The sequence below is a fragment of the Brachypodium distachyon genome, chromosome 3 (assembly GCF_000005505.3).
Source record: "Brachypodium distachyon strain Bd21 chromosome 3, Brachypodium_distachyon_v3.0, whole genome shotgun sequence".
NCBI lineage: Eukaryota > Viridiplantae > Streptophyta > Magnoliopsida > Poales > Poaceae > Brachypodium > Brachypodium distachyon.
The window spans coordinates 17880533-17950162 of NC_016133.3; the positions used below are offsets into that span (position 1 = coordinate 17880533).

Genomic DNA, 69630 nt, shown 5'->3' on the forward strand with positions numbered 1-69630 from the left:
GATGGAAATGCATCTTGTTGTTTTTATGGGATTTGGGATCCCCATGTGGATGCCATGTGAGTCGTATATGTTTTGGATTTGGGTGCAAAGAGAGGAGAATGGTGTGGACGAAAGGCTTCTTGGGCTTGGCATGCAAACATGCCCCCACAGCTCAAAATTATCATGCTTCCATGTTACTGCCTCACTGCCACTGCACTCCAATGCTCTGGCCATGAGGTACTGTTACCAACAAAGTCAAGGAACCCCTCTTGCTAATGGGAAACACATGCAAAGCTGCCAGTGCAAGAATCAATAACATGCATCCTTGCTAGCTCTCTCTTGAAGATCTCAACACTCCTGTTGCATGCATATGCCTTGTTTTATCATCTAATTGACATAACAGATTTAACACGTACATTTCTTAATAGTAGAGCCATGTTCATTAGCTGAATATTACATGCATGGTTAAGTTCAATTTTGTTTTACTTAGTGTGTGCTGACAAGTCCAAGGCTTCTATCAATCTGAAGTGTAGAGAAGATTTGGTTATACTATTTAAAAGAAGATCTTCTGTTTATCCTTTTTTAGGGACAGAGCTTGATTTGCTTATCTTATCTTCTAAAATAGAATCTAAAATCTGTTTTTGGATAAGCAGTGTTATAGTAAATCCTTTATGTCCAGTGGAATGTGGAACCTTTAGACGATTCTTATATATTTTGTGTTTTTACCTTGTTAAGATAGCATTCATATGAAGTCTTTTTTTTTCTTTATAAGTAGGAGGTCAATGAAGTTTGTGAGTTCATACCGGCCTTATGTATTTACACTATGTGGTTTTTTACAGAATGCAAGTTCACATCAAAAGGATGCTTTATTTGATATCCAGCTACCATATGCAAATCTTCTATCTTGAAAGATTGTTATGTCACTAAACACATAAAAACAAGTAAACGGACTCGATTAAGAAGTCTTCGTGTTTGAACTAAAATACCGGTTTTTTCTTCAGGAATAATATTTGGCATTAATGAGGACTATTAGGGTGTTATTAGGTCCAAGTGGGGCTAGTCCACCATGTGCGCGGCCATGTGCATGGTCTGCATGCATCTTCCATCCTCTTCCCTCTGCTCAACCTTCTCGCAGCATGCCCCGGCCCCAGCAAAGCGCATTCTTTTTCTCTCATCTTTCTTCTCTGTTCATCTTGCAGATTCCAGTGTCCAGACTCTCCTTTTCTTATCCCCTAAGTCTGTAAAAAATGAACAAACATGTACTCCCTCCGTCTGGATTTGCATTAGGGACGGAGGGAGTAATAAAAATTTAACTGCTTTGCAACGGTTACGAAAAACTGTTGAGATACTAATTTGTCCCCTTTTCCACACTGCGCATACCAAACTTAGCTTCAAACATAACAATACATTGACTTATAGAAAAATATTAATACTACTAAACTAGTACGGCACTCAGATAATTCGTGAAAGGCAAGGTAGGAAAATGTAACGGTAAACACTTCCAACGGTGTTCTCATACTTTTTTTTTGAAAAAGATAATGCACACTTTATCTATATTTTGTTTACTGAACACTTTATATATAACCTCATGTGTTTCATTATCTGTAGCCTCTTTTTAAGGGTCTTTATATTTTGTCATTAGGTGGATTTGTCAGTGCGGTCTTACCATTTTCTATCCTTGGACCAGGTGGGACAGTCAAAATTTTGTAATGTAACATCGGACAAACGCAACGTGCAATCATTTATAGGCAAAGGCATAGTTTGTACAGAATAATTTTTATTACTTACTACACTATTTTCCTAGAAAATCTTTGTACCCGCCTACCAACATTTCTCTAAGTTCCAAATGGTGAAAGTAATACAATAATGTTAATGTTCCCTGCACACACACACAGACATGAAAATGAATAGAAGCTGAAGAAGGCCACATGCAAACCCAAATTAAGGCACATGCAACTTTCTTGAGCACACACCTTCTTTATATTTACATAAACCCCTCCCCTTGCTCTCTCCTACAACCATCTCAAACCCAAACACCCCCTCCTCCTCTTCTTCTTCTTCTGCTTCCATCTCCTCCCAAGAACCAAGCAAACCAGCCACCGCATTGCTCACAAGATTCTCCACACAAACGAACACCACTAGCAGTCTAGCATAACACAATGCATGCCCCAACAAGTAGTAGAAAGTTCAAGAAGGCATTCATGGAGCAGCTCCTGGTGAGCCTGCAGGTGGCCGGGCTCACGTCCAAGACCATGGGCCTCCAGGAGCGCCGGGACGCCGTGCGGCTCTCCTCGGACGTGGCCATGGCGGTCGCCAGGGGCCGCGCCGCGCCCTGGGCGCGCGCGCTCGTGGCTCGGCACGCCTCAGAACGGCGCAACGAGGCGCTCCTCCGCCGCATCCTGGGCGGCGCCGGCTACGAGAGCGCGGCGGCCGCCGGCAGGAGCAGGAAGATCGTGAGGAGGTCGCACGGCGCCTGCAGGAGGAAGAGGATCAAGAGCTCTGTGATGGCGGCGTCGAGCGGCAGCAATGGCGGGGCAATGGTGGCCAGGAGGATGGTGAAGAAGAGGCTGCAGGTGCTCAGGAAGCTTGTGCCGGGAGGGGAGGCCCTCCATGGCAGCTTCTCCTTGCTCAGCCAGGTCCTGGACTATGTGGCGTGCTTGAAGACACAGGTGGAGCTCATGCAACGCCTCTGCAAAGGATCCCCAGCTGCTGCCTAATTGAGGACCAGATCAGGGGTATGCATATATGATAGATCCATGTATGTTAATGTAACCATGTATTATAATGTTATGTTTAATTAGTTTCACTGTTTTAGCAAAAAAATCAATTTCTGTTCAATTTGTTAGTACTTAATTAACTTCTTCTACGGCTCACAAACAAGGTTTGCATGGGTAATTAGGTATATTTTATATTTTTGTAGAATGTAGATGTTCTTGTTTCTCTGGGTCCTCCAAAGTTTTCTGAATTCCCGGGTTGTTTGCTTTTTGGAGTTGATGCTAAGTGAGAGTACTGTTCAGTACCGGCTACCTGGCTCCTTTGAGTGACTGAAACATCTCTCTTCTTTTACACCAGTGTAAAAGATCTGTCCGTGGTACATTTCACTAGACAATTTCTTTTTAGCAAGAGACAATGTACGTCTCAGATTTCCGTTATCAGAAACCTCACCACTAGTAGCCCATCTGAGGACACATTGTTCTTGCTTCTGAACTCTGCTATCTCTCATTTCCACACTCGTAACCTTTTCCTTTTTCATTTCGGATGCAGTATCCTTTTTCTTCTATAAATTTGGAGCCTCTTCTCTAGTGTATGTTAATGTCTAATGTCTCTTCCTCCTCTGAAATATTGAAGCAGCATTCAGATTTATTTACTAGTCTCTACTGCGTTCTTTAGCTCTTCAGCAATTTTTGCCTGCAGGGAAGACACAAAATTGCCTGCAGGGGTAACTTTTTCGTACTGCATCCACTTCAGCTATTGTTTTCTCAACATTTAACTACTCTCCGGAGCTGTAGTTTATTTCTATCTTTTGAGCAAGAATATATATGGACATTTAGGAACACAATCATAGTCTGTAATCCTGTATTATCCTGCGTTCTGACAGTTAGCGTTTTCTGTTCTTTTGGCAGGCAGAGGCTGCCAGAATTATTGCAGACATACAAATATGCATGAGAGGTGGTGAGAGGATCTAATATAATTCCTCGAAGACACTTGTGCACAAAAAGCAAGAGGACTGGAAACTCCAGCCGTATGTGTTGATGGGAGAGAGCACAAATGGCTCCGGGAGCAAACTTACTCTAGCTAGCTAATAGTACTAGTAGTACCACTGTAAACTATTTGTGCAAGTACATGTCAGTGCAGTGCAAAGAGATGGTTCTTGGTTTAGGCATGTCTCCTATATATAGCTAGGATGAACAAGCCAAAATCCATATATTCGGTGAAAAGAAGTTTTGGTGTTAATTATCCATTAATTATTACCAAATTTTTGTTTCTTTGGGAGGGAGAAATTAATTAACCATGCATGTAGGTATGTTGGTTCTCCAATCTCAATGGAATGGAGGTCTTCTGATGTTCAGTTTCAGTTGGTTTGCGCAAGAATATATGGCTCTAAAGTGCAGGCTTGTATGTAGTATGAGGTCAAACGCAACAACATCAGCAGCAGCAGAAGGAAGAGATGTTCACATCCATGTAAAGGATTTTTGCAACAAAAACAAAGCTGTCTTCTTCTTGTTCAAGATAACTGATGACCAAATGGTCCTTCTAAAATTCAAGCTGAACTTATGAACTCTGATGTGGCGCAATGGCTTGGACGCCTCAATGAAGATGACTCCTTCAAATAAAACCAAAATACCCAGATAAAAAGAGGAGTGAATCCAGGTGGAGTCTTACATTTTGCCCCCACCGTTGATCGCTTAGAAAAGAAGAGTGAAGTCAACTCATGCAGTTATTTGTCTTTTCACATCAGTATCAAATCTTTTTACATGCAAACTACCGGTTCTGTCAGAAAAGAAAATGCAAACTACTACTGCTACTACTACCAAAAAAGCAAAGGAGCTCCCCTAAAAAAAAAGCAAAGGGGCTATTTTGGTAGCAAGAGCATCTCCAACAAGTATGTAAAATTTGTTTCTTGGAGAGAAATATGTTGTGCAAAATCATTATTAGCAGCACCATGGTAGGTGCATCAAAAAGTTGGCCCCTCTCTACGCACCAACCTAAAACTCTACAGGCTGCTGCTCTTGCTACCAACAGACCTAGGATTCCCTCGCACTATTGCAACTTGCATGCATGTACTCCGAGTTTGCTCAGGCAGATGATCCAATCCCATGAATATTCACATGCAAATCCCCAACCTGTGCCCTGATATTTTTTCTACTTCCTGCAGGGTTGTTCTATAATGTCTGCAGCTAAGCTATGGTAATTAATGATAGATAGAACAGTATCCAACAGATTTATCCTTCACGGTCCCCAGACGGTTTGGTCTGGACCTGTGTTGGGTTGGGCCTGAGGGCTGAGGCAGTTCAGTGCTTGTATGTGTGAAATTGCAGCCCACTGAAACAAGACGGCAAGGCAATACTAAACTCATACAGTTCCTTACATTCTGCAGGAATCCTAATTTCTGAAACACCACATCTGCTCATGCAAAATTCAGCTTGCTCCTCATTTCCCAAGGCGGGAGTAGTTGTGCCGCCGGTTGTTCCGGAGCGCGCAGCAGCCGAGCCCGTAGACGACGGCGAGGAGCGGGACGAAGGCGGCGTTGAGCAAGGCGATCTTCTTCCATATCTTCTTGAGGTTCCCCAGGACGCCGGCCTTGCAGCCTTGCAGGACTGGCAGCCGTAGCAGAGCTCCGACTGGTCGTTCGACCACGAGTCGCAATCTGGGTCCATGGATGAGTCTCTGGCGCCGGCGCCGGAGACCGGGGGCTTGGTCCAGTAGGTCTCGTTCAGGTACGTGAAGTTGCAAGCCGTCGGGGGCTTGCAGCATCCAGACTGCACACACACAAAAAAAAATTGCACAGATTTCCTTTCGGAGTTCATAACCTTTCAGAGAATGCATGTCCATATGAGATGATTATTTCAGCAAATCATTGCAAATTATCTGAACTCTGAAGAAGCACATATGAACACATGCTCTGTGAAGTGTGCTTGTAAGACCGAATCAAGTGATGCAGAAGTCGTTGATGCAATCTTACAGTCACTGTCCTCTTATTCCAAGCTGAGTTAGTATATAGTAAGAGTTGCCTTTGCTGATCAACTGCTATGACGTCGATCGAATTCGAAAGCTTGATGGCTTTGTCTATCATAGCCCTTCCCTTGTGCACATCTGTGACTTTGATCAGGTCATGATAGTCGCTAAACGTCACTGAGTGATGTGCTACAAAGGTCACTACAATTCTTCAGATAATGTTGGTCAGTGTTATACAAAGGAGTTTTCACGAAATATCAAGTAACATAACATCATCATTATATCTTTATTGCTAAGTTGGGCATACAGATCTGAAGATTATAGAATCCACATAAACTTAGTTCTGTGGGTAAACCAATTTCAGTCTTACTTCTGATGAACAACTGAACAGAGTATTACTACAATAGGTCTACAACTGGATCGAAAGATCGTATGGAAAAAAGAAATAGGTCTACAACTGTAAAGAAATGCAGCATTCGGATTGCTGAAAGAAACTGAGCAAAAATTCAGTGAAAATTCAAACATAATTTGAATTTCATAGTGAGAGGTCAGAAACCAGAGCATGAACTTTTTTTCATCCAGATAGAAGATGTGGTTTACATGGCTACAAGTGAGGTCATCAGGACGTTGCACAATCCAATGCCTTTCTTTCTTTTTCTGAACGATAAGGTGGCTTTTCTACTGATGTAAACGACATATATATATTAAAGGTGCAACCTGAGCCATTATTCAATAAATCATTTCAAGTGGTCAGCAGAGCAAAGTCATCATAAATATCTGAGAGCAGTTCAGGTGAAGAGTTCCTATTGCCTTTTGGGGGATACACGCATAACCATATGTCTGAAGAACTTATCCCCGTGATCCAACGTATGCAATGGGATGCTCAAAACTGCAAGTTTACAGCAACCAACACTTAAAGCTGATACACGTGTACAAGAACTTAGCCTCTAAGTTTCCACTTTGCTATTTAGGCAAGCCAGATCATACTACATATAGCTGTATCAGTGCAAATGCAGAATTAACATCTCAACAATTACCCACACACAAAAAAAAGAAGCAGCAGCAATTAATAAAATCTCGCACAACCATCCAGGTGGAAGCTAATTCCCTAAAAACTCACCTGCACCGGCGAGAGATTGGCGTTGACGAACTCATCGAGCGTCCGGTTGCTCTGCAGGCTAGCCCGGCACACACCGGCCTCAACGAGGCAGCTCCTGATCCTGGCCCAGTTGCCGCCGTCCTCGACCCCGCGCCGCAGCCAGCTGGAGTAGTCCCCGAGCCGGTACTCCCTGAACCCTCTTACCGACGCGGCCTCGCCGGCGCCGGCGCTGGTTACGACGAGCGCGAAGGCGGCGAATCAGAGCGCTGCCAGGATGAGGATGCCCGTGAGGAAGAGGTAAGCCAGAGGAGCGCCGAGTACGCGCGGCGGCAGCACGCGCCCGCGAGTCCTGCGAGAAAGGTGAGGATGATGGCGGCGCCCAGGACGAGGGCCGGCGTGCGGAGGAGCCGCTCGCAGTCCGCGGCGGCGGCGCCGATGTAGATGACAGCGAATAGGACGGCCGCGCCCAGGAGGAGAGTTACGATGTTGAAGGCCGCGAAGACGGTGTTGCTGCGCCATTGGGGAGCGGTTTGTGGTGGAGGAGCAGAGCAGGGGAAAGCAGGGGAAAGCAGAGCCCAGAGAAGAGAAGCGTGCAGGGGAAAACAGGGGATGTAGTTATAGCGGGAACGGGAAGACGGAATTGGGCAACAAGCCAACGGGCCGCCCCAGGCATGGCCAGGGCCTGCCAATGGGCACGCACCTCGCAGCAGATGGTTTGATGCTCAACCAGCGGCCCGCTGCACAAATTGCTATGGATACGTCCCGGATCATCATGTTAATTATGATGCGATCAAAATTAGGAGGTTATGTGTAAAAGGTTACTCCCTCGTTTCCTATATGCAAAAATCCATAATTTTAAACTAAGCTAAAAAGATTTAACTTTGACCAAGTTTATATAAAAAAATTATCAACATTCACAACTCTAGATTAATTTTGTTAAACCCACTGTGATACATACTTTCATATTATAAATTCCCTCAAAAAAAAACTTTGATATTATAATTATTTGATATTTTAGAATGATACTCCCTCTGATGCATAAAAAATGTCATCAACTTAGTACAAAATTTGTACCAACTTGATACAAAATGAGCGGCACTTTTTATGGATAGGAGCGAGTACGTTTTTCTACAAATTTGATCAAACTTTAAAAAAGTTTGATTTATGATAAAGATATTTTTGAGGGTTATTATGATAAAGATATGACCCCTTATATTTGAAACGCTGTAGTATCAGTTTTTCTGCCTCATATTCTTCGGTGAAGAGAACCTGCAGTACAAAAGTGGCCCGGTCCTGACGTTGCATGCTCGTTGAGCTGTTGATAGAAGCACAAGAATGGTAAACACAAAGTGAGTGCGCCCTTTGCTGTTGTAATTAACCGAAACTTCGCTTCCCCACTCTGCCCTAAGTGAGCGGTTGTCCCGTAACTAAACGAACTTCGATGTGGTTGCATGATTTAGTTTTTGTCTTTTTGAACAGTTATCAATGTCCTTTGACGGCTTTGGTTCCTCATGAGACTTTATTCATTTGAACCTGCAACAGAACGTACGTACCATCTCTCCTTTCACTTCCAACCTAATGCTGTTGGTTACACTCACAGCTTACTTGCTTAAATGATGGTTGGGCAGTCTCTACAATCTACATATTCCACTAAAATGATAAAGTTGCAGAATTGTAAAGCAAAAATGAATGGGAACAGGAATAGGCAATGGATGAATAGAGAGGTCCCAGTGACAGTGAGAATGGTTTTTGGCCTAGTTTTCCTTATAAACGAGACAACCACGAGGGACAGGATTGCTCTCTTAATGAGGTTTCATAGGTTTACTGGGAGTTTTATTTTAAGTAAGTAGGAGTTAACTCAGTTCATTAGCAAATACTAACAGGTAGAGACGTACTTTTTCAGTTAGGATCCACTTAGTACTCAGTTTGGTACTTCAGGCGGAGAGTAATATTAAACAAGCGAAATACTTTCTGGATATGGAACTAACTGGTACAACTTTGATTTTAGGCCAGTAGATCATTGATCTACTGTTTCCCTAAAAAAAAACTTTGATTTTAGGCAAATAGGACCTGAATCAGAGCTCCGAGCCTCCGAGTTCTCGTCAGATCCTTCTCCAACCAGCAAAACTAGCTAGAACAATTAATATTAATAAGAAAAAGACCCAATAAATTTGTTTCGGAATTTTAAAACAGCCAAACAAAGGAGACTGCCAGCTGGGACTTGCAAATGAAAATGAAAAGGTACTGTCAGGCGTCAGCACTCAATTACTCAATCATATAGAACTACGATACATGGAAGGTTTCTATTTTGAATCATACTCAGGTAGTGTATAAATAGGAGAGGTAAATGATCACTGATAAAGAAATCAAAATAATGATCAGGCTGGGTTATCGCTGGCAAAAGAACCAATGACAAGGCTGGGGCCGACAGTTCCCACTCTACTTTATTTTGGCATTGTTGCTGCGACATGGATCATTGCGGGTAGTAGGTCCTCGTAACATCAGTTCTTCTCCGGCCATGGTGTACTTTCTTGATCTGGGCAACTTTCAACTCAGAGTTTTATGCTCATCTAGGATCGTCATTGCCATCTCGATCAACGTGCAATTCTTTTTACTTTTTTCCATTATGCCATTTTAATGTGAGACATATGGCACGGAAAACTCATGCTTGACTCCAAGGTCATCAAGAAATGCTTCAAATCACACGTCTTGAGATCATTTGTGCCCCAGCCACGAACACCACCACCAATATTGACAGTTTGATGGCTGTGATAAACCTCCGGGGCTCGTTCGGTTGCAACGGGATTAGAGAGAAATTAGAGGCATTGAGGTGTATTTGAACTGCAAATCTGGCGTTCCCTGTTGATCCCCACCAGGACAGGCAGAAACGAATGAACACTAAGAGGGCAAATATATACATGTAAATTTTTGTTTTCCTCCAGTGTCCCAAACAGTGTTCTCTCGAGGTGTAAACCGATGCAACGGGGAGCTTCTAAACATAAATGAAAATACAGGAAAACGGAGAAGATACAAAAGGTAAACATTTCACAAAAGGAACTGCCTGTTAAACAACATATGCAAGTACTAGTGGCACCTAGTTGCTATTTAAGGAGTTCGTCTTCTATCGTACAAATGGTATCATGCATGTTTCGTGCATCTCATCACATAGTTTTGAGCGAGAAAACAGCTTAAGGAGTCTCCGAAATGAAGAAGCGGCCTACAGGATGAAGATGCTGCTTGAAAAGGCATGAAAGCCATGAATGCTGCCCAAGGAGTTTTGTTGCCGGTTCTCAGTCTGCTCTTGTACGTAGACGAGACTTGTCTCAATCAGCATTACTTGTCATACGATCTAAAAAGAAAGACTATTTTGTATAAATTCTAGCTCGATGTGGTTGTGCTTCGTTAAGTACTCCTCTGTCCCCAAATTCTTGTCATGTTTTCAGTACAAATGTGAACTAAAACCACGACAAGAATCTAGGAACGGAAGGAGTAGGAGGTTATATGGTTTTCTGCCTTATATTCTTCCTTGAGGAGAAGCCCTAGCAGAAAAGAGGTCCGGTCCTCAGCTTACATGGTCGTTGAGTTGTTGATAGACATAAGACAAGCAGAAGACTGCTAAAAACAAAACGGTTGTTGCGCCCTTTGGTGCTGTAAGGGCCTTCACAGTGTGTGTCAAATTGAGGTGCCAAATTGAAAATTTAGCTTTTGGCATCACTTCATGTCACTGTGAAGAGGTTGCCAAATTAAAAAAAGATGAAACCGGATCACTTACTTGCTCCCGGTGCCAAATTTTCTTCCCTGTTGGCTGAAAGTAGACGAGGGAGGAGAGAGAATACAATTTATATATGAGTTTTAACAATGGAGGGTCCCATAAATGGAAAATTTTGGCTTTGACAACGCTGTGTTAAAATGATACTTTTAGCATCCCTGCCAAATAATATGAGGTGGCAAATTTAGCATTTGGCACGTTGCGGAGGCCCTGATTAAACAAAACTTCGCTGCCCAACTCTGTATGTGCTGTTTGTCTGAACCTAGCACGATTTGCCCAAAGTGTGAGGTCGCCCGTTCACTAATTTAATTTCGATACTGGATGCATGAATTAGCTTTTGAACATTTACCAACGGCTTGGCTCCTCATGAGACTTTTTATTCATATCAATCTGCCCCAGACAGAAAAGGTCGACGTACGTATCATCTGTCCTTGCACCTCTAACTCAATGCCGTTGGTTACATTCACAGCTTACTTGCTGCTTAAATGATGGTTAGGCAGTCTGTACATTCTCCACTAAAATGATAAAGTTGCAGAATTGTAAAGCAAAACTGAATGGAAAGAAGAATAGGCAATGGAGAGGCTCAATAAGTATGTTTTTTTTTTGCCTAGTTTCCTTATAATTACACAGGACAATCAGGAGGAACAGACTGCTCCCTTGACGAGATTTCATAAGCAAACTGCCTAGGACAATACGAAAAGAGCTCAATAAATTTGTTTCGGAATTAGACATGCAAATGAAAAAGTATATAGGAAGCATGCAATTACAATTATAAAGAGCTAGGATACAGCAATAGACAAATGATAAACAAAATAAGGATCGGGCTGGGAGAGAAATGATCGCTGCCAAAGAACTCAGTGACCGGGCTAGGGCTGGGCCGGCTGGCACTGCCACTCTACTTTGGCACTGTGGCTGCAACATGGGTCATTGCTGGTGTGGTGCATATTATATGCAGAGGAGTGCAACGTCCGCCTGCTTGTCATCCATGCTGGCCTTCGTCGATCACCTTCGAGTTCATGCTGAACAGTTTTGTAGCAAATTAAGAACAAAACAAGATGAAACACTAGGAGTTAACAAGGTCCTCGTACCATCAGTTGTTCTTGTTCTTGAGTCATGGCCTATTCTGTTTGGAAAATCTCGAGTCGCTCATCTTGAGATCATTTTTGCCCCAGCAACAAACACCGCCACCTAAATTACTAGTCTGACAACTGTGATATACCTCAAGAGGGCTGCCAATGCAAACATACGCGAGTGAAGTTTTGTTTTCCTCCAATGTCCCAAACAGTATTCTCTCGAGGTATAAACACAGAGAACGGGGAGCTTCTAAACAAAAACGAAAATGTAGGAAAAGGCAAAAGATACAAAAGGTAAGCAATTCGCAGAAGGGACTGCGTGTTAAACAATATGCAAGTGCTAGTAGTGGAACCCAGTTGCTCTTTAAGGGGTCCATCTTCTGCAATCGGTATCATGCAAGTTTCATGCAAATCATCACATTTTTTTGAGCGAGAAGACCGCTTAAGAAGTCTCCGAAATGAATAGCTACAGGATGATGATGCAGCTTCAAAACGCATGAAAGCCATGTATGATGTTCAAAAGTGGTTCTGTTGCCAGTGCTCAGTCTGTTCTTGTACCAGCTTTGCGCTGGACCTAGAGGCTAGAGCTGCAGTACCATCCAGCGGTCAATAAAGATCCCTTATAGATGCTGTTTAAGTGGTTAGTTGGAGGGGGAAACGCTAGTACTGTGATGTTGGGAGCTGTGACAATTTTGGATTTTAAAACCTACACTTTTGAATTTTCATGCATGTTCTTTAACCCAATCTACAACTGCATCTCCAATATGAAGCCCTGATAGCCAAATCACACCACACTAAAAAATCTGAGCCACAAAAGTAACATAAGGTATTACCACTAGATAGACAATGCAGTTAACAGTACAATCTCTCTATCATTCACCATGTAGAGTAAGCACAGTACACAGAGCATCAGTTAGGTAACAGTAGTACATCATAGCTTGTAATTTACGGTAACCTCCAGGTGAACAATTAAAGCAACGAGAAGCCACTCAGGGTCCAGATCCACCCTTGTCGAGACCATAATCAGTCATGCCTATGCCGACTTCGTTTTGGTGCTTGATGAACCCGCCGGTCGCAGCTTTTGTGTAGCTCCAGTAGTACATTAGAGACGCCACGAGGTTGATGAGCATCATGGCAGCAGCCGCTGCAAACACTCCTTTGCGCAGTGTGGCACAAGTGACCAGGTCATGCTTCATGTAATAACCTAGATACTTGGTGTGGTATGCATTCTTCGCAGATCCTCCAATAAGGCAAGCTTCCGCGGTGAGAAATGTCAGCCTGAGAACACACATAAACATGACACCATTGAGGATGATAATAATGATGACAAAATATCACTTGTAAGATCATATTGAACTCAGCACAATATGGCATAGGTAAGTTAGCTACTTCTGATACTAGCAGGTTCCTATGTTTTATTCTGATACAGCAGCCCCGGGATTGGATCTGATATGAAATATGGCATGAGAATACATAGTATCAAAGCCGAAGAAAATAAATATCATAGAGAGAACCAGAACAAAGTCAATGACACAATCCACAAACAAGAGTAAAGATTTGGCAAAGCCAATCATAAATTCCTAACCACAACCTCAAAAGAGTACAAGAATTGCAGCTCTCTCACAAGTCACCACCCTCTCGAGCCTTTTCAACGAAAAAATGTTTTGGTTGCTACTGTTATGTCATCTGTTCCTCTGAATATTGGTTTTAGACGAACACTGATAGGGGATAAATGGACATCGTGGTTACATTTAGTCCACCGTTTAATGATGGTTCGCCTATCTGCTGATCCAGATTCTTTTACCTGGAAACTAATTAACACAGGAGTTTTCTCGGTTAAATCCATGTATAGAGATTTAATGGATGGTCACATTGTGTTTCCTCGCAAATATTTGTGGAAGATTAAAATTCCTCTGAAAATAAAGATATTTATGTGGTTTCTTAATAGAAAAGTGCTGCTAACCAAAGACAACCTAGCTAAGCGTAATTGGTCTGGGTGTAAACAATGCTGCTTTTGTGGATTAGAAGAGACTATCCAACACTTGCTTATATCATGTCCATATGCTCGTCTTGTATGGCGTATTGTCCATGTATCTTTTAATTTGCCGCCTCCAACCAATGTCACAAATATGTTTGGGAATTGGTTGAACGGGGTTGATAAAAAACTAAAAGCTCAAATTCGGGTGGGAGTTTCTGCATTTTGTTGGGCTATTTGGAATTGCCGAAATGATATTGTTTTTAACAAGACTAGAGCTGCTAATATTTTGCAGGTTATCTTCAGGGCCACTCACTGGATCCGTTTGTGGTCTTGTCTTCTCCCTGTGGACCAATGGGAGCCTTTGGATATTGGGTGCAACCGTCTGGAGACGGTTACTCGGGATATCTTCAGCCGAGGTGGATGGCGGTCCACTAGTAGAATTCTTGCTACATGATGCATAGGCATTTTTTGTATCAACTTTTCCGTTGGCTGATTTTTACTTCCACTTTGTGTGATGCTTGAACTGTACTGTGACTGCAAACTTTAATAAATTTGGCTGTGTGCATCAATTGATGCAGAGGCCGGAGCATTCCCCTTTTCGAAAAAAAAACTAGCCTCGAATCCTCTCATGCGTTCATAATTTCTACTTTGTTTCTGATAAGATTGTCATATTCCTTGTCTATTGCGTCACAGTAGGATATAAGAGACCTTTCCCTAAATTGTGTTGCCAAAACATTCCTCAGACAATGGGATTTCACAAATTACAGAAGTACTTTGGTCAGTACATCAGTTGCTCATGGCTTCAGAACAATTAAATTTCCAACTGGGTTCGGAAGGACATAGCAATAGACTAACAGACATACCATCGATCCTCTAATGATGTTCATCAAAAGTAGGAAAATACAAAATGTCAACTTAAGAGAACAAACTTGAGGTAAGTGTAGTACTACCAAATTCTGAAAATCCAAAAGGATCAAAAGACATATATGGTATCAACCACATAGATTTTCTTTGAGAAAGCAAAATAGATGAGGATGAAGTTCTATCAATCTAAGAGTTATTGATCATTATGATGCACCGAACATGATTAAAAAAACACAGAATAATATCTCACGATAGAACAAGGAGAAAATACTTCCCTAAATGTTCTCATATAGGCTTTTGGACTGGCAAAATTATCACATTTGGAGTCTTAAGCTGGACTATGATGGAACTAGACAGGTAGAGGAATAAGAACGATCTGATTTTATCTGAAATATTTTAAGTAGTTGAGTAGAGGGCTCGACTGATACTTTTTACGAGTCTAGATTAAGGGGATTCAGGCCAAGCACTGGCTCATTTTGCTATTAGCACCTGTGTAATCATGACAAAAGAACATTGAAGATATGCCAGTAAGATATTGCAATAATGCATGGGAATGGGACAGGAAAATAAACAGATAAATGACCATGTAGTCATTCTTAGATTTTCTATGAAAAGTCGATTCATTTTGTTGTTGTTTAGAAATAAATCTTATGGATTGTGAATATGATAGTTCTAACAGAATTAATGGGTGCAGCAAATAGTTCTACAACCTGGAACTTTCAAGAATACAGAAGCCCTTAGATAAATTTCTGTTTGTGCTCCCACTCCTCATTTAGCAAATTTTGCTGGTAACAATCACAATAGCAATGTAACAAGTGCACTGTCAAAATGGTCCTGCAGCTTAAAAACATAAATCCCACTTGCTATCAAATTGCTACTACTAATAGGAGGGATGACATCTTCTTAATGGCTTAACCTGGTTGCCCTTTGGTACCAGAATTTATGTGTGGTAGGATCACATTCCATGTTGCTGTTCACAAAAAAACCTAAACTTATGTTTCCTGGTAGACAAACAAGGAATTAATGACCCAACACTATGATGACAAGACAAACAAGGAATTATTGGCCCAACTATGATAACAAGGCTAAGTGATGGCATAAAATTTACTTTCTAAACATGAATGAACAGACTGAGAGGCCTTCAAAAGCAAACTAGTTCCAGGAAGATTCATTGTCATATCCAACAGAATTTGGCATACAAATGGAGCACCTTTGAACACAGAAACTTGATATTACAGGGTTAGGAACAAACAGGCGTTCACAACATTGCAACACTCTACATCAAACACGCTGAATATACACTTCAAACAAAGTTTCATTTCGTTCACACCATGAATGGGCATCGGTTGGGTTTGAGTATCCTTTTTTATTACATGGCAGGTTGCCCAAACTGAAGGTGATGCATGAGTGTGGGAGCATTGTGCAGGTAATAAACAAGAAGCGGGTAGTTTATTCAAAGAAAAATACAAAGGAGACTATGAAAATGGGCATGGAATTGGGTCGAATAACCTTGTCCAAGCTGAAGGTTCTGCAGGGGTCAGCAGGTAATCCAACAGAAGTGCGTTATCTGTCTAAGTCCCATGAGTCCTGGCAGATTTTCAGAAATGCATCTACATATTTAGTATAATTGATTTCGGTTATAGAACGAGGTTGATAGTGATACACAAGAAGATGCAGGCAGTGCGTGACTCAGGCGAGCTGACTATGATAACGTATTCCAAAAACAAAAACAAAATCAGCTGGCAAGTGGCAAGTAAGATTGCTGAAAGTGACAGTGGAAAGTGTTGTCTCAATCTCGCAACAAAACAACTGTGTGTTCTAATCTATATGCCCCTAAATCATAGTCCTAAAAGACAGCCACAGTGGGTCTCTTGCCTTATCGCCGCACCTAAGCAAAGTAAACAGCCCAGATGTCCGTACACCCAAAATCCACAACGAACAAAGCACAAATGGAACCAAATCTACCACCGCACACATAACATAATGATCTCAGCGCACAACATCCGCATCGGAGGAAGGCACGGGGAGGTGGGAGGTTTAGGGGAGCCTAGGGTTTAACGAGCGCACCAGGAGAGGACGAAGGAGGCGACGGTGCATCCGCGGGAGGAGAGCGCCGGGCCGAAGCAGAGGCATCGGGTGACGCCGGTGACGAGCACCTGCGCGAGGAGGAGCACGAAGAAAGCGGCGACGCCGTAGACGGTTGAGGCGTCGGTGTCGTAGAGGCAGTAGGACCGGTCGTCGTACTGGTCCGGCACCACCTTCCCCTGCAAGGAAGAAAGAAAGATCTCAGCGCGGGACGGAAGAGGTGAGGCACGCGTGCGGCGCGGAAGTGGTGGAGGCTAGAGCGCGTACGGTGCTGCGGCGGCGCTCGGCGCCGACGGCGAGGAGGAAGGCGAAGATGCTGAGGAAGGTGAGGAACGCGGCCAGCGCGAAGGAGGCCGGGCGCGAGGTCGCGAACCCAGCCATCGGCCTTGACCCTCAGAGGCTCCTCCCCCTCCGGCGGCGGCGGCGGGCGGCTTCTCGCTGAGCTCGGTGTGGAAGAGGAAGGAAAGGATACCAGTGGGAGTGGGTGCGCGGGACCCATGAGTCGGTGGGTGGATATAAATGCGCGTCCGTGGGGCAGCTGTCTCGGTCTCGGGTGTTCCCTGTTGCTTTCCTTCTTTTTATCGGTTCCTTGTCTTTCGGAAAATGAAAACGTTTCCGACGTCTGGATAGCAATTCCATGAGACACAGAACTGGCGTACACGCAGACATGAAGGGTCCGTTCCGTTCGTGTCCCGTGTGGCTCCGTTGCAAGAAATCCCAAAATCCCGCTTTCCGTTCGGGGATTTGGCGGCCACGAGGGCATCTCCAATGATGAAACTAATTTTCTTCTCTTCTTTTTTCTTGGTACCGTGGAGTACCCATCCCTCAAGCTCCCCGCGACCCCCCGGCCGGCGCGCCCTCGAGCTCCCTCTCCACCGGCGCGCCTCCCTCTCCCTGCGGCCCTCTCTCCCGAGCTCCCTCTCTCCCGTGGCTCCCTGCCGCTCACCCCACGCCTCTCTCCCTCTGCGCCGGCGCCGCCTCCACCTCGCATGCCCGCTCGCGCGCCTCCCGCTCTCCTCGCCTGGCCGCCCCACGCCGCCTTGCTCCTCCACGCCGCCGCCGTCGACCTGGCCGCACCGCCCACTGCCGTGCGCCGCCCATCGCCGATCCGCGCGACCACACCCTCCGCCGCCCGCGTCCGCCGTTTCCCTGCTCCCCTCTGCTCCGACCACCTCCACGCGCGCCGCTCGCCGAGCTCGCCTCCACCTCGCAGCGCCGCTCCGCCTTCCCTTCCCCAAGCGCCACCTCGCTCCCTTGCTCGCCCCGGTGCCGATTCTCTGCCTCCGCCGCGCGCTGCTCCTCGCTCCGTTTGTCTCGTCCTCCAGCCCGCAGGCCCAGCTCCTCCTCCTTGGCCCATCTCCAAGCCCAAGTCCAGCAGGCCCGTACCTTTTCCTCCCTTTGATCTTTTCTATTTTTTTCTGGAAATTGCTATTTCCTAACGTGTGGGCCCTGCTGGTCAGCGCCTCCGTGTGCTCCACGAGTGCTTCGACGCGCCGCTGCCCAAGTCCTTACCTTGCGCACCGAGAGACCGAAGGACCTTCGAGCCGGTCCCATGAACGACTAGGTCGACTACATCGCCTACGTCGACTACTTCGTCTACGTCGACTACAGCCTCTACATCGCGACACCGCAACCGGTCCAAGGTATAACGTGCGACCGTCCCGTGAAGCCACCGTTCTTCGGCGTAGAACCGTAGGTTGCGACCGATGATATTCATGTGTTGTATGAGATGTCCTTGTTTGTATCGATAATACTAGTTGCAGGTACGTCGTTGCCACCGGCGTGTGTAACCCCGACCGAGTTGTTTGTTTGGTGTGTCGTTCTTGTTTTAAAGCATGCATCGCACCTATTCATGTCATTGGCATGCATGCTGATACAACTATAATATTATTGTGTGTAATTAATCAATTAAACTATACTCCTTGCATATGGAGTTGTATAGGTGCTATGTGTAGTATTTTCGAACTCCAATTAACTTGGTAAATTATATATTGGATTTATTTTCGGAATCCTTAATATGACATGCATCATCCATATGTCACGCATCATTCTTTGATTGTGCATATTAATTACCATGTGTATCTTGTATGCTTATACTTTCTTTTTATGTCGTGTATTTGCTTCTTCCTCGCTAGTTTTTGATTTCTACGACGACGACTACGCTTGTGTTCTTCTTCCAGGATTCTTGCTCAATTCCGGGCAATTGAGTACTCCAGGCAAGCAGCCATTCCTTGACCATGTTGTTTATACCTATTGCCTCTCCCTCAATCTTGCATTAAATTACGATCTCAGTCTTCTCACGACTCTAGATTACATAGCTTATTAGTCAGCTCCACTTATTGCCTTATGTCTTGTTACTTGTCCTAATACCATGTCACATGTTTGCTTGTTGCCCTAGTTCTTGGTCATTAGATGTCATGCTTAGTTGTGAGTCTAGTGTCTTTATATCTGGGGTTCCATAATTGCTACATCCACATGCTACTTTATGTTTTCATTACATTCTTAAAACTGTGATATGTTATTAAACCGTAACAAGGCAACGATGGGAGGCCGTGCTCTAACACATTGGTGATTTGTTCCATTCGGGCCGACCTAAGGACTGAGTTCTCGTTTTCGCCGATCCAAGAAACTTCGCGCTAACCGCTCGTGGGAGAAGATATGGCTTCCCCCTCAACTTAGTACTTGATCCTCAGCTCTTCCAGGGGCCACATAGTTCGGGCGTTCCATTTAGCATTTGCATTGCATGCACACAAAGATTTGTGGAGACTTGTTGGTGACTTTGCATTCATATAGGATTGCGGCACTAGTCTGGAGTGGTCATCCTGCGGGCTCTGAACCGCTACCAGCTGTCCACGCAACTCTTGAGTCCGTACGACGCTTCGGCCGGGCTCTCATTTCAGATAGACTCAGTTGGGTGGTCCCCCTGGATTAGTTGTGGAACTTGGAAACGTCGTGTCGCTCAATCCAGCCAACGCACATTTGAGTGTGAGCATGCTTGGTATTCGTGGGTTGGTCGAACGTGTACGGGTAAATTGGTGCACCCTGTAGGGATAAATCTTTCGGAAAGCCGTGTCCACGGTTATGGACGACTTGGTTGGTCATTACTTGATCATAGAGAACTTAACCAACTTAATCTCAACAACTTGACTAGTAATTAGAGATTATTCGTGGATATGCTTAAAACTACTTAAGTGTTAGTGTCCTTTGGATTGCTTCCTCACAGGGTGTTGAGGGGGTGATATGAGGATTGTGTTGTATGATGTTTAGTAAATAGGTTAATCACCTCACTTAGTAGACGCTTCTTATCCTCTACTTAGACGATGTCATTAGAGTGTCTCTCCAGATATTGTTGCTGCTGCATAACCCCACCATATCCCTCCATTGAGACTTGTTACATATCTAATTTAGATCTCCCGTAAGTCTTGCGAGAACTTTGTACTCAGTTGTTTTGCAACGTTGTTTTCTTCAGAGGTTCCAGCAGAGCAGGTGAGCCGCTAGCTTCTTCGTGGAGCACGACGTTGGATTCGATGTTTAGCCAGGAGATCCAGATCAGGGTTCTGAGACTCGTGGCGGGTTTCCTTCCAGCTTCCAGCCTCTTCAGGTCATGCTGTATTCTTGTCCGTACTCGGGCATAGTTCGACTTCCGCTGATGTAATGATGTAATGTTGGGACATGTGTCCTCTCTTTGTAAAAGTTGTTATTCTGCTCCTTGTATGAGCTTTGTAATTACTCTCTTCTGTAGAGTTTTGGTAATGATATTCATGTTGCAAAATCCTGCGATGAACACATTAATGCGTGTATGTATTGAGGTGTTTATCGTAGGTTAAGAACCTGAGGCTTGAATTATGCAAACGTTAGCAATTTGGGGCTAAATTGTATAATTCCGGTCCCGGGGTTTTACATCCGTCGTCGTCGTCGCTGCTTCCTCGTCTCGTCCGGTGTTCGCGGTGTGAAACAGCGCTGCTCGAGGACAAAATTCATCCGATTTGTGTCTATTAGGGTTGGCAATTTGTGTCCATTAGGGTTGGCCATTAGTGTTGATCGGGGGTGGCAATTTGTGTTCATCAGCCATGGCAATTTTTAGGGTTGACAATTTTGTGGTGTTCGTTAAGGCCGACATGGAGATGGGGTTTGTTAGGTCAATTTGGGATGGAGAAGATGCAAGATGTGGTGGCCGGATTTTGACTAAATGATGGACATGGTTATTTGTAATATTTGTATTCATTAGGATTTTGCAATTTGTGTGCATTTGAGGTATCAATTTGAGTGCAGAGATAAGTGATATCTTCCTCGACCTGTTTGGCGTTTTCGGTGTGAAACTATGCTGCTCAAGGACGAAATCCATCTGCGGTGCATCGATGGTTGACAATTTTTATTCACTCGGGTTGGCAATTTATGTCCATGGGGAGTGGCAATTTGTGTTCATCGGTCATGGCAATTTGTGTGCATTTGGAACTGACAATTATGCGGTGTTCATTAGGGCCAACATGGAAACAACGTTTCGTATACTACACGGATGGCAACTACGTATATTAGTAGGTGGCAACTTTTAAGATGGGAAAAATTGTTGTGTGCATTGGGGCCGGCAAACGTGGTAACTTGTAACTAAATGAATGACACTTTATATACTTGGCAACTTTTAAGATGGAAAAATGTTGCTGTAACATACTGATATGACATCTACTTTCGAAGATCTCGTCGAGACAGAGCTAACCGTGAAAACGGATCACGGATCGTACGGTTTGATAGATAAAGTATTTTGAAGTTTTAACTTTTCAAACAATAATTGTTGTCCGACGAGCATGCATGCAATTAACCATCCGATGGCATGCATATAATTAATCTCATTTGGTCAGAGCACATGCAGTTGTCTTCACCCAAATCGTACGCGCTGAAACGCTGTAGCGCAGACGTTCGCGCGTTATTCCAGTGCTTAATCAAAACGCAGCAGCAGCGACACGCCAGAATCCATACGCCTAACCCCGATCGTAGGCTAACACTATATATTGCTATTTGCTAGCTGCGAAAATGTCCGTGACAGCATCACAGCATTGCATCCTCAACTCGCCATGCTCAACCTGTACCCGAGGCTCTCGGCCGCGAGCTCTCCCCGCCGCGACGGCGAGGACCACTACGCCGCCGAGGACTACGACGACGACGACGACAACGTGGGCAGGTCATACCGCAACCGCGCCTTGTACGGCATCGGCGTGGTGTGCGTGTCCATCTTCCTCTTCTGCGTGCTCGCCGCCGCCGTCAGCGTCCTCAAAGCCCTCGCCTTCGCCGGCACCGTGGCCCTGCTCCTCCTCGTCCTCGGCTGCCTCGCGCCAAGAACCACATGGGTCCTTCGGCCTCCGCCCAGGAGAAGGCCAGCCAATGCGGTGCTCGCTCTCACGGCTAGAGCAGGCGGGTGCGCGTGCGCGCCCGCGAACGTGCCGCCGGCGTTCGCGTACGCGTGCCCGGCGGGCGAGGGAGAGGGCATGAGGTGCGGCGTGATGTGCCCGGTGTGCCTGGAGGAGGTGCGCGGCGGCGAGATGGCGCGGCAGCTGCCGGCACGTCTTCCACGTCGGCTGCATCGACATGTGGCTGCACTCGCACCGGACCTGCCCCATGTGCCGCTGCGTCCTCTCGCCGCCACCGGCCACCACGGTGGCGGACAAAGCCAGCTTGGAGGCGCCGGGGCCGGCGTCACAGGACGAGGCGCTGCCACCGGTGTAGTAGCAATTAACTAGTGCCTAGTGGAGTTTGCAGCACGTTGTAGGAGTGTGTTGTCTATGTTATACGACTAATTGTTGTTTATCTGCTTGGACAATACTGTGAACTGGATTACTGTAATTATGCTACGACGGAATGATGTTAAATTATTACAGACACAAGAGTGATCTAAATTTGTACAGACACAAGAGTGATCTCTTGACGGCCGTTGGTAAAAACTGTTCCAGAAAACATAATTTGCGAACAATCGTGAACTCTGGTCTGTGGACACTAGCTGTCATGCATTCCCACCACGCTTGGACTGCGTGAATTTTCATTCTGTTGGGACCCCCACAAAGTGCAATTTCAAAGCGGTTTTGTTATTTCTTAGTCCACTGAGAAATAACTAATTTCTTAGTCAATGATAACAACCTTTTGATTCAATCATTGAGATTCGTGTAAAATTAATGTAGGTCTGATGAATAAAAGAATCTTTATTGAATAGATATGATTGTCAACTCAAAAATAATTATTTCTTAGACGATTGAGAAACAGACACTCCCATTCAAAGTTTTCATACGCTGAAGATTCTTTTTCTTTTTCTTTTTTTGCAGGGACAGAAGCTGAAGATTGGTTATCTAGCAAAGCAATTTTGGCCAAACTACATGCATTGTAAACCCCGCAATATATCGGCAAAAGAATATATCATTTCTGAAGTTCCTCAAGTGCCAAATATTAATCATCTTTACTCCGAAAAATCAGAACCCAAAGGAGAATTATTGAAACTTGGATATTTCGGCTAATGAAATTGAAATGCAGCACATGACTTTGTAAATCGCACCACTATATCTCGCGTGTAAGAATTTTGTTGCGAAGGACATACCATTATTGTTATTTAACATGTGGACAATTCTGAATGAAATAAAAGTCCAATTCCTCATTTGTCATTAAAAGACAACATATTCTTTGCATGCCACTATTTCAAAATTAAGTCCATCGCTATACCATTTTTCATTAAAAGACAACATAAGACATTTCTTTTTACGACAAGTTCAATTAACGATATTTTTTACTTAGGTTCTAAGCTTTTTTAGAGAAGTCCATTTGAACCCCTGCCCGTTTCCCCTAAACTTGTCCAGGAGTTCATATTACAACCTCCAACTTTGGTTTGGTTCGGATTACCCTCGCAAACTCTCAAAACCCTTCATAATACCCCCTCAAACTCTCAAAATGACTACAATCATATGCAGCAAGTTTTCCAAAACTAACTGTGTGCTACGGATTTAAAGTTACCAAAAGCACACATTTAACTAATCTAAATGCTGCTGTAAATATAAGAAACTAACCTGAAATACACAAAGAGGCGAGCCTCAGTGCATGATGGGAACAGTTCGCAATCCTTTGACCTTAAGCTAGAACAAAATGAATTTCTTCATCAGAACTCAAATTTCAGTGATTCTCCGAAGAAACACAAATTTTGGAGATTCTTCTAAAAACTTGAATTTCAGAGATTATTCGTATACGTATGCTAACCCGTAATTATTATTTTTTACAGTGTGTAGATTTTTATTATTCTACATTATATCTAAGTTCTCCTTTTTATATGCATCCGGAGAACCACCTGGAGATGCTGCCGAAATCCCGTCTCAAACCGAACTAGAGCATGAGAACAAACCCAATCTACGCACCCTCGGGCTGTCCAAAAAATATGAACAATCTGAAAGAGTTACGCTTATAAATATGTTGCATATTTATAAAAGTGACCCATTCGGACGGGAGACGCATAGGTTACTCGACTTAACATGAAAATTATCGACTGTCCCATCGCATAGGTTACTCGACTTAACATGAAAATTATCGATTGTCATCGGCTTGATGGTCAGAACAGAGTAAGGGGAGAACCGAGATCGATGGAGAAGCTCACTTAGACTGTAGACGAAGTAGTCGAACATCGGTGAGATACGGGTCCGTGGCGGGGTCAACAACGAGATTGATGCCGAGGGCAGATTGATAGACCTATACATGAAATAGTTATTTATAAGAGATTAAGTAGAGCTATGTACATTTGCACAAAGATAGCTTAGCAAAACATCGTTAATGTTAAACTCAAAGATAATTAATCATTGTCATACCATGCACATCATGAACAATAACCCACCATTGCACAAATTACATATACAAGGCATAAATCATCCAAAATTACCCATGCATGGCAAATCATCCAAAAAATTACTATAACGGGGGGGGGGGGGGGGGGAAATGGGCTAAGAGGACCAGAATTGCATTGTTTTGGGTTGTCCTGGGGGGTGGGGGGTTATTGGGCTGGAGGCGCCCCCCCCCCCCCCACACACACACACATGCGCCCCGACCTCAAGGTAGCTCCGCTGGTGCATAAATATGCAATGTATCTCATTCTCATATAAATCATCCAATTCACACATACATTGCATAAATCATCCAATTCACACATTGCATAAATCGTCCAATTCATACATTGCATAAATTTCACACATTTTATACCTTCAAATTGCAAATAGATGGCCTGAGGGCAGTGATAACCCTCAAATGTAGGGGGCTATTGTGGTACCTTTCGAATAAGTATTGAATATCGATCCCACGAGGAGCAGAAGGTAAATTAACTATTCTCTAAAGCCCTATAACCCACTTATGCAGCCTTCTATGCAAAGAAAATAAATTAGAGTTAAATAAGGTTTCTTTTGATTGGATAATTGACTAACTAAAATGCAGGAATATAAAGTAAAGAAAGTAAAGAACAGTAAATAAATTGCAATAGAAGTAAATGCTCTTTTCAGAGAGATCTCAATCCCCTTCGCAAGACGACAAGCCCAACGGTCTATGTGAGAGAGAGAGTGTAATCAAAGGAGAAAGATCCCAGGGGCAGCCATAGATTTACTAATACCAATCATGTTTTAGAACAATAATGAGTAAGTTGACAAAATTAAATTAACACAGGGCTTAGTGTAGCATATTATAGGTGTAGCATATTATGCATATTCCTACTAATGATTGCAGTAACTTGTAGTGTTAATACAAAATAAATAGTTAAGACAAGAGTCCAACCATTGCAAAAAACTGTGATCCCCCCTTAAAGCTAGTCTATTGAATTGGTGTCGAGCTGCTATCACGCCCTCTACTCCCGACATCTATTTCTTAGCAATAAGGTGATGTCTATAAGCCATAAAGGTGAGTAAGTCGGACTTCATAAGTTACCCTCATAGAACAATCATAGCAATAAAAGTTGACCGCAAACTCAAAGTATGTTACTCCCTACTCGTCGCAGATTTAGTACAACTTTGTACTAAATCAGCGACAAGTAATTCCGTCCAGAGGGAGTATATAGAAATCGTGGTATGTTCATCCTATGCCCCCAGGAACAAGTGGAACTACTCAAATAGGTTCAACATCATAAGGGGCAGCAACATAAAGGGATACAACACGATCTGAAAATATAACTTCACTAAGTAATAACAATTCCCCAAGCAATTAAGCATAAGGTACTATAAGCTACGCCAAAGATCCGGTATACAACGGATGATGAGGTGGATGAAGTCGAAGTTGAAGCTTGGAGATGGAGTTTCCCCTGCATATGATGAAGATGTTGTTGTAGAATGTTGAAGAAGACGACGCCAGAGGGGGTTGGAATCCACCGGAGGGGATTCCGGCAGCGTTTCCCCCCTGCGATGAAGAACCAATATGTTGTTGTTTAGTGTTTCGTCTCTCCGCTGCCGTCTGTCGCGAGGAAAAATATGGGGCTATTTTTATAGGAAGAAATAGGTCAATACGAAGACGTGCACGTGCAGAACTCGCGAAACAGAACACCGAGGCTCCCGGTGAGCCCAATTGCGCAGCCTGACTTCTAGGCCACACCATGGGCCTTTTTGGAGCCTCGTAGCTCAGTTTGCGACTCCCTTTGCACACAACCTTCATATTGTCCAAATACTCTTTCCCGTAAAGTTTTGGCTCAATCGAAGTTACGTAGGTCCCGTGGCATCAAAAACACTGAAACGGGGTTTTTTGTCTCCGAGAGTTAAATACCAAATAAATGAGGATTATTTAGAAAATCCCCTAAATCATTAAAAAGATTGGTAATAACATCTCTAACGATCTAATACCATGAAAAATAATATGAAAACATCAAAGTTCAAGTATGCATTTTACATGCATTAGGCATCGTCAACAGCAGTGGAGGAAGAGGTGGAGGAGGGAGGGGCGTCAGTGGAGGCGGGCAGACCAAGGGGGAGGGGCGCGGCCGACCGAAGGGGAGAGGGGAGCGGGCCATGGGCTGGTGGCGGAGCAGTGGGGTGGGGCGGTCTCTGTGTGGAGGAGGTGAGGAGAGTGTCCGCCTGTGCGTGGATGGGAGCAAGGGGCGACGACAGCGAAGTGGATTCGGCCGGTGTCGGCGTAGGTGAGAGAGCGGCCGTCGTGGGGGAGAAAAGAGAGCAAGCCGGCCAAGAGTGGGGTGAGAGAGTGAGAGCTTATGGCTTTTTTTTGTTTAGAGCGAAATCAGACGGAATAGATGGCCAGTTAAGTTGTGTTTCAGAACTCAACACATGTGGAGTGCGGTTTAATTTACTTAAACGAAATATAGAAGCCTCTTTGTAGTAGGCCAAAGAATTGGACCACAGCCCGCTCGGTCCAGATTTGTGTTGGTGCGGGAAAAAAAATGTGCGAAGAATTCTCCATTTCCCGCACCGTTAGCCGCGGCGGCCTGGGTGCGGGTGGAACTAGTTTTTGCCGTAGGCCTGGAGTCTTCTTTGCAGTAGGCCTGTATTTGCCCACGGCGTATAGGTCGCTTTGCGGAAGGCCTGAAGGAGAGCCTTGGGCAAAAACGTTTTCCCGGTAGCGCGGAATTTCCAAACTCCTGTCCAAATTCATCAGGTGGTTTGTTTTTTATTCATAAAGCAACGGCCACATAAACACACATATATATAGCCTAAGGTTTTACATTTGTCGCTTCTTGAGCTTCACCACGAGTCCATTCTTGATCTGCAATATACAGGACAGCTTCGGCTCCACGCTCTGCCCTTCCACCACCTCCACATCAAAATTCCACACCACGGCAGCCACAACAGTCTTAAGCTGCATGAGCGCGATGTCCTTGCCCAGGCACATCCTCGGGCCGGAATTAAACGCCAGAAACTTGTGCGACGGCACGTACCGCAGCCTTTTGGCTTTGCCAACCCCGTCCTCCTCCCCCGTCTCCGGCAGCCACCTGCCGGGGTTATACTCCAGGCAGTCTTTCCCCCACACGCCCTCCATCCTCCCCATGGCGTGAAGAGAAATGAAGACCGTGTCCCCGGCTCGCACCTCGTGGCCGCTTGGCAGCACGTCGCCGGCCACCACCGTCTTGCGCTCGATCGGGCCCGGGGGGTACAGCCTCAGGGACTCGTATAAGGCCGCCGTAAGGTAGACCAGTGGCTTCGTCTCCTCCGGCTCGAAGATCATCATGGTGTCGGCGCCTGTGGCTTTCCGGGAGGCGATGGGGGATAGCTCGTCGCGGATGATCGACACGGCGTGGGGGCTCTTGGCGAGGTTGTAGAAGACCCATGGCAAGGTGGTGCCGATCGTGTCGCGCCCGGCGATCATGTAGTTGATGAGCGTCGCCCGGAGCAAGCCGCCCCCGTTCTCCTCGCAGTACTCTGGGTCGTTGATGTAGGATGACACGATGTCCACGGCCGGAGCAGCTCCCTTCTGCACGTCTTCTTCTCTGCTCTTTTTTATTCTCTTCTCCATCATCTCCGTGATGAACCCTCGAAGCACGGCGTGCGCGGCCGCGAGCTTCCTCTCGGGCCCGACGCGCAGCCACCGCATCGCCTTCCAACAAGAAGCCGGCACGGTGTGCCGGAACAGGGCCACCTCCATGACCGTGTCCATGGCCACGGCCGCGTCCACGGGCGGCATCGGCATGCCGATCCGGGACAGTAGCCCAGGGTCGACGCCGAAGACCGGCGTGGCCGTGACATCAAACACGAACCTCGCAACAACGTCCTGCAAATCAAACGGGGTTCCCATCCTCGCCATGTCCGTGAACAACGGGAGCAAGGCCTTCTCCACCTTGTCGCGGCAGGACGCCGCCATGCGCGCGAGCAGCCGCGGGCCGCCCAGCACGGTCTGGATCTTGGCCCGCTGCCGGCGCACAGGCTCGCCGTCCACGGTGAAGAAGCTGCCGCGCATGACGTCGAAGATCTCGGCGAACTCGGCGCCCTTGGGGAAGTTTGCCTGGTTCGTGGTGAAGATGTGCCGGACGTTGGCGGGGTCGCAGGTGACGAAGAACCGCATCCCGGTCCCAGCTGGGCCGTGCGCCCTGAAGCTTTGCCCGGATGCGGCAAGGACATGGGCCACATAGCCGTGTAGGTTGTGGATGTTGGCGATGAGGGAAGGGAGAATGCCCACTATTGGCCAGTTTGTGGGGAGCACTGTGTTGTTCTTTGATGATCTAGTGCTAGATTTGAAGTAAAAGTATAGGGGAACAGATAGCACGAGCGTGGAGATGAGCAGCTCTTGCAGGAACGAGATTGCCATGATTGTTTGTTAGCACTAGGGTGATCTATGCTGCATGGACATGACACAGTGGCTTCATTTATAGAGATCAGGCCGGCCTTGTGTCAACAGTAAGGCACTTAACTAATTATCTGGAAATTTCTAAATGTGGAAGCTAGGTTCGGCATTGGCAGTTGGTTCGCTTGACGCATTAATAATACACATTAGTCAATTTGTTAGATTGATGGTTTTTGTTTAGTCAACTTGTTAGATATAAAGTTGTGAGTAACTTAATTACATGATGGCTAATTGGATACCTTTGTTAGTATCTTTTGTTCTGGTTACAAATCTTTATTAGTATCTTCAGTTCCTGCTAAATCGAATACTCCCTCGGTCCATAATTCTTGTCTCAAATTTGTCCAAATATGAATGTATCTATTCCTAAAAAGCGTATAGATACATGTAATATTTGGACAAGATTTATGAGACGGAGTGAGTATTAAGATGAATGGAAGTACTTCTCCTCTCTTCCATTAGAGATCGATAAGTAAACATTGGTTTAGGAGACTTTGACTTTATAAAATTTGGTCTCATGTATCTCTAGTCCTCGATGCATGCATATGGTATATGAATATCGTGCCCATAACTACAAATTTAAGGATGAAAACAACGCGCGCGCGCGCGCGTGTATGGAGCTGGAGGTTATCATGGACATATTTATTTGATGCATGAATCTCCTCCGGTCGATGTATCATCTGGGTGTTGCTTTCGTCCTTTAATTTCCCATTATGGAAACCCATTGTTATGTGAGCATTTTTGTAATACAAACAAACCACATTTATGACTAAGTTAATTATAGATCGTTCTTTCGTCTTTGGCTTTTTTTCTTGTTTCGACCTCGGTCGCATGTACATATATTTGGTTTTCTCCTTTTAATATTGCATGGTAGAGCTCCTGCCTTTCACGGCAAAAGAAATTATAGATCATTCGACTGCTCTCTCCGTAAGGAAGCCCGTCACTTGCACTTGCGCAATTTTGGCCCAGTTCTTTTGAGGCTGCTATGCAATGCATATAGACCAAGGGAGTCCACATGATTAGCATCGTTGATCGTACATGAATCCGTAACTTGAAGTGTCGTACGTGTAGATTTAGCTTTGAGACGTCGTACGTGTAGATTTAGCTTTGAGGGTTCTCTAGAAAGCTGCCCTCCTCTCCCCAACTTTCAGGACAAGCCACTCCTCAAATTTGATTAGACTTTCATCTAAAATAATTTGAAAGTCTAACCAAATTTGGGTGACAGATTCTCTAAAAAACTAGGTGAGGGGTCCTAAAACCCGAAAAGAACCCATATTTTATTTAACTAAAATGGGACAGTTATTTTACAGTTGTAACTTTAGTTTTAAAATGTACGATCATGGCTTTTTGTACGAAGAATGTATTTCTTGCTCGGCTCAGTCCTGATTAAAATATAACATTATTTTTGCGCAAAAAAATATAACATTTAGCTGTGGACTGAACGCCTCACAAGATTAATTGAAATATACTAAAAAGAAGCTGCCTGTGAAATATGTGGTCTTTTCTAATGCAAAGTATAGCCACATCTTAACAAATTAAAACAGGACAATTAATTTGGAACAAAGTGGAAGAATAACTAACGACAATTTATAGAGTGTGGTGGAAAAAAGATAAATAAAAGATAAGGTGTGAGTCTTTTCATGCCTAAGAGATAATATCTTCACAAGAAAGATATGACAACTTTTGTCGTTGTACCGGATTTCATCTTTTCTTCTAAGTTATTTAATTAATTTTATTTATATAAGCCTTATTTTCAAGATATGACACTAATTAAGAGATAACTTATTGCACAACATGTTTATAGTCGTCTCTAAATATCGTGAAACACATAAGAGAATGCAATCTTCTCTATCATTATACATGTCCGGCCATCTGCAATCCAAGCAGTGGCGGTGGCAAGTTGTGAGTTGTGTGGTCAATTGACTACACACATCCGGTCAAAAAAAAAAATTGACTACACATAGCTTTTAGACAAATCCTTTATATACAAACATAAATTATGATGAAGGTTTTATAAAATTGGTAAAAACACATGTAAATGACATCACGGATTTCAGATCCTGACACCGCCACTGAATCCAAGAATGCTACTTATACGGACGTTTAGAACTAAAAAACAAAATCAAAGCAAACAATTTTTTTCCGTGGTTATAGACTTTAGTGTACGAAGTGAAGAAGTTGGGATGTGGTTTAAACGAGTCAAATGGCAATATTGTGATATTAATGGATTGATCTAGAAGGATGTATAACCGGTAACAGGGGAATTCAATATCAGAAAATTTGCATAGGAAATGATCAAGGAGAGTGACACAGGGTTTTGTAGAGATTGATAAAACAATTACAAATATTTGAATGAAGTTGATAGTCCCGGACTCCAAGAAATTAAAGGTATATATTTACATGAATTGTGTGCTCACAAAGTTGCCCACGCGTGCAGAGAGTATATAGATCTAGGCGCGCCATAGATCTTTGCTTATAATGGAATACGGAGTATATCCTTTGTTTTTTGTTTACAGAAAGGCGGGATGAATTGTACGCCATGTACATGTTCCAGGCCTCCAGTCCAGTGAGTGCTTGACCGAATTAATTTCGCATGTACATGCACACGATGGCTCGCGTATTCGTTCATGCGTGCACATGGACTAATTCTAAGTTGATTAATACTGCAGCCGTCCTGAGCCAGGCTAACGATAAGCTGGCGCATGCGACGGGTGCAGCGGGCGAAACAACAAGATCATACATAGCCTCAGCTAAACCAAGGAAACGAATCTAGAACTGTTGTCATTTTTCAAGCATGTGGGTGACTATATCTCAGTTTGCTGAAGAAGAGTAGAAACTCTACTCCAAAACAAGCCCAAATATGGAGAGCTCCTCCACCAAATTTTCTGAAAATTAGTTGTGAATTGTGATGAAGCTTTCAAAACTCGACATGCAAAAAACCACCCAGTCATTTGCATTAAGAAGAAGAACTTCTCACGTAGGTCGAGAAATCCCCGAACCCTGTCCCACACCATACACAGCGGCACCGATGTCCGTGTGAGAGCGGGCGGGCCTTAGGTCTCTGATGGGGCTTTCAAGAGAGCACAAGTTCAAAGTTCAGGCGGATGGGGTTTTGTTGTAAAGAAATGAAGATGGCGGCTCGTCTGGAGCAGGGCACTTGCACGGCTTGGGTGATGCCCTTCGTGCTGAAGGTCAAGCAATCAGGCTGCCCTTCAAGCGCTCAAGCACGCATCTGCCAAATCTGGGCGTTTTAGACGAAGAAAGTTCATGAGTCTGTAGTCCTTTCTACAACTATTGTTAGTTATCTTGTCCCGCCAATATGAGCCTTTTTTCTGGACCTTTGTGCGCTTCTGAAAGCAGTTGACGAAGATGAAGCAAATCCAACCCATGCTTTATCTTCCGATTTTTGTGTCTACACAAATCCAACGCGGTTTTGCCCAGTACAAGCCAACACTATGCGCATATGTTATGAGAAAACGTTATATGTGCAGTTTGGGAATGCATTTTTTATGCATATATCCCCGGATATCCGACGTGGATAGGAATACCCCACAACTGTAAGCACAAGTGAGCATGAGCAGTCACACCAAACTGGAACAAAATTGCAGTCATGCGCACACAGTGCAAATTCATCAATTTGTTATTCCGATGCAGAAGGGCAAAGTAAATATTGTGTTTCCAGAAAGAAAAACCAGTTTTTTGGGGGTTCTATATCTCTAATCGAATAAATTAACCAGAAACAAAAACCACTTTAAGCTTTGTGCAACAAATAGTCATAAAACATACAAGCAAGCACTTCTCTTCCAACTTTCCATCACACTTGCAGCAAAACCGTTGATTGTTTTGCGAGGAACACAACCCATATTTAGTTTGTGATGAGAAACATCAATTAATCACATTGTTCTAGCCATCCTAGCTGGCAGTACAAAATTACATAACTTGGACATGATTGCATTAGCTAATATATATACGGTACATACCATCCTTCACAAAATAAAGACCACAACAGAGTTTGTTATATCGATCATACATATGAAATACGTGTACCAACAGCGGAAGTTCAGAAATATATAAAACATCAAATGCGATTTTAATTTCTCGAATGAAAGGAGATCCAGTGGGCGGCCTCAAAGCATTTGAATTCAAGGTGTCCCGTAAGAGTCTTCTCGATCCAGTATTCCAGCATGCGTAAGAAGAGTCCACAGGTGCGTGATGAACTCTCCTCCCCTTGTCAGCGTCTCCAGGTGTGCGGTGGCATCGCTTGATGGCGTGATGTATAGCATCATCTCTGCCCAGAACTCTGAAAGTATCTTCCATTGCAGCGCCGGTTCAGTGACCAACTCCATCAGCTGCCTCCCTAGCTGAGCGCCAATCACGATGAGGCTTTTGTCTTCCAGGCCAGCATCCAAGGACATCAAAGTGCGGTACCGCTGCTGCATTGACACATCACCTGCAAGCAGCACACTGGCTTCATCAACCAGTGCGTCAAATATAACTGTGGAATCATAGCTGTGATCTGGCAGCAGCTTTGGCGCAAATGCTACCAAGTATGCGCAATATTTTGACAAGGTGGAAGCGACCGAGGCGTGGGATCTCATCCCCCTGCCGTCTCCACGTTCATTGGGGAGTTGGTCTCCGAGTCCTACTCCTGCATCCAGTGCCTCATCACAGAGAGTTGTAGCAATGTGCCAGATCAATATGGTGTGGGTCACGGTTGGAAGACCAGTACATGCCCACAGGAATTGCTCAGCTCGATTGGCTCTCAGCGATGTGGCCCCATTCGTCAGCCGTCCAGAACTTCTGACCAACGAGTTTATCACTGCTTGCTTTAGCTCATTGGGCAGATTTTCAATGGCCTTCTTTGCACGGCCTTTTCTGGTCTCTTCAACAAGGCCGGCTGTCCGACGGCAGAGAGCATTCCATTTTCTTCGCGTACAACTGAATGTGTGCAGTAAAGAGTACTGCCCAACCTTATTCTCCCAGTGGCGAAAAGACTTCCAACTCACGATGAATGCAATTATCTTCTGAATCTTTTCATTGCTCTGCCATCTAGGCATCGTCACATACTTGGAAATCAAGTACACCTTGAACCAATCTGAAGCAATGTAAAAGTAGAGCTGCAATAGCTGCAGCATTGCAATTCCAAGCACTATTATCATGGTTACCAAAGCATCGTAGTTTCTTGTGCTGCTCCTGCCGACTGTTATTTCGTCTTGAGGTGCTCGGAAACGCTGGAAAAGCATATATGCCAGCCACAGGCAAAACGGTAATGACAATACAGGTAAAATGATGGCAGAAGAGCGCTCGTCGTGGCTAGCAAACAATACATAGTACTTTGTGTAGAAGAAGTCATGCACAAATCCTAGTTCCACCTCAATGACCCTGAAGGCTCGCTCATAAGTGTTATCACTGTAAAGTAGTGTTTGAACACGAAATCATGTGTCTTCTGAAGCTTTGATTCCGCGAGATCAAAGCCAGCGAACCTACGCTTGAGCATCTTGGACAGGGCCATGGAGAGGCAAATGTCTTTTAGTCTTGAGCTCTCTCGATACTGGTGATGTAGCAGCTTCGCGTTGCATTTCCAGATCTGTTCCACTGTGATTAACTTGGTCTCATCAGGCTTGAATCTGAACAAGTAGTCTGGCGGCTGGCATATTGTCCCAACATGTTCTCCAGTAACTATATAACTGTACCCGTGCATGTGTATGGGGTTTGGCACAACAGTGTTTTCCAGCTCGTGCTCATACCTCATGTAGTCTGCTACCCATTTTGTGTGGTCAGGAAGATGGTAAGATTTGCTTGCTGATCGAAAGGACTTCATTAGCGTTGAAGTAGTGTACATAGAAATTATGATTAAGAACCACAGTTGGATAGATAAATCGCGCTCCCCGTATGCACCTACTAGCCAACCAACCCAGAAGAACTGGACAAGCTGCTGGATGTATATCCTCTTCCAGTTATCATTATCATGCAAGCTATAGGCTGAGAGGGAGTCAACATTTCCTAGGATCAGCATCAAGCAAACGGCCCACACCGCGAATAAGCTACTGCCCACGTGGTAAGACTGCATCAATCCCATGGTGTAGCTCACCAAGGTGTACGAGACCGTGTAGGCTCCCCAAACAATGATCTTGACTGCCTCATGGCTGCACTGCCGACGGTACGAGCCGAGTACAAGGAGGAGGAACAAGACAACAATGCCGATGAGAACCAGTGCTTCAATGCGGATGAACTGGGATCTTGGGCTATTGATCCCCGTGGTGGTGCTCGCAATAACTCCCATGTCGACTTTGCTGTGTATGTGCGAATAGTACCGGCGGAAGATTCCGTGAAAAAAGGTGAATAAAGAGTAAAGGCTACAGGTTTTTCAAACAAAAAAAAGGGCTAAAGGCTACATCATAGACTCCTACAATAAAAGTGTATGATTTTTTAAATACATAAATATGTTTCATTAAAAGTTTTTCTCATGTACGAAACAATTTAAGATATTTATTTGACATGGCATAACTTTTTTTACATTTATGGGAACAATTTATTTGATATGGTAGAACATTTTTTTATATGTCCAAACTAATAGATATTAAGTGCATAATTTATTAAGAAAAGTATATTTTGGTCCTTCAATTGGCAGCGAAGTCTAGAAATGGTCCCTCAACTCAAAATGGAATACATTTGGTCCCTCAACTGGAAACATCGGATGCTTTTGGTCACTCTCCCGGATTTTGAATGGTTTTGACTCGACGTTGAGCGGTTTCCCTCCAAAATTTTCCACGTCGTATGCCTCGATGTCATTAGGTTCCTCCCTGAATGGTCCCTTAACTCAAAATTGTATACATTTGGTCCCTCAGCTATGCATTGTGGCATCCGGGAAAAAAATCTTAGGAAAAACCGTGCTGCGTGGAGTCGAAACCAGTCGAAAACTGAAAGAGGGACCGAAAGAATCCGGTTTTGCTAATTGAGTGACCAAATGTTGAGGGACCATTTCTAGACTTTGCTGCCAATTGAGAGACCAAAAATATACTTTTATCTACTCAATTTATTTGACATCTGGACATTTTTCTTAGAAGGTGAAATATCTGTCTTTTGACCGGGCTGTTTTAACTGATGTTTGTTTTTACATACAGAACAATTTATCTACTGATCTTCTTACAAGTTGTGTGAATATTTTTGTTTGAAAGAAAAGAAGTAGACCAGGACCCAACAATGATTTATTTTTAATGACAAACCAAATTTGTGTCTACAAGTTGAAAGAGCAAGGGCATGGCCAATGTTTGTCAAAACCAGGTGAAAGGAATATCTAGAGCCGACCTCTGCCTTTGGAGCATACCGGTGCTAAGAATTTTTTTGAAGACCCGGCTGAAGCAGATGGATCGGCTCCAGGCCCAAGTTGACTTCTAGTGGAGCCCAAGCTCGAGGCGCTCGGCCACAACCTTCTCCTCGTCTCGGATCTCCTGCTCTTCTCCCCGATCTCCCCCGACATCAGACTGCGCGGCAGCCGGACAGCGCCTCGTGATTTGGGTTATCTAGTCTGGGAGCTCGCCGGAGAGGGCATCGGGCGCGCGGGCCCGTCGAGGAGGCTCGGCGGGGGTCCGTCCGATGGCGGTGGGTAATCTTGGAGGAAGCGGTGGGGAAAGTGGTGCCTGCTGCCATTGGCTCCGCCACACGGCACCACGCGCAGCCTCCGAGAAGCGAGAGCTGCAGAGAGAGCCATCGGGAAGAAATCAGGTATGGGTGGAAGAAGCAGTTGAGATGGAGGTGGAGTAGATGGAGCGAATCGTAGTACAGAGAGAAGCCATCGGGAAGAAATCGGGAAAAGGACGAGGAAGAAGCAGTTAACTGGTTGAGGCTAGGTGGCTATCCGGCCGGGCTTTTCGGAAAAGGCCGAAAGCCCGGCGAGGCTGGCCTGTCTGTGCCTGACCCGGCACCAAGTTAAACGGGCCGGCCCGGCCTGAAGCACGGCCTATGCTGTGCCCGCGCCTCATCCTCAGGCCCGACGGGCCGGCCCGGCACAGCCTGATTAGTATTTTTTTTAAAGAAATGAATACTCTACCCCCTTCACAACACTAGGAATAAAAATGGCCGGCCTTAGAGCAACTTCAGCCCCCCCCTAAACGGGCTTGGGCGCTGGCGCGAAAATTTCGACCCAGCCGGTCTTTCTAATTTGTTTTTTTAGCCAGCACGGCCCAAAAAGTTAGCCGCCGACGGGCCAACCAACTCCGGCTCGTCCCGCAGCACCTCCTCGCCGGCGTTGCGCATCAAGGACAAGCCGGGGTCGTCCTCCTGCCGACGGGTGCCGGAGCCGCCTCGCGGCCATCTCCGCCTCGTCCAGCCAAAGCCGGAGCCGGAGTGGGCGCCAGAGCTGGATTACAGCCGCGTGACGCTCGAATGGTGCTAGGACGGCGACCCCTAAGAGTTCCTGCCATGACGAATGCCGAGGCCGAGGCATGGAGCTACAAGGAGGCGGCCGAGAAGAAGGCGGGGGAAGAGGCCGAAGCCGGAGGTGAAGGTGGAGCCGATCACCATCGACTCCGACGACGTCTACCTCGCCGACTTCAGTGACTAGTGTGGCCATTTTTTTTATTTTAGAATTATGTAATTAAAAACTTTATGTTTAATTAAGTTTCATCGAGTTTAGTTAAATTTCACCTACTTCATTTAATGGGGGAGTTGGTATTGGGGGGGCGCGGCTGGATCACGACGGAACCAAAAATAATTCCGCCGACGCCCCCCCAAACGGGGGCGCTGAACGCCAAATGGGGGACGCGGCTGGAGATGCTCATAGCACTCGAACTCACGACCTCCCCTTCAATTCCCCCACTTGCAGACCACCAAGCCACGCTGTCTTTTAGGATTAGTGTACAACGCAAAACCCTTTTGACCATTCTTTGCGGCTAGCATAAGAAAAATAAGGCTATCGGGCTGCTGGTTTCCAAAGGCTCTTCTCCAGGCCCGTCAGGCTTTTCGGGCCCGGGGCGGCCCGACTGTGCTTGGTGCCGCGCCTGGGCCTTGGGATGAGAATTTGGTGCCGGCCCGGCCCGGCCCCTGTATTGTCGGGCTTGAGGGGCCCGGGCCCGGGCTAGGCCCATTCAGTTGGTCCCAGGCCTATGCCGGGCCGGGCCGGCCTGATAGCCACCTATAGTTGAGATGAGGAAAATAGGATGTGGAAAATGAACTGACCGGTGGGGCTAGTTTTTTGCAGAGAGTATGTTTTAAACCCTAAGATCGACGGCCTGAATAAATTTAACCTCTCAATCCCTCAAATCATCCCAATCAATTCTAATTTTGAAATATCCAGAAAAAGAAAATCTAATTTTGAAATTATATAGCATGCTAGGAAATTAGAGGGTGAACGTTTAGTTACGTGGTGTGGCAATTTTAGTTATGTGGGGACGGCAACTTTAATATGTGAAGGTGCCAACTCTAGTTCTGTGTGGATAGCAACTTTCCCATCGCGCCGAAAGGCAAGGGATGTTCCGTTCCAAAAGAAACTTGCTACTCTAGTCATGGTTACGCGGACCGAGGTCAGGCAGCAAGGCTGGGGAGACACAAGAGGACGTTTTGGGTACGGATAGAGGAAACCAGCAAGCCTGGGATGAACCAGGTTAATCCTTCTAGCAATTTCACAGCCGAACGAGATTTCCATAACTAGTGTCAATGATACTTCGAGGTTTATAAAGTCATGGTGATGATCTCAAGGGTTTGAAGATTGAATTCTAACTCAGATCAATTTCTTCCATAAGGCGAGACTTTAACTTCTTTGTAGACCCGGTACTAGTTTTTTAGTCCGCACTGCAGCACATTTCAGTTTTATAGACTCGGTACTAGTATTTGATCTAGGGTCGATCCACACTAGTCATGCCCTAAGAACCCAAGTTCGGCTCTACAAGGACTTGAACCTAGGTACTGGGATTGTGCAAACACAATCTGTCAGCCAAATTAACTTTGTATTGGGTACATATGAACATTTTGTGTAGCATGTAAGACCATCTCCATCTCCATATTTCATTTTTATAAAGTTTTTGAATATGTATTCAGAATTTGAAGTCTTAAATAGTCCATTTTAAACCTTGTTGCAGAGGTCGTCGATATCAAACCCTGATCTTCAAATCCCTGAATTTGGCGCCCTGTCCTCCTTAATCACAGTCTGTATACGCCAAAACGGTGTTTCCAAACAGGGAATTGTGACGTGGCGTGCACGTCGGGCGAGTGGGTCCCAGCCAAGTCAATTAGCGGGATTGATTGGTCTCCTCTACTATCGAACCCGCAGCTTCTCGGACTGGGATCAGGTGCCCTGCCAGAGACAGGTCACGCCGTGCCCTGACTCCTAGAATCCACCGTCAATCTGCGTCCAGTAGCCAATGATGCATTGTGTCTGGTTTGTCGTGGAGGCAGACCAATGTGACCATGAAAAACCACAGGGATAAAAAGGGCGAGACGGACGGTTTTATAGAGGCATCAGGAAGCTCTCGTTCGCGCGCCGTCGGAGCTCCATCCCGTCCCTTTCCCTCGACAACGGCAGCAGCAGAGCCAAACCTTGCGAAGTGTTTCCTGCCCTTGTTTTTTGACAGCACAAGTGCCTCCCATGGGGAGTGAATCCCTGCTGACCGTCAGATTTGAATGAGCGGTGGATATAGGGGAGAAGGGCACGCCGTGCCCTGCCACTGGCAGGACACTGGATCTTACGCCCCCTAAACTCTTCGTACCAGACAACCATTTAAGGTTTTTAGTGTTTTTCAATTTGGAGTAAATAATACTCCCTCTGATTCTGAATTTTTGACTCAAATTTGCCTAAATATGAATGTATTTATTTTTAAAAAGCGTCTACATACATATAATATCTCGAAAACAATTTAGAATCGGAGGGAGTAAACTTAGAAGACATCCCAAAAAGTATAGTACCAAACAAACATGGACTAAATCGCACAATCGACGCCGCTCAAACGCCTAATTAGCTAGAGCGCCCCAATACGTCTTTCGGGCGGAGCATACGGGGGTGCATGTGCTCTACCTATACAGCCAAACCGGTGGCTGACCATGGAAACTCCCGGTTGTCTCGAGCAAGGAAAGGAGCTCTATATATATTCAGCAGATCCAGGTTCGGTACAAGAAGAAATATATCAGGCGAAGCAGAAAAAAGGAAAAATACGGAGTAATTTTGTTTGATGGTAAAAAAAACACCATAAATCTGATATGCGAGGAGAAGGAAAAAACACAATTAATGATCTGTAAAGTTGTATAGTTCGTACGGACGCACCTCTAGTTCTGGACGCACTAGACAGTAGACAGAGCAGCTAGCGATAGTGGTGTCGACCAACAATGGCAGTTAATAATAACAGAGGGAGAAAGTACGTGGGTAATTCAGTCACGTACTGATGTGTGTACCCCTCGAGCCTTACCTCTATGTCTTTGTATCTACGGGGTATACATCCAAAATTGTAAGACTTGACTCGCGAAATTCTATCCAAAACAATGAGACTGGCATCGAAAATGTTTTTTTTTTCACTAGCTAATCGTTTTTCCTGAAATGAATTTGCATTGGCTTGGCGTGGCGGCCATCATCGCTGCAGCGATGGCGTGCATAAATCCGAATGAGAAAGAGAGAGGCTCCGGCTCTTTCTTCCCGCGTTCTACGGCACGTCACGATCTTTTAGTTGTCCGTGGTGAAGCAGGGCCTTCCTACTTTGGACCTCTTGCTGCTCTTCCACAGCTCATTGGCCCGTCCCAGCTGGCCACCCAAATTATACCTCGGTTCACAAAGACACGTAAATCTGAGATGTCTCTAGCCGTTAATTTGCACAGATGCACACTCGCCATGGTTCTGGTTAGAGGCGTTGAACCCGGTTTGGACCCTGTGGGCAAAATCTAAGTACTGCTATACTACTCTCTCCTCCGGACGGCACCCAACGGATTCGGGTACGGGTACAGCTCTACCATACCCATACCCGACGACCGTACCTGAAACCGCTACCCGTACCCGTGGCCGGGTATGAAATTTTACCATACCCGACCCGCTGGAACCTAAAAAAAAATCATTATTTCACAGCAGCATTCAACAACACAAGCCGGATTAACCACGGAAAAATTACAAAATTCAATCGAGCCGTTCCTTTTTTACCCTCAACACCCACGTCTGATTTGCGAAGGTCTCCACCAGAAGAGTTTACATTACAAGTCGGACTCCCAATGAGAAGGACAATATCTGGCATGGACCGATGCTTACAGGTCACTTTGCTCGCCGGCACGGACGCAATCACGAATAGCATCGGCTCGTGACCGCGACCGGATCAGCACCGGCAGCACACGTGTCCAAGGCGGTGGCATCAGCGGCCCGCGCTCGGCGGCGTTGGTGGCGGCGAGCGATGGCGGCGGCGGCGGCATCAGTGGCCCGCGCTCGGCGGCGTTGGCGGCGGCGGCATCAGCGGTCCACGCTCGGCGGCAGCGGCGGACGACGAGGCGTGGCGGCGGGGCGCGGGGCGTTGAACTTGTGGAGGAGGCGGGGGCACGTGACGACGTGCTGGTGGAGGCGGCCGGGTCGCAGGCTGGCGGGCCGTGGAGGAGGCCAGAGGCAGGGGCGTGGCCGTGCGACGGCACGATGCGTGGAGGACAGGAGTAAGGTGGCGGCGCGCGGACAGGGGAATAGGGGACGTGAGGAATTAGGGTTAGGTCTTGGGCTATTTATATGTACGAAAATGTTGTAGGCTGGGCCTTAGACAAAGTGTATTGGGCCTACTGCACTGTGCTAGGTGCGGGTAGACAGGTAAACGGGTTCGGGTAGTCCAATACCATATCCGTACCCGTCATACCCATCAGGTACAGGATTTTACCATTTACATACCGCGGGTATTTTTTCTTACCATACCATACGGGTAAATACCCGTCGGTATGTGGGTATCGGGTACCCATTGGCATCCGGACTGTCGTAGCACGGGGCTCTGACACCGGGGATGCGCGAGCACCCCCTTTCAGGTTCGGCAGTGGACTGTGGGGATCGCTCCGGCGATCGCCGGCGGGACCAATGCAAAGCGTGCGAGCACGATGAATGTAAGAACACTTTTTACCCAGGTTCGGGCCACCCTGAGGTGTAAAACCCTACGCCCTGCTTCTTTTTTATTAGCCAGGGAACTGGGGTTTTACAGGTTGCCGGGGGGAGTCCCCGGGTGCTCTCTCTTTTCGGCTAAGTACCGCTTGCTACTTTGGGCTATTACTAGTAGTGAACTGAGGACTGGTCCAACCCCTTTGACCCTAACCTTCCCATTGAACACGCGTGGTTAAGGCCACGTCCTGCATTATCCCCTCTTGGGGCGTAATTATCCCAGCGCACCCGTAGGGTGCGGATACGACCGTTGCTCGGCATCGGGCCGTAAAACTCCGCCGCTGCGCTAGGGGACAAACACTTAGCTCCCCTGCTTTTCCCCGCCAGCGCCGACCACCAGGAAAACGACTTCCGGATGTTCGCGCGCTTCATCCTTGCTGGGCTGGTACCCCCGTACTCCCTGTTCCTCCACGCACTCATGGAGGCGTACCAGCTTTGGGTGGCGCAGCTCCACCCCACTTCCCTCTTTCTCCTCGCCGTCTTCCAGTTCCTCTGCGAGGCGTTCGTCGGAGTAATGCTGTCAGTGGCGTTATTCCGGCACTACTTTTACCCCCGCATCGAGCAAGCGGGGGAGATGTCATCAGGGGTGGTGTTTTGCGCTCACGACCGGATGAAATCAGAGTTCATCGTCCGGTCGGAGAAGAAGATAAAGAAGGAGTGGCGGGCGGACTGGGTCTGGGTCCGCGTGGAGGAACCCGAAGAGTTCATCTTCACGCCCACTGAGCTGCCGGTGCCCAACGACACCTGGCGGAACCGCTACGACCGCGACGCCGAGCTCCTCCCCATCGTCGCGAAGATCAAGGCCCTGCGTCTAGTAGGGCTCACTGATCTCGACGGAGCGCGCGCCTACATCAGCCGGCGCATCGCGCAGCTGCAGCTTCGCTCCCGCCCCGCGTGGATGTACACAGGGTCCAAGGACAGGACATGCCTTCACCAAGGGAGCGTGGATCCGGGGGGCATCCAGGCGTGGGTAAGGGGATCACCGGCGAGGACGCCCCTGTGACGGAGCTGCCGCCAGGGGTTTTCTCCCTCCACGCCGGCGTCCCGGAGCTGCATGACATCATCGCCGCCCACCCGCTCTGCAACGAGTCGGGGCTGATGGTCGACTCCCCTGCTCGGACCCCGCGCCCTCCTCCGCCTGCACCCCGCGGGAAGCGGGTGCTTGAGGAGAGCGGGGAAGAGTTGGAGGTCAGCTGGCTCGACATCGCATTCTCCTCCGACGAGGCGGACCGGGTCGCCGGGACCCAGGCGGTCGTCCCTGTGGCGGACGAGGATGACAAAGACGACGACGCGCCCCTGATCTTACGAAGGTGAAGTGGCCGCTGGCGCGGCGGTTGCCTCGGCGGCGCCCAGGGCTGTGGCAACCCCCCGGGCGCCCACGGCCCCGCCGAAGCAGGGGCTCTTCCGGGGGTTTGAGTTCAAGCTCAATCCCCCGAAGGACGGCACCCCGTCTGGAGCAGGCAAGCGGGGGAGAGCCGACTCGCCGCCCGCGGCAGGCGGCCTGGCGACAGGGGCCGGAGTTGGAGGGGAGGAGGCTCCTCCCGCAAGTTCATCGGCCCCGCAAGGTACTTGCTTGGAGCTCCCTTGCGTCCATTGCTGGGCAACCTACCTTTTTGTTGAACTCTAACCCCTATCTTTGTCGCAGTCCCGACGGTGCCCGCAGCGGGGGCATGCGCCGTGGTGGTTGACCTCGGCTCTAAAGCTGAGGATGTGGGGACGAGGGAGGAGCCGGAAGGGGCTCCTGCGCCTAGCTCCCCTGCGGCGGACGCGACGGTGGCGGCGCCCGCCGTCGCTATCGAGGCGCAGCTCGTCAGCGCGCCCATGCCACGCAGGCCGGGGACGCGGATCCCGCGGTCACCTCGCAGGAGGCGGCTCCTGCCGAGGAAATGGCAGCTCCTCCATCCCCGCAACCCGCGGGCGCAGGTGTGGAGGATGTTGCGGCGGGGGAGCGATAGGCTCGGCTGCAAGCGGATGATGCCCGCCTCGGCCAAACAGTTGTGGCGGGGGCCTCATCGTCATCTGCAGCTGCTCTCAGCCCGGACTCCGGCGTACTCACCGGGCCGACTTGGGACCCAATCATCTGGGACCCGAGCATCTACGACCAAGGGCACCAGCTTCTCGACACGATCAAGGAGCAGCAGCTGGCGTTCATCACCTCCTTGAACCAGGTCACCTCCTTCAACCAGGTGAGGGAGCGCCACGAACTCGTGAAGGGCCAACTTGGCGAAGTGCGGCAGGCCATCGAGAGGGAGCGGCAGGAACTCTCCCGGCTGCGGGAGGAAGTGCGCCTAGCCCGGCAGGCCAAGGATGAAGCCGCAGCGCCAGTCATCCTGGAGGCGGAGCTCCACCGGCAGCTGGAGGCCCAGCGCACCGAGCACCGGCAGGCCCTGGACTCGCTGGCCGAGGCGCACGCGAAGGCCGGGAAGGAGCACGAGGAGGTGCTTGCTACAGCCCAGGCTCGCCTCGACGAGAAGAGCGAGCTGGTCTGCAGCTACCTCTCCCAGCTCCAGGGGCTGCGCACCAAGGTGGAGGAGCAGGCTAAGGCGGCGGAGGACGCGGCAGCGGCGTTGGTCCAATGGGAGAAGGAGCTCAACTCCGCTAGGGAGAAGAGCGCCCAGCTCGACTCCGCGCTGGCAGCCTCCCGGGAGGAGCTCGTCAAGGCCGGCGAGGACAATGTGGCTAAGGCCAAGGAGATCGCGCGGCAGGTGGACCTCGTGCACAAGGGCAAGCACGCTGTGACGCTAGCGCGTAGCAACCATGCCACGCTGTTGGAGCAGCGCCAGAGGGAGACCTTGAAGCTGCTCGAGATCGCCAAGGCGGTGCGCGACCTGCTGCCGCGATTCGAGCTGCAGGCCGTGCAGGTGGACGGCACGGACATCAGCACGTTGATCCCGTTCTTCTCTGACCTGGTGGAGAAGCTCGGGGCGCTCGACGTGTGGATCTCCAAGTTCTGCGACCAGGAGATCGTCACGTGCGCAAGGGACATTGCCGGGACGATCCTCCCCCGGGTACACCTCCACCACCCGGACTTCCCCTTCGAGACGCTGCTGGACACTTGGTCCGACAGCGAGGACGGCCCTACCCACTGCCAGGAAGTGAGCAGGTCGTTGACGAGGTGGTAAACCGGATGCAGAGGAAGCCAGAGCTCGAGCCAGAGCCCCCAGCGGGAGACGCCGGCAACTAGTCGCCGCAGCTTCCTGCCGGTCCTCGTTTACCTTTACGTTTTTGTAACATCCCAACTTTTACAAATTTTGCATCATGCATTTGCACTCATAAGCATCATGCCATTTATGCACTTTGAGCAATATAGACCATTTTCGAAAAGTTAAAAATCCTTTTTATTTAGCCTTTACTTTCTAAATCTTCTTGTTTCGTCTGGAATTTCTCAACCCATGAGGGTTTAACCATTATAAAGGGATTTATTGCATCAAGATAAGCTACCACATAATTTTTGGAAATTGATTTGGAGTTGAAAAACTATTTATTCCTAAATATTATTGCATTAGAGGCAACTATTTTAAGCAAAACTATTTTTAAAAAAAATTCTTTTGGAAGGAATCCAGCCCCAGATGCTATAGCATTGAAGGATAGGATTTTACAATTTTTCTGGAATTTATTTGGAGTTATTTGGAGTTACAAATCAAAAGTTAGGAGGGAAAAACAGAAAAAGAAAAAGAGAACCAGCCCAGCCTGCAGCCCGCCCAGCCCAGCGCCGCCGCCCGCAGCCAACGGACGCTGCCAGGTGGGACCCACCTGTCAGGTCGTCTTGAAGCTCCGGCCGCGAATCTTGCGAGCGCCGTCTTTATGCCTCGCCTTCTTTGCGCAATTTAGAGCACGGCATTAAGATCACTCTCGCGTCACTATAAAAGGACCCCCTCCCTCTCTCATTTCCCCCGCACACCCTCGCTCAACCCCGCGCCCACGCCGTCTAATTGCTCGCCGAAGTTTTCCGTCGCCGCCGCCGTTTTGGAGACACGGCCGTCACCCCGGTGAGCCTTGTTGCCCGCGCTCTTAAATTTCTTGACCTCCTCATCCTCGCGCATGTTTTGACGCGCGCGGTTTCGCTTTTGGTGCCCTGTAACAGCCGGAACGCCGCCGCCCGTCCTCGCTGGAGCCCGAACCGCGCCGCCGCAGCCGCTCGTCGTCCTAGGCATCGACACGGTCATCGTTTCGCCAAACCGTGCGCGTCACCCTCTCCACCTCGTCGCGCCGTCCCCGCTGGAGTCTTCCCCGCTGCCCGAGGACCACCCGCGACGCCGTCCGCCGCTCGCCCGAACCGCGCCGCCGCCGGAGCCCCACCGCCGGAACCCTAGGGTCACCGGAGGTTAGCCCGACTCCCCGTGGCCGTTGGTTCTCGGCCAACGGCCGAGATTAGATCGTGTTATGTTTTTTAAGTGAACCGGTACTGACCAATCACAGCGCGACACGTGGCAATGTATTATAAAAACGGAAATGTAATTTTTATTCCCGGATTGAATTAAATGGTAAAATTGCGGAAAAACACTTGGACCTTCAAACGCTTGTAACTTTTGAACGGTTTGGCCAAATTTGATGATCCTCACCTTTCTGGAATCTCATGACACGTACAAACTTTTGGCACAGTTTATTTTAATTTTGGACAACTGAAACAAGACCAAGTGACAGAATGCTTCACTTTGAACGTAATCACTTAAAAATTGATTTATAATTAATTTGCACGAATTATCCACTCCTAAAATTTCTTAGTGACTCACTTTAACCAGTAGAACAGAAAGAAAAATTTGTTTAGTATAATATTGTTTGCATCTTCAACGAACGAGTAAATTGGATTAAAATGATTAAACTGATGTAATTTTCATTGATTTAACTTTGCAACTCAAGAACCTGATATTAACATGGCATCACGTAGATCAAAATCACTAAGCGAACTATTTGTGTCATGAACAAAATTAGGATCGCATCTTGTGCATAGCAGCTTGGCATTTTTCAATTGTTTTGCTCGTGTGTATTGGAATGTTTGTTTATTTCGGTTATACGTTTTTGTGGTTAGATTTTTATGGAGTGCGAACCCTGTCTTTGCGACGAGTGTGAGAACAACAACAACTTTGGACAAGGCAAGTTCATCTTGATCATGAATCACCTATGATCGCCTTTATTTTATTCCTATATGCATTAGAGTTGTTTGTAAAACTGCATTAGGATTTTATTATTATATTTATGCTAGCTATGCTGTCCTAGTAGAGTAGATTTTTCCTCGCTGTCAAATCCCCACCAATAGCCATCGTATTAATTTACGCTTAGCCGTGCTATGTAATTATACGTGGGAGGGAACCACTTTCACCCTAGTAAATATTGGTTAGAATAAATGGTTATTTTGGAAATATGGTTAAAATCAACTCCTAATGAACCATCCTAGGTGGGCGGCTTTGAGCACTATGGATGTAAGCAGCGTTAGGTCCATCTCTATGGGGTCCTCTGAGTCGTCTCTCCCGTGGATTCGGGGAGCGCCTACGTCGCAAATGTGGAATGCCACCCGGGGTAACCAGAGGCTGAATTGGGATTCTGTTTAAATGCTTCCAGTACAACCACATGCTATATGGGCTCTGGCGAGAATAGAGTTTGTTGTATGAACCTAGACCCGAAGAATTGTATTGATGTAGCCGTGTAGGTGGGAGCATGATTCTCTCGTGGTCTACGGAATTACTTCTGAAAATCTCGTAATTGACGCCGTTGCTACTCTACCCTGAGAACAGCAAGGGTTAACCCGTCGGTTTCTTGTGAGGAATGTGTACAACCTCTTGAGAGTGTCAAAACTAAGTACTTAGCCGTGTCCCCGGTTAGGGACGAATTATGAGCAGTTAGATATGGAAACTAAGTAAGGTCTCACTCATTCAAATTTCGAAAATAAAATGAATGGTTTGAACTTGGGTTAGGAGCATTGATGTGTCTACTCAATGTCCTTAGTTTTAATAGGAGCATCGGTGTGTCTACCCGATGTCCAATAGTTTTATCTTACTGTAAAATTCAATTGTAGTAGGATAAAATTTATGTTAATTGCTTCCACGCCAAAAAGCCTGGTCTCCACATAGCTAATATTGCATATATTTGATAGAATCTGTTATAAACTCCGGTGAACTTGCCAATACATTCAATGTATTGACCCTAGTGGCTGGAACCTTTAAACTGTTGCAGGAAATTACGACGATGAGTGAGGTTACGTTGTCTTTGGGTCACGAGCCTGCATTCCAACATGCACTCTCTGTGGCGTTGCTTTGGCTCAGTGTTTTCCTTGTTTCCGCTGTTGAATAAACTATGTTATTTTTAAATGCTAACCCGAGAGTTATGCAAAGTTGTAAGTACTCTAAAGTTCTGGATGATGACGATGTAATAAAATTATTCGACCTTTGTTTCTCGATATTACATCTTGAACTGTGTGTGCTAGTGAGTCGATCCAAGGACTAGCACTAAAAGCACAGAGATCGAACTCTGTACGGCGGTGGTCGCTTCAGTTTTTGTCTTTAATTCCTGCCAGTGTGGCGCTTGGCGCCGTTCAAACATTTAAAGTTTCATCAGTTCATGTAATCGCTTGCTGATTTCAAGAACTTCGTGCTTTGGTTCTACTTAGTGCTTGTTTTTCGTTCCCGGGGTTGGCTCGCAGGATGAATCTCTCAGCCTTCGTGTGTCATGCCTTGTGTTGCCGGGGACCCGCGCGCCACACACTTAGCTAGACCAGGGACCCGGGACGGACCCGCAGTGCTGACCTGGGGCCAAGCGGCAGCGTCGAGCCACTCCGCTTGCCGGACAGCCTCCCCCAAGCGTGTGCTCACGGGATGGACCCGCAAGACGCACGAGGGGCGCACTCCCCCCGCAAGCGTCCTTCTAACACCCCGGCCACACGGGAGGGCCGAGCCACGCCAGCGAGCCAACGTTAAGCATCCAAGAGTTGAGTGTCCAGGTTCATGTACTTAGCTGTTCGTTTGTTTCGTGCTCGGAATGCTTGCCGGAGGGATGCGGCAGGGACACTATGGCAGTGGACCCATCGGCGCTAGGCACTGATGGCATGCACCACCATAGCATCGCCGCGGCAGCCCTCGCCCTTGAATCCACCTGCTTGAGGGATGCAGCAGGAACGCTGAAGCTACCAGCCCGGCAGGGCTAGCGGGGCTTCGGGGGAGAATTCCCGCCTGTTCACCTCCCGGGAAGGTACTTGCCTGGAGGGGGGCTCCCGGGCGCAGGTTTCCGCTGCGAGGGCGGGGCCGAGTAAGCAGGACTGCGACGCCACGTGGGTGCGCGGCGGGCGCATTTAATGAGCCGACAGGGAGGGGGTTCCCTGTCAAGTCAAGCAAACAGTGGCTGTCCGGGAGTAGGTTTTAGGCCTTAGACCCCTAACTACAAGGCTAGTATTCCTGGATGTATACCAGCGCACCGAGGAGGAGCTGCCCGAGCTCCCCGCTCGCCACTTGTAAACCATGCATCGTGGCACGTGTGGTATCCCGTTGGCTATAAAAGGAGGACCCCCGCCAACGGTCAAGGGGGTTCGGTTTTTTCCTTGGACTAAGTCACAGTTCAGTACTAGCCCAAGCCTAGAGTAGCAAGGAGCACTTAGCCAAAAAGAGAGCACCCGGGGACCCTCCCCCGGCAACTTGTAAACACTCAATCTTTCGATAATACGAGCTCAGACAAGCAGGACGTAGGGTTTTACACCTCCGGGTGGCTCGAACCTGGGTAAAACGTGCGTGCATGTGTTCATAGCATTTTTGCAGGCCACGCATCGGCCCCGCCGGTGATCACCGGAGCGATCCCCGTCGCCCACTGCCGAACCAAAAAGGGGGTGCCCGTGCACCCCGGTGTCAAAGCCTCGTGCTACGACATCTGGCGCGCCAGGTAGGGGGCGCGTGAGGAGAGCTCGTCGGTGACCGCCGGCGGCGACGTCTATACCAACATCGGCCTCGTCTTCCTCGACGACAGAGCCAACCACCATGCCTCCCAAGCGGGCTGGAGACCCCCGGATCGATCTGCGTGAAGCCCCAGCGGCACACACGTGATCACACGACGCGTAGCCTGCGTCACGGGTTCAGGAAAATCCTGAAGCCTCACGAGCGCAGCAATCGCAGCTGCCACCCCCACCTCCTCGGCCGTCGGCAGACAACCGGCAAAGGGGTCGGCGACTCCCAGTGCTAGCGCCCGTCGTGCGAGCGGCCACGTTGCCGCCCGCGCCGACCCGCGAGTCGAATCGCGGGCCGAAGACGCATAGCATCAGCTGCGCCACGAGCACACCGCGTCGCGAGCGACGCTGACAGGGTCGCACCCCACGCACCCGGGTGCGCCCGGGGATAGGGCGGAGGGTAGCCGGTCGGAGAATCGGTTTCCCCCAGCCCAAACCCCGGCGGAAGCCATCATCGCCGCACGGGTCATGGTGTTGTACGAGCCGCAGCAGGGCACGCCGGCACACGAGGCATGGAGCACGGAGCTGGATGCGCTCCTCGTGCTCGCCGCCCAACGGCCACAGGGCGAGGGCGGCCCTGCAGGCTCAGGCCGCGGGCAGAACCCGGGGCACGGAGACGCGCCCCGCGCCTAGCGACAAGGGGAAAACCCTCCCCTGCAGGGAGGCCCGGGAGGCGGGGACCCGGAGGGGTCCTCGGACTCGTCACCCACCGTCACGCGAGGTGACGTGGGAGGCATCTTGAATGCCTGCCAGCAGGAGGATCTGTGTCAGCGCCTGGAGCGCCGGCGCAGGCGCGAGGTAGAGCGCCAACGCCCGTAGGAGCAGGAGGATGCTCCTATGCGCCCAGAAGACGGCTGCACTGCGTTCACGCGCGAGCTGCGGCAGGTGACATGGCCCCGCAAGTTCCAAGCGCCCGCGCTCAGTACGTATGATGGGACCGTGAATCCCAAGGATTTCCTCTTGACCTACACGTTGGGGATGCATGCCATCGACGCCGACGACAAGGTTAGAGCCAACTGGTTCCCGATGGTCCTGAAGGGATCCGCGAGAACTTGGCTGCTCAACCTGCCTGCTGGGCCAATCGCCACTTGGGCGGACCTGCGCGAGCAGTTTGTGAGCGTGTTTCAGGGCGGCTACAAGCGTCCGGGATCCATGGCGGAGCTGCACACCGTGGTGCAGATGCCGGGGGAGACGTTGCGGAGCTTCGTCTACCGCTTCTCAAACCTCTCCTCCTCCATCCCGGAGGCGGAGGCTGCCGCCATCATCAACACCTTCGCCATCAACGTCCGCGACCCCAAGATGCGCGAGAAGCTGAGCGCGCATCGGATCCGGACGACGCAGGATCTGTACGCCCTGGCGCACAAGTGTGCCATGGAGAGGGTTTGCAGAAGAAGAGTTCCCGCAAGCACAGCGGGAAGCAAGTCCTCGCTGCAATGTCGGGGGCTACCGCGAGGCCCGCAAAGAAGGCCTCGCCCGGTGGCGGACCTGGCGGCAAGCAGGGCGCCGCGTCCCGCTGCCCCATCCACGCCAACTCTACCCACGACGGGTAGGACTGCCGCATCCTGCAGGGTATCAAGCAGCGGCGCGAGCAGCGCCACAAGGAGCGCCGAACGGCCGGCGCCTGCTTCAAGTGCGGCGACATCGGGCATCTCTCCCGAGATTGCCCGAACGACCCCAAAGCGAGGCCGAAGCCTGCCAGTGGTAGCGTTGGCAGGGAGGAAGCCCAGGGGGGATGCGGCCAGGCCCGCGCGGGCAGGGAGCGCCCTCCCCGTGGGCGAGACAGGACTTGCGCAGAGGAGCGGCGCGGGTCCGACTGCACCGGGGGTGACGAGTCGGGCTTCCAGGAGCCCTGCGGCATCACCTGCATCCATGGGAGATCTTACACTCTCTAGTCCCACGCTGCGGTAAAGCGCCTCACCCGGGAGGTGTGTGCGTTGTTGCCGGATGCGGAGCCGCAGCAACCGTTGAAGTGGTCGCACGTCTCGACCACCTTCAGCTTCGACGATCACCCAACGCGGCAGCTGGGTTTAGGGGTCATACCCTTCGTGGTTTCCCCGATCATCAACAACATGACGGTGACCAAGGTGCTGGTGGACAACGGAGCGGGGCTGAACCTCCTGTCCACCAGGTTGGTGGAGAAACTCCAGTTGCCGGTGGAGCAGCTGAAGCCCACTGACCCGTTTCGGGGAGTAAACCCTGGGATCGTGCGCCCTCTAGAGTGCATCACGCTACCGGTGACCTTCGGGACCGAGCACATAGTGTTCGACGTCGCGCACACTCCGTTGCCCTACAACGGGATCCTTGGTCGGCCGGCGCTGATCAAGTTCATGGCGGTGACCCATTGCGCCTACAGCGTGATGAAGATGCCGTCCGTGTACGGAGTCCTCTCCATCGGGTGCGACCTCAAGGACGCGGCCTGGTGCGTTGGCGAGGTCGTTAGGGCCGCCGCCACAGTCGACGCCGGTGACAACGACATTACCGAAGGTGAAGGGTCACCGGGCGACGGCCCGACAACTAAGAAGGCCCGCGCTGCCCCGCAAGAGCTTGCCGGGGGAAGCGCTGTTGGAGATATGCCCTAGAGGCAATCATGTGATGATGTTATTTCCTATGTATTCATGAGTTATTGTTATTGTCCTTGAACATCATCACTGATATGTATCAATAAATACGTGATTTGTTTGTGAGACTATGTATTCTATGATGTTGTTCTAATGGTCCCTAGTCATTGAGGTTATGCGGACACATAATCTAGACTAGCAATGTGAATCAGTATGATGACTATGTTTCACAAGTCATAGGGCAAGGTGTTGCCGACTGATAGCATGGACTCGACAATGAGATTGTTGAGTCGGACAGACCCGCACTAAGACACAACGAGATGATTGTCATTTGTTAGTCTCAAGTACGATGTATATGCCAGTCCTAGACCTGAGGTCATCGTATGAGCTTGGGATGTGAATCGGCCTACTTAGGGGTTGCCAAACGCTACTCCGTAACTGGGTGGTTATAAAGGTAGCTTTCGGGTTTGCTGAGAAGCATGCTGCGAGTCATGGTTGATCAAGATGGGATTTGCCCCTCCTGTTCGGAGAGATATCTCTGGGCCCTCTCGAGTGATCAGATTCGGAAAGCATGGCCATGCGACTTGGGTTAAGTGTTAACCCGTTGGGGAATCTGTATCACAGGAACGAGAAGAGACTCGAGCTATCCACAAGGATGACACGCACTCGCCTTGAGCTCGACACACATATCGCGAGGCAAAAGGAATGTTGCATATGACACATTGTATGGTTCGTCAATATACCTTGTGGTTACTCGGGAGTTGGCACGTGCTGCTAGGCGCCGCTACCAACTATCGACTTGAGTCGGTGCCAGTGGACGAGTAAGGTGTTACTCGGGCCCGCAGTCCGAGCTCGTAGTCGTGGCCGACTGACCGCGAACCTGAAGGGTCACACGCTTAAGGGGTGGGAACCGAGTTGGATCGGATCCAACTCGTATCGGGCTTGGACTCCTAATGGGCCTCAAGTGTTGAGCCCACTAGGGACGTCTATATAAGTGGAGGAGACCAACCCGTCTAGGGTCAACCCCAGCTCAGACGCGAGTTAGACTCGGCCGTCGCACCTCCACGCCCAAAGCCTTGCGATCGGATCTAGCAGTCCGCCGCACGGAGTTCCTCCCTGTACGTGTGGATACCTCGGAGGCGCTGCACCTGCGGCGCTTGGACGAACTGTTCGTGGGATCGGCGAGGAGGAGCAAGCTGTTCGACTACTCGGCATCGACGCGCTACATCGACTCTACTTCCGCTACGGGTCTGCGCGTCTAGTGGTAATCTCGTGATCCATTATCTACAGCATTGATCCGGGCGGAAGCGGTAGAAAATTTTATTTTGTGCTAGCGTAGCATACCGCGTTCCCCAACAAGTTATCCATGTTGCTATGTGTTTTCGTGAATTTCTCATGAATTTCGAAAAATTTTTGCAGCATCTCAGGGTTGGTAAGAATCTGACATGCAGGGTAAAGGTGGAATCCAGCGCACTATAACGCTCGTGGACCATCCATGGGTTGTGGCGTTTAGTGGCGCCCTGTGGTGTGGAGTGACCGCACTCCGAGGCCTCTGCTTCAGGAGGGGGCCGCCATGTGTGCGAGGGTAACTTGGCATGCGTGGTGGCAAAGACCGAGCCTCACTTCAAGGGGGTGCGGTGCCACGTGTGCTGCGGTGACCCGGCGCGCGTGGTGGCAAGCCCCTCCCCCGCGCCTATAAAAGGGCGTGCCGGCCATGGAGCAGCTCACAACGAAGCCAAGGGCGAGGCTGCAAAGGCGAGGGTTGCCGCGAAGGCACTATGGGGGCGCACTCCATCCGCGCTTGGCACCGACGGGGTGCACTGCCACAGTGCCCCTGCCGCACCCCTCTAGAGGTGGGGGTCGCCGCGAGGATGCTGTGATGGCGCTGGTGCCGGCGTTCGCCGCTCGCTCCGGCCCGCCACAGCATTCCTGTTGCACCCCTCAGGTAGACTCCCCCAAGAAGCGAGGGCTGCCGCGGGGACGCCGTGATGTCTTCGCCACCAGCGCCTGGCGGTGGTGGCGAGGATGTCACGGCATCCCTACTGCACCTCTCGGGATGGATTCCTCCGAGGGCGAAGGCTCTTCCAAAAGCGAGGGTTGCCGCGTTCCTGCCGCACCCCTCACCCAGGCGGCCCCAGGGACGAAGGGTGCATCGAATAGGCTCTCCCGAAGACGACGTTTCGTCCAGACGCCTCTGGCAAGCATACCAAACATGGGAACAAGCGGAAAATCTAAGTGCATGAACTTGAACGATAAACTCTCTAAAACTGAACCTTGCCTCACTAGCGTGGCCCAGACCCTGCGTGCAGCCAGGGTGTTGAAAGGACGCTTGCGGGGGGAGTGCGCTCCTCGTGCGGTTGTCAGGTCCGTCCCGGAGCACATGCTTGGGAGTAGCTACCCCCGCAAGCGGAGTGGCTCGTCGTCGCTACTTGGCCCCAGGTCGGCACCGCGGGTCCGTCCCGGGTCCCTGGTCCGGTTGATTACGTGGCGCGCGAGTCCCCGGCAACACGAGGCATAACGCACGAAGGCAAAGGGATCCACCCCGCCAAACAACCCCGGGAACAAGAGACAAGAATTAAGCAGAACCAGAGAACTAAATTAACGAACATAGTAAACGGTTGCATGGACCAATAAGGTATTAATTGTTTCAACGGCGCCAGGCGCCACACTTGCAGGGAACAGAAGTAAAGGAAAACAAAACCAAGGAATGACGAGGGCCGGCAGGAGGCCGCGACGACTGATTGGGGCGGCTTCCGCTGGAGGCTGCGGCAACTAGTTGCCGGCGCCCTCCACCGGGGGCTCCGGCGACGGCTAGGGGTCCGGCTTCTGCTGCATCCGTTCAACGACTTCGTCGACGAACCCGCTCACTGCCTGGCAGTGGGTGGGGGCGTCCTCGCTGTCGGACCAAGCATCCAGCAGCGTCTCGAAGGGGAACTCAGGGTGTCGGAGGTGCACCCTCGGAAGGATTGTCCCGGCAACCTCCCAGGCGCAGTTGGCGATCTCCTTGGTGCAGAACTTGGCGATCAACACATCGAGCGCCGAAAGCTTCCCCACCAGGTCGGAGAAGAACGGGATCAACGTGGTGACGTCCGTCCCGTCCACCCGCGCGGCTCGCAGCTCGAACCACGACAGGACGTCGCACAGCGATTGGGCGATTCCAAGCAGCTTCCTGGTCTCCAGCTCCCGCTGCCCGATCAGCGTGCCGTGGTTGGTTCGGGCCAAGTGAAGGGCATGCTTGGCCTTGCGGAGGGAGCTCGCCTGTGCTGAGAGTTGTGCGGCCTTGGCCGCATTGTCCTCGCCCGCCTTGACGAGCTCTTCCCGGACGGTGGCCAGCTGGGTCTCGTGTCGGGCCCTCCTATCCTTGGCGGAGTTGAGCTCCACCTCCTACCGCGCAGCCGCTGTCACCGTGTCTGCGGTAGCTTTGGTCTGCACCTCCAACTTGACGCGCAGGCCTTGAATCTCGCCGAGGTAGTTGCTGATCAGGTCGCTCTTCTCATCGATCCAAGCCTAGGCCGCGGCGAGCACCTCCGCGTGCTACTTCTTGGCTTCCGCCTAAGCCGCCACCAGCAAATCCAGGGTTTCCTGGAGCTCGACGCGCTGAGCCTTCAGTCGCCGGTAGAGCTCCTCTTCGGGGACGACCGGTGTGGCAACCTCCTCCAAGGCTTCCCGGGCAAGGCGCGCCTCCTCCCTGGCGAGGCGCGTCTCCTCCCGTAGCCGGGAGAGTTCCGGCCGCTCCTTCTCCAAGGCCAGTCGCACCTCGCCGAGCTGGCCCTTGGCGATCCCGTGGTACTCCCTCACCTGGTTGAAGGAGGTGACGAAGGCCAGCTGCTGGTCCTTGATGGCGTCAAGGAACCGATGCCCCCTGTCAAAGATGCTCGGGTCCCAGGTGATGGGATTCCAAGCCTCCCCGGCGAGGGTGCTGAGGCTCGTGCTGGAGGTAGCGGCCGACGACGACGAAGCGCTCGCCGCCACCGTCTGGCCGGACAGGGGGTCGTCCGCCTGCGGCGGAGCGTGCTGTTGCTCGTCCGCCGCAGCCTCCCCCGCGCCTCCGCCGAAGGGCTGCGGGGAGGATGGGGTTGCTGCGCCCCCGGCAAGAGCCGCCTCCTGCTGGCTAGCCGGAGAGCCTGCCTCGGCAGCCTCTGTGGCTGCTGGCGCGTCGCCGAGTGCCGCTTCGGGGACGGCAGTGGTTGCCGCCGCTGCTGCGGTTGGCGTGGTGGGGCTTGGCGCGGGAGCTACCTCCGGTTCCTCCGCCATCCCAGCGACGAGGTCCAGGTCAATCACCACATCACCCGCTCCCGGAGGGGGCACGATCGGGCCTGCAGTAGATTGAGGGTTAGAATCCGGAGTGTTAGCTAGGTTGCCCGGAGGCGGACGCGGGAGGTTCTGGACGAGTACATTGCGAGGCCGCCGGGCTTGCGGGGGGGTCTTCCTCCCCCTCCGTTCCGGCCGCCGTTGCCGGGACGCCTGCCGTGGGCTGGACATCACCTGCGGGAAGAGAGGACCCTATGGTGGCAGATCAGCTAGCGAAGGGGACGAAAGCAAAGGAGCAGGGCATGATGCGGTACCTGTTGTCGGCGCCATCTCCATCGGGGCCGGGTCGGCGGCAGGCGCATCAGCAGCGCCGCTGGCCCTCACGTCAGCCGGGTCAGTGCTGCTGCCGGCCTGCGTGCGCGCCCTCTTGCCCGACGCGATAGGGGGCGAATCAGCCCTCCCCCTCTTTCTGGCGCCAGCCAGCGAGCCGGCCTTCGGGGGGTTGAGCTGGAGCGTGAAACCCCGGAAGAGCCCCTGTGCAGGCGGTGCCGTAGGCGTCGGCAGGGTCGCCGCAGCCCGGGGCGCCGTAGGAGCCATCGAGGGAGCCGCCGCCGCGGCGACGGTGACTGCTGCAGAAGAGGCCCCCGCTGCGGCGCCGGCGGCCGCTACGGAGGAGGTCACTGCCGCTGCGGGCGCCCTCGATCTGCGCACGATCAGGGGCGTTTCGTCCTCCTCATCCTCCCCCTTGTCGTCCACGGGGATTACTTCCCGGGTCGCGGCAGGCTAGCCCACCTCGTCGTCCGAGGACCGAAGGGAGGGCCAGCTGACCTCCGACTCGCTCCCGCTCTCTTCAAGCACCTGCTTCCCATGAGGTGGAGGCAGAGGAGCGCGCGGGATCCGAGTGGGGGAATCATCCATCAGCCCCCACTCGTTGAAGAGTGGGAAGGAGGCAATGATGTCGGTCAACCCTGGAACGCCGGCGTGGAGGGAGATAACCCCCGGCGGAAAACCCGTGGCGGGGACGTCCTCGCCAAAGATCCCCTTCACCCACACCTAGAGATATTCCCGGTCCACGCCTTCGCGATGGAGGCGTATCCTGTCCCCGGACCCCGTGTAAATCCACGCGGGGCGGGAGCGCAGTTGGAGCGGCGCGACGCACCGGCTGATGAAGGTGCGCGCCACGTCAACGTCGGTGAGCCCCGCTAGCCGCAAGGCATTGATCTTCTCCACGATGGGGAGAAGATCGGCATCGCGGTGGTACCGGTCCCGCCAGCCGCCGTTGGGTTGCGGCAGCTCGGTGGGCGAGTAGATGAATTCCTCGGGGTCTTCCACCCGAACCCAACACCAGTCGCCCCGCCATTCCTTCTCGATCTTCTTTTCCGACCGGATGATGAACTCGGACTTCATCCGGTCGCGGGCGCGGAACACCACCCCTGACGACATCGCATTCGTGTTATCGATGCGGGGGTAGAAGTAATGCCAGAACAGCACCACCGATGGCATTACCCCGACAAATGCTTCGCAGAGGAACTAGAAGGTGGCGAGGAGATAGAGGGAGGAGGGGTGGAGCTGCGCCACCCGCAATTGGTACAACTCCATGAGCGCATGGAGGAACAGGGAGAACGACGACACCAATCCTGCGAGGATGAAGCGCCCGGACATCCGGAAGTCGTTTTCCTGGTGGTCGGCTCCAGCGGGGAAGATCAGGGTCTCCCCGTGCTCGTTGAACCCGGAGGCAACGGCGTGCCGGATCTTGGCCAGCGCCTCGCCATTGTAGCAGGGCCGGTAGAAGGCGAGTGGGCCCTCATCGTCCGCTTCTTCTGCTCTTTGTCCGCGGCGGCCTTGGTGGCCGCCTCACTCTTGCTGGCCGTCGGTTTCTTTGGGGCCTTCCCTTCCTTTCCCTTCCTGGTGGTGGGGGCGCCATGGGAAGCGTGGGCGGAAGCTAGCAAGGCTCGAGGGTGCAGGGAATTGGAAGACAGAGGAGAAAGGCTGGGGGGCTAACTGTTCACCCCTCGGCGCAGCAATGGGGCCTTATAGCACCCCGCTGCTCGGTAACGGTCGCATCCGTACCCTACGGGTGCGCTGGGATAATTACTAATCGAAGGGATAATGCGAAGAGTGGCCTTAACTTCCCATGATTAAGGGCGAGGTTACGGCAAAAATCTCGCACCCACTACTCCGCTCGTAACGGCGGGGTCCTTGGGACGGTGGGGAGACGCGGGCCCGAGGCGGCTCAGGACCCATGCATCGGTTAAGGGCGTAGCCCGGCAACCAACCAGGGAGGAGTCCGCCCGGGAACAGGCGTTGCCGGCCCACGCCCGGGGGCTACTGTCGCACCAGTGGCACCCAGGGTGCCACCGCTGCACGACACGCGGGTCGCCTTGCCTGCTTCCCTGAAGGGTCACACCCCGGGCGGTAGTATACAAGCCGCCCGGCAAGCTACCAGCCCGGCAGGGCTAGCGGGGCTTCGGGGGAGAATTCCTGCCTGGGCACCTGCCGGGAAGGTATTTGCCGGGACGGGCGCTCCCAGGTGCAGGTTTCCGCTGCGAGGGCGGGGCCGAGTAAGCAGGACTGCGGCGCCATGTGGGCACGCGGCGGGTGCCCAGCACGCAGGGTTCGTCAGGACAAGGAGTGAGGCGCATGGCGCATTTAATGAGAAGACATGGAGGGGGTTTCCCGTCAAGTCAGGCAAACAGTGGCTGTCCAGGAGTAGTTTTTAGGCCTTAGACCCCTAGCTACAAGGCTAGTATTCCTGCATGTATGCCAGCGCACCGAGGAGGAGCTGCCCAAACTCCCCGCTCGCCACTTGTAAACCATGCACCGTGGCACGTGTGGTATCCCCTTGGCTATAAAAGGAGGACCCCGCCAATGGTCAACGGGGTTCGGTTTTTTCGTTGGACTAAGTCACAGTTCACTACTAGTGCTAGACCAGAGTAGCAAGGAGCACTTAGCCAAAAATAGAGCACCCGGGGACACTCCCCCGACAACTTGTAAACACTCAATCTTTTGATAATACGAGCTCAGACAAGCAGGACGTAGGGTTTTACACCTCCGGCTGGCCCAAACCTAGGTAAAACGTGCGTGCATGTGTTCATAGCGTTTTTGCAGGCCACGCATCGGCCTCGCCAGCGATCGCCGGAGCGATCCCCGTCGCCCACTGCCGAACCAAAAAGGGGGTGCTCGCACACCCCGGTGTCAAAGCCCCAAGCTACGACACCACCATAGCGTCTCCGCGGCAACCTTCTCCTCGGAAACACCTGTCGGAGGGGTGCGGCAAGGGCACGGCGGCCGTGCACCCATCAGCGCGGAGCGCTGATGGCATGCACCCCCAACGTGCCTCCGCGGCAACCCTGGCCCTAGGGACACCATTTGGAGGGGTACGACAGGAATGCTGTGGCAGGGCCGCCGCCGCCGCCGGGCACCGGGGGCGGCGCCACCACAACGTCTCCGCGGCAACCCTCGCCTCGGGGTAGCCTGGTGGAGGGGTGTGACAAGAATGCAATGGTAGTGCACCCGTCGGCGCTGAGCACTGATGGATGCACCACCATCGCGTCTCTGTGGCCTCCCTTGCCTTTGCGGCCGACTTCTGGCTTCGCTCTGAGCTGCTCCATGGCCATCGCTCCCTTTTATAGGCGCGGTGAAGAATCTCGCTGCCATGCGCGCCTAGTCACCACGGCACACTTGGCGCTACACCCCTTGCAGCATGGTACGGGCCCTGCCACCGCGCGTGCCAAGTCGCCGCGGCACACGTGGCGGCTCCCTCCGGCTGCAGGGTACTCGGAGTGCGCTGAGAGCCTCAAAGTGCGGTTGCCACGCACAACTGGGCACCGCTAACTGACGCCCCCCATGAGCGGCCCACGGGCATCACAGTGCGCACAACTCCGTCCTTGCCCCGCATGAAAGATTCTTACCGAGCCCAGGATGCTGCAAAAAAATTCGAACTACACGAAAAAAGGCACAACAGATAAAGCACGGGTAACCCTCCTGCCTCCTAGCCCCCGGGCACAAAAGGGTCGATACCAAACTTGGATGTGAGCACTTTTCTTTCCCAGGACGCAGCTCCTGCGTGATGCGCGTTGCGGGGGGCCCGGCAACGGCATGACCCCGTGCCGGAGTATTCCGGCAGTGGGTTTTTTGTTTTTGAGGCTCCAGCAGCCCCCTGCTCACTACCAAGGATGAGAAGAGACTTCTGTGTACCTAGAGCAGGAGACAGAAGGAGGAAAACCACACGACTAATAGAGGCAACTTGAAATTGAGGGGAAAATACTTATCTTTATTCACAAAAACTAGTGGTTTACAATTGGGGGTTGCCCGGCTAGACTAGTTCGAGAGGCATGCTACTGGAGCATCACCGGTGGGTCGGGCTCCGCCGCTTCACGGGTAGAACTTGCGCAGGTGCTCTATGTTCCAACTATTTTGCACCGGCAAGCCTTCTTCAGTTTCTAGCTGAATAGCCCCCGACCTGGTCACCTTCACTACCCGGAAGGGGCCCTCCCATTTCGGAGTCAGCTTGTTCCCGGCCTTCGTTGCTTGTATCCGGCGCAGGACAAGGTCTCCGATCTCAAACTCCCGGGGGTGGACCCGCCTGTCATGATAACGGCGGAGTCCCTGCTGGTAGCGTGCAGCTCGCACAGCAGCCCGGCATCGAAGTTCTTCGATGAAGTTTAGATCATCAACCCTCTGCTCGTGTTGGCTTTTGTTGCCCTACGCGCGTACCCGAGGGAATCCATGCTTGAGCTCGAGGGCCAGCACCGCTTCTGCCTCGTAGACAAGGGCAAAAAGAGTTTCGCCCATTGCCCGGCTAGGTGTAGTCCTGATCGACCACAGCACGGGCTGGAGTTCTTGGACCCAGTGCTTCCCGTGGCCTTTGAGCTTGTCAAAGGTTCTCGTCTTGAGCCCCCGCAGCACTTCTGCGTTGGCTCGCTCTGCCTGGCCGTTGCTCCTTGGGTGAGCAACAGAAGCGAAGTGGATCTTGGTGCCCATGTGCTCGCAGTACGCTTGGAACACGGCGCTCGTGAATTGTGTGCCATTGTCGGTGATGATGCCGTTGGGCACACCAATCCGGCACACAATGCCCTTGAAGAACTTGATGGCTGCCTGCGCAGTCACCTTCCTCACTGGCTCCACTTCCACCCACTTGGAAAACTTGTCGATGGCCACGAGCAAGTACTCGTAGCCGCCAACCGCTCTCGGCAACTTGCCAACGATCTCCAGCCCCCAGACCGCGAATGGCCAGGAGGATGGAATGACTTGCAGGGCCTACGCCGGCTGGTTACTCTTCTTCGCATGGAATTGACCTGCTTCACACGTCCTGACCAGTTGCTCAGCGTCAGCCAATGCCGTAGGCCAGTAGAAGCCATGCCGGAACGCCTTGCCGGCCAGAGCCCGGGAGCGACATGGTGTGAGCAGGTGCCTCGGTGTATCTCCTCTAGCAGCGCGCACCCCTCGTCTTGGGGCACGCAGAGGAGCCTCACCCTGTTAGCACGCCTCCGGTAGAGGTTCCCGTCCACCCGGGCGTATATCTTGGCTTGCCGGGCTAGGCGCTCCGCGGCCACGTCATCTTCCGGGAGGGCTTCTCCCTCCAGGTAGCGGGCGATATCCACCGCCCAAGGTGGGGTTTCCCTGCTCATGCATGCCGCTACATCAGTGGCATGGACCTCCACTGTTGCAGGTTTTCCTTCGGTTGCCAGGGGGACTTCCCCGGCAGCCGGCTTGGGGGAAACCGAAGGCGCAGTCTGCTTGTGTGAAAACACCCCCGACGGAACTTTCCGGTGCTCCGCTGCCAGCTTGGACAGCTTGTACGCTGTCATTTGCGGGCTGTTAACCTGGTTGATGTCCAGGGCGATCGCCGCCCGCAACCCGGCGAGCATCCCTTCATACTCGGCCGTGTTGTTGGTGGAATTGGGGAAGTCGAGCTAGATGGTGAACTTCAGCTGATCGCCTGTGGGCGACTCGATGACGATCCCGACGCCAGCCCCCTGCAGAGCCGCGCGACGAAATCCAATCCGCGGCGAAATCCGCCAGAGCCGCGCTCTTGATGCTTTTGGTGTTGGTGAAGTGCAGATCGAACTCCGACAGCTCCATCCTCTACTCGGCCACCCTTCCGGTGGCTTCACGATTGGTGAGGGCTCGCTCGCGGCAAAACCTTGACACAACCGTGACGCGGTACGCCTGGAAATAGTGGCGCAGCTTGCGCGACGCGAGCAGAATCCCTAGCAAGAGCTTCTGCACTTGCGGGTATCGCGTACGGGCATCGCGCAGCACCGTGCTGACGAAGTACACCGGGTGCTGAACGAGCCGCGTGCGGGGCGCCAGCGCCGCAGGCTCGGCGATGACCCCTGGGTCCGAGGTGGTTGCCGGGGGCCGCTCAGCCCCCTACCCCACAACCTCAGCCCCCGGGTGGTCTTCCTCCCTTTCGGCAACCAGCACCGAGCTGACCACCTGGTCGGTCGCCGCTAGGTAGAATAGCAACGGCTCTCCCGGCGTGGGGGCGAGGACGGGCGGCGACTTCAGGTACTGCTTGAGATCCTGGAGCACCATCTCAGCCTCAGGGGTCCACTTGATTGGGCCCCTCTTCTTCATCACCTTGAAGAAGGGTAGGGCGCATTCGCCCAGCCTTGAGATGAAGCGCCCCAGCGCGACAACGCAGCCTCTACGTTTCGGCCTAGCTGGGGTCCCAAACACTCGCGCAACGCACGCTGGAATCTTGAGCCCGCGTTCTTCAACCCGAAAGGCATGCACGTGTAGCAGTAGCAGCCAACCGAGGTGATGAACGCTGTTTTCTCCTCGTCTTCGACTGCCATCTTAATTTGATGGTAGCTGGAGAATGCATCCAAAAAACTCAGCAAATCGCAACCGGCGGTGGAATCTACTATTTGGTCAATGCGAGGTACAGGGAAAGGATCTTTTTGATACGCACGGTTAAGATCGGTAAAATCTACACACATGCGAAGCTTGTTCTCCCCCTTGGATACCACAACAGGATTAGCTAACCAAGTGGGGTACAGTACTTCTCTGATAGCACCCGCAGCCTTGAGCTTGTCCACATGTCGCTTGATGGGGTGGATCTTCTGCTTGCCAGCGGATCTTCTGCTTGATGGGGCGGACGTCTGGGCGCACCGCAAGTCGATGCTCAATCACCTCCCTAGGGACTCCAGGAAGATCCGACGGTTCCCAGGCAAACACGTCGGCGTTCTCCCGGAGGAAAGTGACGAGGGCGCTTTCCTATTCGGCGGTGAGGTCCGCACCGACGGTGACGGTGCGTTCCTCGTTGCGGGCTTTGAGGGGCAGCTTCTTCACCTTGGCGGTCTCCTCCTTGAGCTTCTGGCCCATGCCGGGGCATGAGCTCGAGCCTGCGCCTCCCCCGGCAAGTCCTTGCGGGGCAGCGCGGGCCTTCTTCGCTGCGGGGGCATCGCCCGGCAGCAGGCCTCCAATCCTGGCGGCGTCTTCGCCGCCGGAGTCGGCCGCGGCGATGGCCCTGACAACCTCGCCGATGCACCAGGCTGCGTCCTTGAGGTCGCACCCGATGGAAATGACGCCATACGTGGACGGCATCTTCATCACGCCGTAGGCGCAGTGGGTCGCTGCCATGAACTTGGTCAGCGCCAGCCAACCAAGGATCCCGTTGTATGGCAACGGGGTGTGCGCCACGCCGAACACCAGGTGCTCGGTCCTGAACGCTTCCCGGGACCCGAAGGTAACCGGCAGCGTGATGCGCCCCAAGGGGCGCACGATCCCGGGGTTCACTCCCCGGAACAGATCAGTGGGCTTCAGCCGCTCCAGCGGCAGCTGGAGTTTCTCCATTAACCTGGCGGACAGGAGGTTCAGTCCCCTCCGTTGTCCACCAGCACTTTGGTCACCGTCACGTTGTTGATGATAAGTGAGACCACGAAGGGTAGAACCCCTGAACACAGCTGCCGGGCTGGGTGATCGTCGGCGCTGAAGGTGAACGGCACGTGCGACCACTTCAGCGGCTGCTGCGCTTCCACGTCCGGCAACAGCGCACACACCTCCCGGGTGAGGAGCTTCACCGCGGGTGAGATGAGAGAGCGTAAGCTCCCCCATGGATGCAGGCGACGTCGCGAGGCTCCTGGAAGCCGGGTTCGTCACCCGCGCTGCAATCAGACTCACGCTGCTCCTCAGCGCGAGCCTTGTCTCGTCCCCGGGGAGGGCCCTCCCTGCCGGCACGGGCCTGTCCGCGTCCTCCCTAGGCTTCCTCCCTGCCGGCGCCCCCACCGGCAGGCTTGGGCCCCACTCTGGGGTCGTTCGGACAATCCCGGGAGAGGTGCCCGATGTCGCTGCAATTGAAGCAGGCGTCGGCAGCTCGGCGCTCCTCGTGGCGCTGCTCGCGCCTCTGCTTGATGCGCTATAGGATGCGGCAATCCTGTGCATCGTGGGTGGCATTGGCATGGATGGGGCAACAGGGCGCGTTGCCCGGCTTGCCGCTAGGCCCGCCACCAGATGAGGCCTTTTTCGCAGGCCTCGCGGTAGCCCCCGACTCTACGGCGAGAACTTGCTTCCCGCTACGCTTCCGGGAGCTCTTCTTCTGCGAGCCCTCAGCTGGGCTCGCGGCAGCTTTAGCTGCGAGCTCGGGCGCCAAGGTGTTGACGATGGCAACAGCCTCCACCTCCGGGATGGAGTAGGAGAGGCTGGAGAAGCAATTGATGAAGCTCCGCAGCGTCTCTCCCGGCTTCTGCACCACAGTGTGCAGCTCCGCCATGGTTCCCGGGCGCTTGTAGCTGCCCTGGAACGTGCTCACGAACAGCTCGCGCAGGTCCGCCCAAGTGGCTATGGACCCGGCAGGCAAGTTGAGTAGCCACGTTCTCGCTGATCCCTTGAGGACCATCGGGAACCAGTTAGCCCTGACCTTGTCGTCAGCGCCGATGGCGTGCATCCCCAACGTGTAGGTCAGGAGGATATCCTTCGGGTTCACGGTCCCGTCGTACGTCCCGAGCGCCGATGCTCGGAACTTGCGGGGCCACGTCACCCGGCGCAGCTCACAGGTGAACGCGGTGCAGCCATCCTCGACACCCATGGGAGCATCCTCCTGCTCCTCCGGGCGCTGGCGCTCTACCTCGCACCGGTGCCGACGCTCCAGGCGCTGGCGGAGATCCTCCTGTTGGTGGGCATTCAAGACGGCGCGCACGTCACCCCGCGTGATGGTTGGTGACGAGTCCCAGGACCCCTCAGGATCCCCGCCTCCTTGCCCTCCCTGCGGGGGAGGGTTTTCTCCCTATCGCGAGGCGCGGGGCGCGTCCCCGCGCCCCGGGTTCTGCCCGCGGCCTGAGCCTTCTGGGGCGCCCTCGCCTTGTGGCTACTGGGCGGCGAGCGCGAGGAGTGCGTCCAACTCCACGCTCCACGCTTCGTGTGCCGGCGTGCCCTGCTACGGCTCGTACCGCACCATGACCCGCGCGGCGATGATGGCTTCTGCCGGGGTTTGGGCCGAGGGCAATCGATTCTCCGACCGGCTGCCCTCCGCCCTATCCCCTGGCGCACCCGGGTGAGTGGGGTGCGACCCCGTCAGTGTCGCTCGCAACACGGTGTGCTCATGGCGCAGCTGCCGCTGCACGTCTTCGGCCCGCGATTCGACTCGCTGGCCGGCGCGGGCGGTGTTGTGGCCGCTCGCGCGACTGGCTCCGACACTTGGAGCTGCTGGCCCCCTCAGCCGGTTGTCTACCGAAGGCCAAGGAGGCGGGGGGGGGGGGGCAGCTGCGACTGCTGCGCTCGTGAAGGCTCAGGGTTCTCCTGAGCCCGCGACGCGGGCTGCACGTCGTGCGACCGTGTGTGTGCCGTTGGGGCTTCACGCGGGTCGATCCGGGAGTCACCAGCCCCCTTAGGAGGCATGGTGGCTGGCTTCGCTGCTGGGGCAGACAAGGCCGATGTTGACGTAGACGACGGCACCGGCAATCTCCGGCGAGCTCTCCTCTCGCTTAACCTACCAGGCGCGCCAGATGTCGTAGCACGGGGCTCTGACACCGGGGATACACGAGCACCCCCTTTTAGGTTTGGCAGTGGGCTGCGGGGATCGCTCCGGCGATCGCCGGCGGGACCAATGCAAAGCGTGCGAGCACGATGAACGCAAGAACACTTTTTACCCAGGTTCGGGCCGCCTGAGGTGTAAAACCCTACGTTCTGCTTTTGAGTTTTTTATTAGCCAGGGAACTGGGGTTTACAGGTTGCCGGGGGGAGTCCCCGGGGGCTCTCTCTTTTCGGCTAAGTACCGGTTGCTACTTTGGACTATTACTAGTAGTGAACTGAGGACTGGTCCAACCCCTTTGACCGTTGGCGGGGGTCCTCCTGAAGGGGATGCCACAGGTGCCACGGTGCATGGGTGACAAATGGCAAGCAGGGAGCTAGGGCAGCTCCCTCTCGGTGCGCTGGTTTGCATGCAAACTAGGTAGCCCTGTAACTAGGGGTTTATGCGCCTGAAATTTACGCCAGGCGGGTCACTGTTGGCTGAAAAGATAGGAAATTCCCTTTTGGTCAGAGCATTAAATGCTGGCGTGTGCTAAACTCCTCGTCCTGACGAAACCCGCGCGCGGCGTGCCTGCTGAGGCGCCACGTGGCGCCGCTCGCTCCTGCCTTTGTAACGGTTGCTTGCGCCCGGAAACATCCTCCCGGCAAGTGACCTTCCCGGGAAGTGCCCAGACGGGATTCCTCTTGGTGCCCCGCAAGGCAAACTCCTGCAATCCGGCTAGCCCTGCCGGGCTGGCGACTTGCCGGGCATCTCGCGGGAAGCTGCCCGGGGCGCGATCCTTCCGGGAACCAAGCGAGGTGACCCACGCGTCGCGCAGCGGTGACGTCCCGAGTGCCACTGGTGCGACACGGACTCTCTCCGATATCCATACATGATGAATGCCTCGTGATATTATTGCAACTTTAATATAATTTTGTACTAAATCAAAACACTTACTTACGAATCGGAGCGAGTAAGAGATGACAGAAAAGGCATCAGCCCGGATCTGTATTGGAAGATCCACATGACCCATGATATTACAAATATTACAAGATCATTAAGTAGCTTAATTCAGAACAAAAGAAGGAAACAGAGCCGGGGAGTTTCCCTCCTTTAAAAAAAGAGAGAAGAGGGCCGGCACATGGATCGAAGTGAAAATATTCGTACAACCGGTAGCAAAGCATCATTCAGAAAAATATATACCTCCGGATATACGACGATGTTATACATACAACGGAACTCGTACGACGTTTCTGTACGATTAGACTCAAACCAAGGCGCTGTCAGCATGTGGGGGCCGTGAGGGACACGTCACGAGAAATTGAATTTGAGTCTAGTCGTACAGAGATCGGATAAGGTGTTAATCGTATGCAAGGCAGTTTCGGGATACAAATGGTTATAATAACATTCTTTTTTTGGGGGTAATAATGAGTCACATCCTTCATACAAAATGGCACTAGTTATTTTTTTACTGAAGCGAAATTTCATTGATATTGTTCTCACAAGACCGCCTGCTCTACCATCACTAGACTCGACTAACATGGAATCAAACCCTAACTGGCGACAAATAACATCCGCCTTAACATTATTAAGACGTGTCTCGGACAAAAAGACAACATCCGCCTTCACCTGCCCTTGGATATCCATGAGCGACCGAACTGCCGCGAGTTTTTTCAATCCGCAACAGTTCCAACTTAAGATTTTCATTGCTCCCGGCAGTACTCCTCGAACGAGTCTGCCGATAAATCTTCATTTTCTGGAAGTTCTTCTCCCTTCTTCATGCGCTTCTTGTCTTGTACCTTCTGGGCATGCTGTTGTTGCTAGACGGAGCAGTGATATTAGCAGCCGCATCACTGCAGATTAATTTACGAAATCAACCTACAGTACACATCTTCGATTGATCGTGGACTGCGCGTTTATTTCGAAAAACTATAGTTTTTTTTTTAAGTTCTGTTAGACCGTGGGCTGCAGGTCGATTTCGGGAAATATCAAGGGTTCTTTGCGAAATTTCGGGCGTCAATTAATTAGGAACACAGGGAGTAAGACTTTAGAACACCGTGCAAACGGGGAAGGTCTGCTGACCAATCGTTGCCTGATTTCATGGGTCACCCTCTCCGGCGAGGCCCGTGGCGTCAACATCCCTAGCTTTCCATCCAAATTGTGTGGTTCATGTGAGTTTATTTAAAAAAATTTAGTGAATTGAGTCTAACTCCGGTGGTTTGGTTTTTGTGGTGGAATCGGCCCATCCAGGTTCAAGTTCTAGATTTGACATGAGTGTCACATTTTTCTGGATTATTTTACCGTAAACACAAGGCAGGTGCCATTGAGGAGCCTCAGGGACACACGAATGAAAACAAAATGTTAGATCATTATTTATTAATATCTAAGTACGAGAAACCCACTACTTAATTTTTTTCAACATGCAAGCATGCCACATCATTACATCATGAATTTGTTCACACCTATTTAGTGGGAAACTCAAGCTATCTCAATTAACTGAAGAATTTATAATCTATCATACAATTTCATTATACATTTTCACTACTCTTTTCTTGCTCTTTTCACTCATGTATGTTAACTAAAATTTTACTAAAAGCTCAGGTGTGTTAACTAAAAATTTCCGCAACAACGTGCGGGATATTATCTAGTTTATATAAATGATGGTACCATCATTCATATCCACATCTCTCGTGGGAACCACTTGATAAACAAATAAAAACACTATGTGTTCTGTTTTTTAAACCATACTAGCTGCTTACAAACACGCACGCAAGAACGAATGAACATAAAGCCTACCGTTATGATCTCTAGAAGGATCTTGAGATTGATGAAGTTCTGAAATAAATACAGAAAAATGCAAGCTTGCATGTCAAGTTCAGGAGTTGAACTTGGATGGACTGATTACACCATAAGAAACCAACTGCTAAGCTGCACTCAGTTCGAAGAGCGCTACTTATTCGATAATAAGATTTCTAAAATAATTTAAGAGTAAATTTCAAAAAACCACACTTTTTGAGGCAGCTTTCTCACAGAACCACACTTCTTCTGCCTAATCT

At 50.8% G+C, this 69630-nt stretch overlaps 5 protein-coding genes and 1 pseudogene across 13 annotated transcripts; 1 reads left to right on the top strand and 5 right to left on the bottom strand.

Annotated features, from left to right (window-relative positions):
• Positions 1-1698: 1698 nt before the first annotated feature.
• Positions 1699-4068, top strand: LOC100832474 (transcription factor IBH1-like 1). 2 transcript variants are annotated; one of them, XM_014900299.2, is made up of 2 exons: positions 1699-2737; positions 3603-4068. In XM_014900299.2, exon 1 carries the CDS (start codon positions 2139-2141, stop codon positions 2694-2696), a length of 558 nt encoding a protein of 185 aa, XP_014755785.1. In that variant the 5' UTR covers positions 1699-2138; the 3' UTR covers positions 2697-2737; positions 3603-4068. The 2 variants fall into 2 exon arrangements, with proteins under 2 accessions (XP_014755785.1, XP_003573621.1); XM_003573573.4 differs by having other exon boundaries at positions 1729-2714.
• Positions 4069-4857: 789 nt separating this feature from the next.
• Positions 4858-12103, bottom strand: LOC100827788 (annotated as a pseudogene).
• Positions 12104-12400: 297 nt separating this feature from the next.
• Positions 12401-17024, bottom strand: LOC100832787. The gene is made up of 3 exons (XM_003573574.4): positions 16791-17024; positions 16506-16702; positions 12401-12874 (listed from the first exon to the last, which is right to left on the bottom strand). Exons 1-3 carry the CDS (start codon positions 16902-16904, stop codon positions 12586-12588), a joined length of 600 nt encoding a protein of 199 aa, XP_003573622.1. The 5' UTR covers positions 16905-17024; the 3' UTR covers positions 12401-12585.
• Positions 17025-27088: 10064 nt separating this feature from the next.
• Positions 27089-28775, bottom strand: LOC100833098 (noroxomaritidine synthase). Its single transcript, XM_003573575.4, has one exon. The coding sequence runs from the start codon at positions 28758-28760 to the stop codon at positions 27180-27182; it is 1581 nt and encodes a 526-aa protein (XP_003573623.1). The 5' UTR covers positions 28761-28775; the 3' UTR covers positions 27089-27179.
• Positions 28776-32657: 3882 nt separating this feature from the next.
• On the bottom strand, positions 32658-40203 carry LOC100828099. Of its 8 annotated transcripts, none has more exons than XR_002964928.1 (2): positions 40048-40202; positions 32658-33243 (listed from the first exon to the last, which is right to left on the bottom strand). XR_002964928.1 is itself a non-coding variant. In XM_024461281.1 (2 exons), the coding sequence occupies exon 2, from the start codon at positions 34034-34036 to the stop codon at positions 32936-32938; it is 1101 nt and encodes a 366-aa protein (XP_024317049.1). In that variant the 5' UTR covers positions 34037-35086; positions 40048-40201; the 3' UTR covers positions 32658-32935. The 8 variants fall into 8 exon arrangements, 7 of the variants coding, with proteins under 7 accessions (XP_024317049.1, XP_024317051.1, XP_024317050.1 ...); XM_024461281.1 differs by having other exon boundaries at positions 32658-35086; positions 40048-40201; XM_024461283.1 differs by having other exon boundaries at positions 32658-34595; positions 40048-40193.
• Positions 40204-54943: 14740 nt separating this feature from the next.
• LOC104584075 (skin secretory protein xP2-like) lies at positions 54944-57216 on the bottom strand. The gene is made up of 4 exons (XM_010238192.1): positions 56934-57216; positions 56272-56684; positions 55348-55752; positions 54944-54961 (listed from the first exon to the last, which is right to left on the bottom strand). Exons 1-4 carry the CDS (start codon positions 57214-57216, stop codon positions 54944-54946), a joined length of 1119 nt encoding a protein of 372 aa, XP_010236494.1.
• Between the last annotated feature and the right edge of the window lie 12414 nt (positions 57217-69630).

What these genes read in the sequence shown, in the direction of transcription:
- LOC100832474 (XM_014900299.2), top strand. Translation starts at nt 2,139, where the DNA reads ATGCATGCCCCAACAAGTAGTAGAAAGTTCAAGAAGGCATTCATGGAG.
- LOC100832787 (XM_003573574.4), bottom strand. Translation starts at nt 16,904, where the DNA reads ATGGCTGGGTTCGCGACCTCGCGCCCGGCCTCCTTCGCGCTGGCCGCG. An exon ending in CCGAGCGCCGCCGCAGCACC is followed by an intron (nt 16,703 to 16,790) that starts GTACGCGCTCTA and finishes TCTTCCTTGCAG; the next exon opens with GGGAAGGTGGTGCCGGACCA. An exon ending in GCCTCCTTCGTCCTCTCCTG is followed by an intron (nt 12,875 to 16,505) that starts GTGCGCTCGTTA and finishes GTGTGTTCTCAG; the next exon opens with GCTGACATTTCTCACCGCGG.
- LOC100833098 (XM_003573575.4), bottom strand. Translation starts at nt 28,760, where the DNA reads ATGGCAATCTCGTTCCTGCAAGAGCTGCTCATCTCCACGCTCGTGCTA.
- LOC100828099 (XM_024461281.1), bottom strand. Translation starts at nt 34,036, where the DNA reads ATGCTTTTCCAGCGTTTCCGAGCACCTCAAGACGAAATAACAGTCGGC.
- LOC104584075 (XM_010238192.1), bottom strand. Translation starts at nt 57,216, where the DNA reads ATGGCTCCTACGGCGCCCCGGGCTGCGGCGACCCTGCCGACGCCTACG. An exon ending in GGAGATGGCGCCGACAACAG is followed by an intron (nt 56,685 to 56,933) that starts GTACCGCATCAT and finishes AATCTACTGCAG; the next exon opens with GCCCGATCGTGCCCCCTCCG. An exon ending in TCAGCACCCTCGCCGGGGAG is followed by an intron (nt 55,753 to 56,271) that starts GCTTGGAATCCC and finishes GCTGCGCGGTAG; the next exon opens with GAGGTGGAGCTCAACTCCGC.